This window comes from Oncorhynchus mykiss, chromosome 12 (genome assembly GCF_013265735.2).
Source record: "Oncorhynchus mykiss isolate Arlee chromosome 12, USDA_OmykA_1.1, whole genome shotgun sequence".
Taxonomy (NCBI): Eukaryota; Metazoa; Chordata; class Actinopteri; order Salmoniformes; family Salmonidae; genus Oncorhynchus; species Oncorhynchus mykiss.
In genome coordinates this window covers 73,905,262-73,966,209 of record NC_048576.1, presented here as the reverse complement: position 1 = coordinate 73,966,209, position 60,948 = coordinate 73,905,262, and the positions used below count along the sequence as shown (strand labels likewise).

At 43.1% G+C, this 60,948-nt stretch overlaps 6 protein-coding genes across 7 annotated transcripts in view; all 6 read left to right on the top strand.

Moving 5' to 3' along the window:
• The first annotated feature begins 6,856 nt into the window (after positions 1-6,856).
• On the top strand, positions 6,857-17,372 carry LOC110538971 (hemicentin-1). The gene is made up of 8 exons (XM_021625938.2): positions 6,857-7,427; positions 7,960-8,232; positions 8,322-8,648; positions 9,985-10,248; positions 11,768-12,016; positions 12,369-12,692; positions 12,945-13,187; positions 13,972-17,372. The coding sequence occupies exons 1-8, from the start codon at positions 7,367-7,369 to the stop codon at positions 14,196-14,198; spliced, it is 1,968 nt and encodes a 655-aa protein (XP_021481613.2). The 5' UTR covers positions 6,857-7,366; the 3' UTR covers positions 14,199-17,372.
• Positions 17,373-20,575: 3,203 nt separating this feature from the next.
• Positions 20,576-26,866, top strand: LOC118937739 (intercellular adhesion molecule 1-like). Its single transcript, XM_036938389.1, has 5 exons — positions 20,576-20,764; positions 23,228-23,500; positions 23,597-23,923; positions 24,122-24,359; positions 24,935-26,866. Exons 1-4 carry the CDS (start codon positions 20,725-20,727, stop codon positions 24,145-24,147), a joined length of 666 nt encoding a protein of 221 aa, XP_036794284.1. The 5' UTR covers positions 20,576-20,724; the 3' UTR covers positions 24,148-24,359; positions 24,935-26,866.
• Positions 26,867-27,011: 145 nt separating this feature from the next.
• Positions 27,012-30,399, top strand: LOC118937738 (hemicentin-1-like). Its single transcript, XM_036938388.1, has 5 exons — positions 27,012-28,080; positions 28,631-28,897; positions 29,071-29,403; positions 29,518-29,769; positions 30,053-30,399. The coding sequence occupies exons 1-4, from the start codon at positions 28,029-28,031 to the stop codon at positions 29,766-29,768; spliced, it is 903 nt and encodes a 300-aa protein (XP_036794283.1). The 5' UTR covers positions 27,012-28,028; the 3' UTR covers position 29,769; positions 30,053-30,399.
• A 122-nt stretch (positions 30,400-30,521) lies between these two features.
• Positions 30,522-33,961, top strand: LOC110538424 (hsp90 co-chaperone Cdc37). The gene is made up of 8 exons (XM_021625243.2): positions 30,522-30,894; positions 31,314-31,595; positions 31,743-31,848; positions 31,929-32,044; positions 32,423-32,545; positions 32,632-32,814; positions 32,925-32,996; positions 33,177-33,961. Exons 1-8 carry the CDS (start codon positions 30,784-30,786, stop codon positions 33,315-33,317), a joined length of 1,134 nt encoding a protein of 377 aa, XP_021480918.1. The 5' UTR covers positions 30,522-30,783; the 3' UTR covers positions 33,318-33,961.
• Positions 33,962-39,665: 5,704 nt separating this feature from the next.
• On the top strand, positions 39,666-54,336 carry LOC110538425 (non-receptor tyrosine-protein kinase TYK2). Its single transcript, XM_021625244.2, has 24 exons — positions 39,666-39,823; positions 40,449-40,657; positions 42,480-42,603; positions 43,526-43,658; positions 43,804-43,967; positions 44,236-44,620; positions 44,732-44,917; positions 45,188-45,345; positions 45,414-45,531; positions 45,670-45,853; positions 46,015-46,133; positions 46,373-46,552; positions 46,836-46,923; positions 47,193-47,320; positions 47,549-47,684; positions 49,687-49,838; positions 49,963-50,113; positions 50,244-50,335; positions 50,493-50,685; positions 50,919-51,037; positions 52,885-53,057; positions 53,153-53,270; positions 53,436-53,546; positions 53,637-54,336. Exons 2-24 carry the CDS (start codon positions 40,471-40,473, stop codon positions 53,775-53,777), a joined length of 3,540 nt encoding a protein of 1,179 aa, XP_021480919.2. The 5' UTR covers positions 39,666-39,823; positions 40,449-40,470; the 3' UTR covers positions 53,778-54,336.
• Positions 54,337-54,939: 603 nt separating this feature from the next.
• LOC110538426 (ribonucleoprotein PTB-binding 1) overlaps positions 54,940-60,948 on the top strand; it is a 17,294-nt gene continuing 11,285 nt past the window's right edge. For both annotated transcript variants that reach the window (XM_021625245.2, XM_036938387.1), the window contains exons 1-3: positions 54,940-55,300; positions 56,847-56,913; positions 57,065-57,534. In XM_021625245.2, coding sequence (XP_021480920.2) covers positions 54,986-55,300; positions 56,847-56,913; positions 57,065-57,534 — 852 coding nt within the window. In that variant the 5' untranslated portion in view covers positions 54,940-54,985. The remainder of the gene's footprint in view (positions 55,301-56,846; positions 56,914-57,064; positions 57,535-60,948) is intronic.

The following is a 60,948-nucleotide window of genomic DNA, read 5'->3' as shown; positions in this document are numbered from 1 at the left end:
GGGTAGGTTTATGACAGTCATAAATACCTCTTCCCCCCTTTTTCCTCTCTCTACCTTACTGATGTTACATTTGCAAAACCTTTGGTTAACATAGAGATTCTGGGAACATCAGAAGGTGGAGGGAAATTAACTATATTCTGGTAATCCGACCAACTGAACATATGCGGTGGTCCTTAATGAATATGATGTCAGTTCGATTGTCATCTGAGACATTCTCATCAATGATAAGATGACATAAACTCTACAGTGGAAAGTCTATACATCAGAGTTATCGGATTCACATGGAATTGTTGTTCAATTTAAATGTTTGAATATGAAATTATTTGTGATGGGATGAAATGTGATTTTAGCTTCTAAAATGTGAGATTTGGGTTTTCATAAGATAGGGCTCTGCTCAATCAGTGGCCTGCCCCTGTGAAGGGACATGGGCTATAAAACTTTTCAAACACACCCTCCTCTCCCTTCCTATATAAGCCCTTGATGACAATATAACCTCCTGTTCCGAGGACGTGAGGACGACGGTCCTATGTCAGAATGGTTCAGATAAAACTACAGAACGAAGCCAACATCATCATGAGCTTTGGTTGCGAATGGTATGAACTTTGAACTCTTATTTACTACAGAAGTGATACCTCCTAGCCGTTGAGTTAGCAATAGCTGCTGCAAACAAGGGTTAGGAAGGAACAGACAGTGTATCCCGTCTACCACACAACGACGTTACTACAACGTATTCAATTTACCAGCAGAGACCTTCTTCAAAGGACAAAGGACTCAGTTGGGAAACGTTTTCCTTTATGACGTAATTTGTAATCAAGTTATGATTTAAATATGTGTATGTGTAATTCTGTGTGATTAGTTAGGTATTTAGTAAATAAACAATTAAACCCAATTTTGTATTGCTGATTCAACTTGTTAGCCAGGGTTCGTGCAGATAACCCAGGATTTACAACTTTCAGATGAGACTGAATTAAGATGACGATTAATATTGACTGCTATTGATGTAAAATATTACTAGGTCTTTAAGAGTTTATTCAGAAGATAACAGCTCTATAAATATTATTTTGTGGTGCCCGACTCTCTAGTTAATTACATTTACATGATTAGCTCAATCAGGTAATATTCATATTACGGATAAATTATTTTATAGAATAGCATGTCATATCACTTAATCCGGCATAGCCAAAGACACGACAGAGGGTAGGAAGTTCCCCACCCATCTATTTAATGTACTGTCACGTTCTGACCATAGTTCTTTTGTGTTTTCCTTGTTTAGTGTTGGTCAGGACGTGAGCTGGGTGGGCATTCTATGTTGTATGTCTAGTTTGTCTATTTCTATGTTTGGCCTGATGTGGTTCTCAATCAGAGGCAGGTGTTAGTTATTGTCTCTGATTGGGAACCATATTTAGGTAGCCTGTTTTGTGGGTGGTTGTTTCCTGTCTCTGTGTTCTCTGCACCAGATAGGACTGTTTCGGTTTTGCCACATTTGTTATTTTGTCATTTGAAGTGTTCAGTTTGGATTTATTATTAAATAAGATGAACACTCACCACGCTGCGCTTTGGTCCTCTCCTTCCCAGGAAGAAAGCTGTTCCATGTACAGTGTTTCTTAACGTGTTGAATGGTTTTTCTTTTAAGATTAATGGAAAAGTGGAAGTGACTTTGATAACGACTTCAATGAATCCCGACTGGGAAGTCTATGATTGCGCAATCAACAACCACGGCCACCCACATTTACAGTGGATATGGGGAGTAATGGCTAAACCCTTCTGGTGTGTGACTCTAGTATACTTTATGATTTAAAAAAAAAACACATCTAGTCATCAGCATGTGATACGAGAATTCTTAAAAGTTCAGACAGAACCAAGTTCATGTTCTATGGCTGCATTTATACAGGAAGCCCAATTATCGTCAAAAGGGCTGATCTGATTCCTCAAAAGTTCATTAGTAGCAAAAAATTCTGAATTTGTCTGCCTGTGTTAACGCAGCCAAACAATCTTTCATTTATAATGCTCAAACATTGTGCTGGCTAAAGTGCTCTTTGTGAGTGATTTTTCCCTGAATTATTCCTCATGATGATTGGCAAACAAAGAACGGCAACATCTGGATAGTTAGATCCTTCCCAGAACAGTTTGTAGGGAATTAGAGTATACCTTATCTCAGAGCGCATACGGTACGTAGTCCAGATTGGACCCAATCAGGGAAAACAAGTGACTGGTTTTGGCCAGGATATTTGTTAACTTACATAAGCACTGAGAGGCGTGTGACAGAGAAAGAATGATCAGGGGAAAGCGTTTACATCATTGTAAAATAGGAACCTTGTAGCAGGCATAAGAGCAGAAGAGTTTCAGGAGTCAGATAGAATCCTGTGCAGAAGTTGACTTTTATTTACAGAATAGGATGGTGGTTCAGATGTGTAATTGTATTTTGTAAATATCAACATTTACAAAACAAAAACATTTAAAAAAAATAAACTTCACAAAATGCATTATTGGAGCAGACAAACCTGTCTAGTCCATAAGACTCAGGTTGGGGCTATGTCAGGCTCACGTCAGCCTCCCCTCACTATTACCAAGACAAATCTATCAGAGAACCCCAAAACAGCTGTTTGTGCTCTCCCTAGGACATACCAATGTCAAATGACATTTACAGGTTAACTTTTTTAAAACAAAATAATAAATAAAAAATGTTAATGGCAATCATGTTAACCTTGAATAAGAATATGGCCATGTGAATCATGTAGACCTACTGGACATTCATGTATGTGACTGATTTGAGCTAGGATTAGCTGATATCTATCACACCATTGCAGATGATCGAGACTGCAGTTCTGTTGTCATCATTAACCATTATTGCCTGGCTACCCAAACACCTTGCTCCAGTCAAATAATATGCCCACTGATGTTAGTTTCTTCTCAGTTATGAGTCTGGATCTGAGTACCTCCCCAATGATTTCTAGAATGCACTCACATTCTAACCGTTCTGATTGGTCCCAGAAGGCAATGGGTCGAGCCAGAGTCGTAACACACGTGGGCAAAGCGGCGTTTTGAAAATGCTGTATGTAGTACTGTATGTAGCAAACATAGAGCAGCGGAATAATTCAGTTTGAGTCTTCAGGCAAAAAACATTATGGAAGTAGTTATAGTCCTCTGGGCAGCCATCTTTCTGCAATCTGGTCTCAGAGCATTTCATATCATTCTCTATGTAAATCCGAGACACTCCATTTGGTATGCTATGTTATGTTTCGTATGGTAAGTATTAATTTGTGGATGTCCATCATCCATTTCGTATGATAGTTTACGAATTACAATTTGTTTGATATGTTACGAATTGCAGTTCATAGAATATGTACGAAATGCAATTCGTACAATATGTTACACATTTGCTAAATGCATGATGTGTTATGAATTCCAATTCCAATCCAATGTTAGCTAGATGGCTAGGCAGCTAACACTACTTTAGCTAGCTCTATGGGTTAAGGCTTAAGGTTAGGGTCAAGGTTAGTAGTTAGGTTAAAGGGTTACGGTTAGGGTTAAAGGAAGGGTTAGGTAACATGCTAAAAAGTAGTAAGTTGATGCAAAGTGATGATATTCGAATGCCCAACCTTTGGGTTGCTAGACGTTTGCGTTATACGCCCACCTATCATCCTTTCGTTTTTGTCATAAGTAACCTACAATCTTATGTAACCGTACAAAACGTAACATATCATAGTAATTTGAGTGTCCTAGCTTTGACGTTAACTATGTTACGTCTAGTCTATGAGACCAGTCTGGGGCAGCTGACAGGTCAGGGTTAAATTGGGAGGAGAATTCCCTTGAAATGTTTTTATCTTTAGAGCATGAGTAGACGTGCTTGTGAGTGTGTGTTCTGAGAATAATGTGCGTTTCACGAACCCTGATTCATTGTTGTAGGTGTTTAGTTAGAAACCCCCTATCAATTGTATACTGAGGGAGTGAGTGGCAAATGCTCTATATAAAATCTACTCTAAATACTGTTTAGGAAAATACCCCCTATTCAGAGTGTACCCAACCCACTTACTCACCAGGCCTTATTCTAATTGGCAAGCTATGGGAACGGCTTCTAAATTCCAGTAGCCCCATGAAGAATGTGTAGACACAGAGGGGCATTTGTTGAGCTCATGTATTCTACATGATCATATTTCAGAGGTTTGCGTCAGGGATTAAATGAACAACAACCATATTGTTTTAATGTGCTCCACAAAATGTAACCATTTTTTACTTGCTATCTTTTACACTTTTAAACAGCTTACTGAACTGTGTTAACAACGAGACTGTTGACTGTACTCAGAAGTGTGAGAAAATACAGTCTGGTCACCAAAGCTGACGTGGTCATTAGTTTGTCAACAGGGTACAAGATCACGCCATCAGTGTCCTGTTTCAAAGCATTACAAAGCTATCAGAGGCTGGCCTTGGAGTGGGACACACACTGACTGTGCGCACACACGCACGCGCATGCACGCACACACAGACATGCAGATACTGAGGGGCACAGAGAGCAATGAAACAGTGAGGAGAGAGAAATGGAATGGGATAGGCCTGCAGAAGGGTGAATAGATGAATACACTGTCAGAGGGACACAAGGGACAAGGGGCCACTTTCTACATTTCAGAAACAGTGTAAAGAGGGTGTCAACATTTTCCTTTTCCCCAATTTCTACCTTCTTGAACACACTGTACTGTTTTCCTCTGTGTTAGTGTATTCATTTGTCTGGTGCATTCTCTGTTCTTTTTATGTTGCTAGCAGGGATGTACTGTCCTGCAAATGATGCACTGTTTCCACGTGTTCTGGTATCAAAGTTGCTAAAAGAAAGGAATGAAAGTGTCATCTTAAGAGGAAGTCATGTGTGGGATGAACACTCAAAGAAAAGCTACTGTGTTTCAAATCCTCTAGTGTATTTGTGTTGGTTTGACATGTCGCTCTCTGAAACATCTTAGTACACTGAGGAGCAAACTGAACCTTCGATCCACAGGAAACTGAAATGTTTGAGGTCTGACCCAAAATGCAACGTGTCAACTCCCTCCAGGTCTCTCTGCTTTAACGTACATACGGGGGAGCTACAGGATCTCTGGTGGTAAAGTATCAAAACATACACAGGGCTGACAAAGGGGAGCGGGAGGAAAGCTGAGTTTTGGTTTCCTCAGCTACAGTTCTGAAAATGTCTGTCCCATTTGGTAACTATTTACTTTGCCTTTGACCTTGTTGCTTAGATACGCAGAGCCCCTGTGTGGAGATTCAAGTTTCCTTTTGGCTGGTGGTCAATAACAATATCTTTGATCTATCCATTTACATTGAATACTATTGTTCACATTGAGTGCCTGTGTATGAACTTTCTATAGCGTTTTTGGACATTGACTAGAGACTTTACACGTGGATGTAGGACATATAACACAGACTCAGAGTGTCTTGAGAGCACTGCAGTATGAGAGCACTATTGAATAGGGAGTGTGTCGGAGACATGACTGGAATTCAAACACTTGTTTTTACAACAAGAACACACTGTTTGTTCTTATGGGGAGTCCAGTCCTCCCCTGTATATAACTTTGTCTCTCCTCTCCCTTCACCTCCCCTTTCTCTGACAACTAGCTAGAACAGCCTCTGACCCTAACTCAAGTCTAGAACTCTGCTTAGAAATAGCAGCAGCTGGTATTTTGTAAATAGTCTTGTTCTGATCCCCGGGTATGACTTATCCTCACCGTATCTATTAAACACAGACCAAACCTGGGCTGATGGATGATGTAGGGCTAAGAAATCATCTAAAAGGCTAGAGCTTTAGCTAAATAATTCAATTGTACTAGTCCAGACGGCTACTGTGACTAGACCGAGGGACCCATTCAGACGTGTAGCAGATACACCTTTTGATTGGATGGAGCTCTTGAGTGTCTTCCCACCTGCACTTGCCCACCTGTGGGTTGCTATAAAGCCGGTATAGTGTATAAGATAGTGAGGCATTTCTGTGTTCTCACCATCTCTATTCTAACTAAATATCAGTCTAAGTCAACAGAGATGTTATTTGTGGATGGAGCCATCCCACCGCCCACTACCTCCCCCTCATCTGATGACTTATTATATCATCACCACTTCACCACTCAGTTCTGCATCCACTCTACCAGAGCACACATCACATGACCAAGATATTCAGTACTTTCCACGAGTCTCTTAAATAGACAGGAAAGTGCAGAGAGAAGCTGGAAAGAACAGTTAATTCTAGAATGCACACAGATTCCGCACTACGGTGCTAATTTCAACACTATGAAAAATGATAATAAAAATATGAACATAAATATTCTGAAATTAAATCGATGCAATCAATTGAGTGACTGTTCCCCTGAAATAAATAATATACACAACAAAATTAAAAGATAAATGACTTATTATGTACATTTTATGGAACTGTTAATTTTGTTTGAAATGGAAGAACATAAACACTGCATCACATTGCCTAATGCTAGTGAGTGGGTGTCAAACTGTGAGCTGGTGACCTCAGATGCTTAGACATATAGCCTTTCAGAAAAAAATGAATATTGCTATTTAAATCTCTAACTTGTCATATTTCATAAATCTTTTTAGTTTTGGCTAAATTATATGCCTATTACTGGTGTAGTTCTCTGACTTGTTTCATTTCTTTCTGAACAGACAACAGTACTTCTATAATTTTGGCAAATGTATTTCAATGTATCAGCGGTGAAAGAAATGATGAAGAGCAACACTGGAGAGATGACAGTTGCAGGCTCATGCCTGTCAGAGCAGAGGAAGAGAGATCACATAAAGTGAATGTCATTCTAGTTCTATGAGAGATACAGGCGCAATTATTTTTTTGACCACAACAATGGCCACGCGTTGGTCTATAGGCGATACAATGTTGCGCAAACCATAAACTCTGTCCGGCCCTTTTTTAGATGGCAGGATAAATACACAGCAGGCAACTTGAAGGAACTCTGATTGCTTTTACTATCATTTTTACATCGCAAACAATGGAAATGATGTATGATAAAAGAGAACTACCGCATCCTTGCAAATGGGTTCCAGTATGAAACAGTCCAAAACGAGGTTCCGGGTCCTGTTCCATGGAAATTCCCTAAATTTACATTGATCGGTTTCTTGCGCTTGATGGTTGAAATCGTTCAAAGGGGTCTTCCAGTAAAGAGCACGTGACTTCTCACGATTTTTCGGTCCTGTTCTTGTAATTCAATACAGAGCCAAAATATAATGTGAGACAACTGACCGCTGCGCCTGTTGAAGAGTTGGGCTGTGTGCATGTGGGGACTGGACATTTGGACATCAGACACTGACCACAAGGAATACCGACATTTTTCTACGTCTTTCTAGGAATGAAACATTAGTTTAATATAAAATGTGTGAAATAATATTTAGTCGGATTTTTCTTGGGTTTCCGTTACTTCTCTGGATGGCAGGTAAAGTTAGTTTTGTTATACCGTTATTGAAAAATGTACGAATTTCAAGCAGAATAGGAACACAGATAACGCTAAAATATTTGACATTCCAGTTTTAAGAGGGATAAGAACAATAGCCGCCTTGGTTCGCATTAAAATCCGCAATAACTGGATCGTATTTCATAGTGGCCAAAGAGATAAACTAAGAACCAATAACACTTTTTGGAATAACCAGGAGAGGGCAATGTAGTAGCGGATAAAATCTGTATGCTCGCAGTAAAGATTATGTGACATGACACAAAATGTCAATTTTTTTGTCTTAACGGTTATGTCTTTGTCCAATATACTACGTTGTAAACTTTTTTTCCTATATTTTGATTACTGATTAGAAACTGCCTTCTGAAAAAGGCAACTAATTTTAAACTCTTGTTAGTTTACCATTCTGCATTCTAGGCTTAGACTTGGGATCGTTTATATGTTTAAAGAAACAGTATGTCTGCTTGAGAATGCAAATGAGCTGATTATGGTCTCTGTCATGTGGTCTGACCTGTAGGTGGGCCTACACATGCCGCCTGTCCTATTGAGCTCAGCCCTCTCACATTGGTGGTGAGATATGGAGACTCAGTCTCAGTCAACTGCAGCACATCATCCACAGACTATGAGGGGATGGGCTGGGAGGCCACATCAGGAGGTACAGCTTTAGAAGAGGTCAACTATGTCATCTGGAATGTGGAGAATTTGACAGACTGGACAATACAACCGGCATGCTACCTCACACAAAAAGATGGAGAGCAGTGTATGGAAAAGTTCCCTGTCATTCTATACAGTAAGTTGTTTTTCTTTTGCGTCTTGTACTGAGTTTTGTCAGTGAAAACAATAGTTTTTTCTCACTATATATAACTATTTTGTCTCTAGAGACTCCAGACAGCGTCTCCGTCTCTCCTCAGAGCCACTCTGGTCCCATGGTGGAGGGGACAGAGTACCAGCTGCAGTGTGACATCCAGAACGTCGCTCCTTTACGGAGCCTGGTTGTGAGGTGGTACAAAGGGAATGAACCTGTAAAAACTGAAACATTTCATAACTCCACGAGGATCCCAGTGGATGTGTTCTCCACGCTTAACATCACCCCCAGGAGATTTGAGGATGAAGTAAAGTACAGATGTGAGGCAGAGCTGGACCTGGGACCGAAGGGACCATTAGCTTCTGTCCTCTCATCACAGACTCTTCATTTTGCTGTTTACTGTAAGTCTTTTTGTTTTCTTTTTGGGGTTGGTGGCCCTGCGGGGCTGTTCAATGTTGGTCCTGGAGTGCCGAGGCACTTCTGGTTTTCATCCTCTCCTTCTAACAAGGGACTAATTCAGACCTGGGACAATTTACAGGTGAGTGCAACCAGGTAGAAACAAAAAAATTGAAGTGTTTTGGGCCTAAGGGACTATTTCATTTCACATTCTTCAAACGATCCTAAAGGGATGTCATTGACCCTTTTGTTTGATGTTAACTTCAGTCTGCAGTGCCTGTAGTCTGTATCAATGGCAAAACTGTCATCAGCCAAAACAGCTGTGAAGTCCTTGGTTGCTGCACCCATTGCAACTAGCGGCAGGATGTGGGGAGTGCTGACTGAGGGGAACTGTAGTTCTGCCTGGATGACAGCTTGTGGTGGCTCATCTTAAAGGGGAAGGCAGCCATTATTTTTGTCTGCGACATATTGCCTGACAACTCAAACTGAATTCTTCCACTGCTCTATGTTAGCTACAAAGTTCCATCTAAAACTGCCATTGTTGAAGTCGTTTGTAGTGACGTCAAAATGAGGGGTATTCTACAAACAAAGTAATCAGCGATTGGATCAGCTCTAACCAATCAGAGTGTCAAAGCCAATGAACAATTTTCAAAACACCGCTTTACCCACGTTTACCCATGTTTACCCACGGACCAATCAGAATAGTTAGAATATGTTTGCGTTCCTCAAATCGTCGGGGAGGTAGTCAGATCAAGACTTATTGCGGAGGAGAAACTAACATCTGTGGGAGTGGTGTAGCATTTTGGGTAGTCAGGTACGGACTATTAGTGTGTTCCAACAAATCCAAAATTCCAAACGATCACAACAGCAATTTGCATGTGTTTTTGTCTCTCCTAACTTTCTATTAGCCTTCATTGTACTGTTAATTTAACAGCCTGCTGAAAGGTCTCTGTCATTTTCCCCAGTACTGTTACTATACTTATTGAATGCAAAATATTACAGCATAGCTGAGTACACAACACATAACCTAAGCTGCACTGTTGAGGGTTATCCTGTACCTGAGGTCATTTGGTACAATACAAATAGTATTTAACATCTTTGAATTGATTTAGCTGTGCTTGATTGAGCTTATCTGTGCAATGGAATCAATGTAATAGTCCCAAAAGTTCAAACCCCACCCATGTAGCAATCCAGGACAGGCCCAAGCAAATATGCAAAGTATTTTAATGAAAATGTAAAATACTCTTTGAACCCAGGTCTTCTGTCCATATTTGTATTTTCTATATCATCGTCTGTTGTATTTTTGGTCTTATTATGCTCATGTCACTCTCGTGCCTCCAGTCCCACCACAGAACATTCTGGAGCTGAGGGACACAGAAGTTGATGTTGGTTCCCCTACTGGGCTGAATTGCTCCTCAGATGGGAACCCCCGGCCAGAGTACTCCTGGACTTATCACCGGGCTCCCAACGTGAAATTGAAGAACAATGATGGGGGGTCCCTACTGACCATCGAGCAGACCACAGGGGAGAACATTGGGACTTACACATGCCACGCCAGTAATACCCTGGGAAAGGTCTTTAAAATAGCCAGGGTCTCTGTCAGAGGTAAGACCTTCACCAAATATAATGAATTATTGGATTTTGCCTGTCCGGATGCTTAAAGCGCTTTACATAGTAAGGGGGACACTCTATGTGCTGTATTCACAGTTGCATTTGTCATCTTTGCTTATGCCTACTGGACATTATGTCATTGTTCAGTGACGCATTTGTATATGATAGTCTATTATAATATGATACTATCATAATTTCGTGACAGCAAATATGATGAGGAACATGCATTGAAATCAATATTACTGGACTGTCCCTTTAATACCAGGAATAAAACTGAGCTCAACCAGTATTTTACTGGAGAGGGAAAAAAAATAGTATGCCTACAGCTTTGTTTTCCCAAATTAATCTCTGCTTTCTGAAATGTCGTTATGTATAGCCTATCTAGGCTATTGATGTGGTTTCTCGTTCCATAATTGAATAACACATTTAGAAACGGCCTGGTGCTTGTGGGGGAGGGTTGTTTTCTATTATATTTAAGAGGGAGTGGAGTTGAGGGATAGAGTGAATGTGCTGTGCTGGCTGCACTTTCGTTAAATAAGTCAACAATTCGGCGCCGCTCGGCTGCAACTTCCACTGAACTAGAGAAAAGCACTCGAATATATATATTCAGAGGCTGCTAAATAACGGGCCGATAGACATCCAGGCGGCTTACAAAGCCTCGAGCTCAGGCAATGAAGGATTTGTACCTAAATCGCCTTATTTCATTGGCTTTGACTTTGGAACTGTTGTCGCTGTTGAATGGATCAGAATCAAGTAAGTTTTTGTAGCGCACTGAACGGGAAGTGATCGGTGGTGTCCACTATAGAACATGTTAACGTGCTCATCGTCATACAAATTGCCTGACAACTTTATTTTGTTTATTCTAAAATATGATGAGAAAAAAATACCACACTAGTAGACGCACATTGTTGAGATGAAATAGGCTACAAAGGTAGATATTGGCTTATTTGCCATAACCTGGCTATAACCTGGCTCTGTGCTCTCTGATTCTGAGAGTCAACATCATGTATAGAAATACTATTCCTAGGTATTTTAGTCATATTCCTTAATCCAGCAATAGTGTTAAAGAACCACGGAAATGCCTGCGCAAACACACAGACACACACACACACACTAAATCCCAGTTCATTGAATAAATAATTGCTTAACTTGTTGAAGTTACATTGAAGTTATGTAGAGATGTGCTTCATGTGAAGTATGTTATTTAGTTGTGAAGTGGGTTACATTATTGATGGAGCTTATTAGGGGAAGGGAGAGTGACATAAAAGCCCCGCTAAAGAATGAGATGCAAAAAAAGTCCATTTTTGTGAAGGAAGTGTATCCTTCCTTCCTGGCTCATTTTCCTGTATTTTGGTCTACTGAGTCACTGGCGGCTTTCAGCTGTATGTCACATTGGACCACACTTTACCTTTTTTGCTGCTGCTCATTGAAATATGATGTGATTTATTGTTGGATATTACCAGGTATTTAAATGATGTAATTCATTATCTCTCTTTTCTCCTAACTCTGTAAGGAGCGGAGCCGGTATGTCCTATCAAACTAATCCCTGAGAGTGTGGTGGTGAAATATGGATCTCCAATCTCAGTGTCGTGCAGAAACACAACCAGTGTTGAAGAGATCTACTGGACCACAGGTCCAGAAGTTGTCAATGACACTACCTGGAGTGTTTTGGAACTCCTAGACTGGGACATAAGGCCTGGTTGTAAGGCAACCTTTCAGGGGATTGGAAGATGCAGTAAGCCTCTGCACATCACAGTATACAGTAAGTGAAGATGCTGTCTTCCTCATTCTCTATGTGAGAAGAACAATGTCTCTATCCGTAAGGGGTATCCTCTATATCTGGCTGGTATAATATATTATACTGTATATTGTATTATATGAACATTGTGAATGGCATTTCATGCTCCTGTTGTACCGAAAAAAACCAATCTGTGACCCCAAAACCGCAACACCTACCGAGGGGGTTTGGTGAACCGTTACACCATTATTATTCACCATATGCTCTTACACATATTTACGGTCTCTTTTTTACTGTTTTGTATGAACTTCTAGTTGTTTTTAAAGGTTGGTTTTCATCTTGAAACACTAATAAGTCTGAAAATTGTCTTCCACAGAGACTCCAGACAGCGTCTCCATCTCTGTTCTGAGACACTCTGGTCCCATGGTGGAGGGGACACAGTACCAGCTGCAGTGTGACATCCAGAACATCGCTCCTCTACAGAACCTGGTTGTGAAGTGGTACAAAGGGAATGAACCCTTAGATAATGTAACTTACAGTACTGTCAGTACGACACCAGTGGATGTGTCAGATACTCTGATGATCAGCCCCAGTAGAGATGATGATGGAGCTCAGTATAGATGTAGAGCAGAACTGGACCTGGGACCAGCGGGACCACAGCATAGAGTGACATCAGAACCTCTCAGCATTACTGTACACTGTGAGTTGCTGAGAACTGTTCATATATACAAACCATGCTAACGTTGTATAACGTGTGATAATACATTAGCTCTATGCACATTCCGTAAGTGCGTAATGTTCGACGGTGAAGTCTCACTCCACTGTCTTTTAATGTTAGAAGAAAATAATCAAACTTACAATTGTGTTTGTTTCCTTCACTGCAGTAATTAATTCAAGAAATGCGTTGTCATATTTTCACCACCTGCCTTTTTACTCCCTCTCTCTCTCTAAGATAAGCCATGCATCAATGCATCTCGACTGCCAGTGAGGATACCTGTGTTCAGGGGCTATCCTGAGGAGTTAGTGTGTGAGGCTGAGGGTTACCCACAGCCCAGGATAAAGTGGGTCTATGACCCAGCGAAGCATGTCAGTGAGGCGGGAGGCAACCTGACTGTCTTTGAGGCAGGGCTCTACAACTGCACCGCCACCAACGACGTGGCGACGAGCTTCATTGTGGTAGAGGTGGTTTTAAATGGTAATGGAACCTTTATTAAACTGTATTAAACCCTTTATTGACTGTTTATGAAAGTCTTGTAGACCGTTTTCTTCTTGCTGGTCTGCTTCCTCCTCCCATCTATCTGGTCTCCTTTCTCTCTCTGTGTCTGTTATTCTTTGGTTGACTGATTAATGTTTTCTGAACAAATTGTATTAATAGCTTTTAACTATGCAGTTTTTCTCATATGTCCTTTACCCGTTGACCAATCCAAAACCTCTTAGTTACTGGTTTCTGAACTGCTCTCCTCCTGCCACATTCTGTAGTCAGATACATGTAGTACATCTCTGTTGTGTGAGGGAGTTTGAACCAAAGCTGCAAAACATGAGATGATGAGGGGACAGTATATTTTTGTGCACATATAAAATCAGGCATGAAACAAACTCCTTGGGAAGGGCACCTGGTGAGGGTAGGTAGAACTGAGCATCATCCATCATTCATTGAAAAGTGTTGGGTAAAGTTGTTGAATATTTGGCAGTTTAGCTCAGTACTGACTGTTTCCTTGTAGAAGACTATTTCAAGGTTAAAGTTGAGCAATGTCCCCACTCTTACGGTATGTTGTAGATCTACTCTGACTGGTGGGATCATGTAATATTATGTTAAGTAATACGTGCTTATTCTTTCCTGTTGAAAGAAGTAGGAATAAATCAGTGTATTGACACTTCTCTATTTGATGGTGAAAATGGTTCAGTCTGAGGTGGCGCCAGAACATTAACAGAGTGTGATGGATTAATGGGTGTTTGTTGTTTTGTCTCTCTTGTCACAGAGGACTACCTGCCCCTCATAGCGGGCTTCGTGGCCTTCATGGTCGTGGTCATCTCGGTCATCTTCGTCTTCATCTACTCCATCTACTACAAGAACACCAAGATGGGCCGCTACAGCCTGAAGAAGGCCAAGCTCAGCAGCACGCCCAACGGCAACGTAGCGCAGAACGGCGGCCGGGACACTCCGCTCCCGATGACTAAACTGTCTCAGCCAAACATCAACTTTTAAGAGAACGAGCTTTATTGGGATGAGCCCTTCTTTCCCCGCTGAGAGACTAAGTGACTAAGTGAGAGACCAAGTGGTTGAGGTGGTTGCGGGGCTGGTCACAACTCATTCAGCTGTCAGATGCAGGTCTGGATTGTAATAGTTGGGAGTGTCTCCTGACTCTCCTCCAACCTCCCTATGCTTCATATGCACTCCCTTTCCACTTTAGCACTAAGATTTTAAGTACAGATCAGTCCCTCTATTTCCTCTTCTACTGAAGTACCTGATGAGGTAGAATAACCTCTGTTTTTAGTGTGAGCTTTATGATCTATTCTACACATTCAAAGTGTAGCTGATGTTTTCTCTGAAGGACAAGAAGAAGTAGCAGCGAATGGACAAGTTGAAATCCCTCTTTGGAAATTGGCTTAATTGAAATGTATTTTTTATATGACTGGTTTTGGAAAAACTGGTTTGTATTGCATAAGCACCAACAAGGAAATTGTTATGTCATTTTGAATGTCTTTTTTTAGTTTGGTCTGATGACAATGTAATTGCTGTCATATAATGCAATTGCTTGAAGAGCAGCACACAATTGGAATTGTGAGAATGTTCCCTTTGCCTGGATGTGATGTCTTGCTCATGACAAGAAGCTTCAGAGTGTAACCTGCAGTACAGTGGAGGCTGCTGAGGGGAGGACGGCTCATAATAATGGCTGGAACGCCGTGAATGGAATGGCATCAAACACATGGAAACCATGTTTGGTGTATTTGATACCATTCCACTAATTCCACTCCAGCCATTACCACGAGCCCGTCCTCCCCAATTAAGGTGCTACCAACCTCCTGTGCTACAGTATATGCACACAACTTATTTAGGTTGTGAGCACAATGATCACTGAAACCAATTAATATAGCCTACATGTGAAAAGTATTATTTCCCCAGAGTGTGAATTATTCCGTGACATTCAGGGGTCTTTATTTTTTTCGACTTCCTAAAAAAAGAAAATTGGTGAGGGAGCCCAATAGTAAAGATATATTTTTACAGTAAACATGTGTTACCTTTTAATGTGGCATGAACACTAACAGTCATGATGTTTTCATCTGATTCTCAAACAAATCACTTCAAAAATTATTAAGTTACCTGTGCACTTTTGTCCACAAAATAATTCCAGCTTCCAAACAGTGCACCCTCCATTTCACCAAGGGAAAGAGACATCTGTTACAAAAGACCAAACAGTGTACTGACATTCAGTGATTGTAAGGAAGCCTACACTCTTGTAGCCTGAATTCATTGATGAGTCTTGCTGACAAATGTACATAAAAAAAAATTCTGGACACCTGAAAAGGGGCTGAAATACGGGATACAACTACAGCTGTCTGTCCCAAGCTCATGTGAGGGCCCAGTTGAAACAATGTTGCAAAGCTCAAAACAGACATCAGAGAGGCAGACAGGTGGAGAATGAATGCGATTGAAAGAACCTGAACCAGGTTAAACCAGTGGTGAGCTCATTTAGGGGAGCTCATGTCTCATGTCTCGCTACTCTGTTACTACTCTACACTTCCACTGCATCTGGAGTGTTCAGTGTTTTAACTGCATCACTGTAATGTGAGTTCTGAAGGTGTGGAAGGGGCAGTTGGTGTGTGGTTGCCTCTTCCTGTAAGCAGATTGAATCAAGCCATTCTTATCAAATGCAGGAGTCAAGAGAAAGCCTGGAGCTCAAGAGTAATGTCAATACTTTTTAGGTCCCACTGCACATTGTGGCCTAAAACCTTTGTAGTTACATGGTAGTTACATTGTTACATAGTCCTTACAGCTGTTATACCGGTTTGTTATACAGTTACAGGTATGTAACACTTTGTAATTACATGGTAGTTACATTGTTACATAGTACTTACAGCTGTTATACCGGTTTGTTATACAGTTACAGGCATGTAACATTTTGTAATTACATGGGTTTGTAATACAGTTACAGGTATGTAACACTTTGTAGTTACATGGTAGTTACATTGTTACATAGTCCTTACAGCTGTTATACCGGTTTGTTATACAGTTACAAGTATGTAACACTTTGTAATTACATGGTAGTTACATTGTTACATAGTACTTACAGCTGTTATACCGGTTTGTTATACAGTTACAGGCATGTAACACTTTGTAATTACATGAGTTTGTTATACAGTTACAAGTATGTAACACTTTGTAATTACATGGTAGTTACATTGTTGCATAGTACTTACAGCTGTTTTACCGGTTTGTTATACAGTTACAGGTATGTAACACTTTGTAATTACAAGGTGCCCATATACACTCACCGGACAGTTTATTAGGTACACCACCCAATTCACGAAAATGTATCACTCCTACAGACAGTTAGTCATCTGGCCGTGGCTTGCTATATAAATCAGGCAGACGGGCATCAAAGCATATAATTAATGTTCGATTGAACGTTAAAATGGGAAAAACGAGTGACCTAAACGACTTTGAGCATGGCACACCAAATCCAGTATCTCAGAAACGAGCGCCCACGACCCATCCTGCCTGGTGTCAACAGTACAGGCTGGTGACGGTGGTGTATCACCGTCCAAACTGCAGCAACTGCGTGATGCCACCGTGTCAGCATGGACCAACATCCCTGTGGAACATTTTGACTTGTAGAATCCATGTCCCGAATAATTCAGGCTGTTCTGGAGGCAAAGTGGGTCTGACTCGGAACTAGATGGGTGTACCTAATAGACTGGCCAATGAGTGTATGTAACTGCAATGTAAATGCATACGTTTTATGCTACTTCATGTAAACTCAAAGCCTTTTGTGTATGTAATATAAAATATAGAACTGTATATTTAATAAAGTCTGTAAAAATGAGTGCCTCTACATTTAAGGGCCCATAGAGTATGTGGAGAATAGATTTGCAAAGGGGGGGGGGGGCTTATAGGGAACAAGAGAACAATTAATATTGTACAAAGGGATGGTCAGTGTAGATTTTCTACCAATATTGGTCCTCTGGTTGTTAGGAGAGTGAGTTTCTCCCCTGATCCCCTTTCACCACAGTATGTAGTCTACACAAACTTCTGTGGAGATCTTTTGTTTCACAATCCTCTCATGTAAATACTCCTGAGTTAAGAAATTCATTTGTATTAATCTATTGTATAATATTGCTTTGAGTTATCATTAAAATATTGAGTTTTTTATGATGATAATTATTGTTGTATTGTGAAAATGACTGAACAAATAATTGAGCAAAATGTGTTTAATATTTCTAAAAAATAATTGTTTATTTAACACAAATATCAGAATTTCCTTTTCAGAAAGTAAATTATATATATATTTTTTTTTTAACTGTTACATTTCTAATGTTACAAAATGTAAATTAGGACCTATGGCTTTTTATACCCCCAATAGGCCTAGAGAATACCCCACACTACAGTATTTATTTTGTGAATTGTGTATGCTCCCAGGAGATCAATTTATGATGCTATCTTGTTTCATCGCTACAACTCCCGGACGGGCTCGGGAGAGACGAAGGTTGAAAGTCCTCCGATACACAACCCAACCAAGCCGCACTGTTTCTTAACACAGCGCGCATCCAACCCGGAAGCTAGCCGCACCAATGTGTCGGAGGAAACACCGTGCACCTGGCAACCTTGGTTAGCGCTCACTGCGCCCGGACCGCCACAGGAGTCGCTGGTGCATGATGAAACAAGGATATCCCTACCGGCCAAGCCCTCCCTAACCCGGACGACGCTAGGCCAATTGTGCGTCGCCCCACTTCCGGCGCCACTAGGCAGGAGACGGGGAGTATGAGAGTGGGATCCATGGGCCGCTCCTCTGTGTCATACAGCCGGGACAATGCGTCTGCCGTCACATTCTGGGAGCCTGGTCTGTAGGAAAGGGTAAACACAAAAAGGTTTCAATCTCCTTGCTGCCCGGATGTACTCCAGATTGCGGTGGTAAATCCAGATGAGGAAAGGGTGTTTAGCCCCCTCAAGCCAATGTCTCCACGCCTTCAGAGCCTTGACGACAGCCAATTACTCTGCGGTCACTCTCCGGACTGCTGGAAGAACATGCACTTCTCAGCCTTGACGTACAGGTCATGCTCCAACAGGAGACCAAGCACCCTGCACAGCAAGGACACATGCTCGGTGCGTGTAGCATATCAGAATGTCATCAATATACACCACAACATCCTGCCCGTGCAGGTCCCTGAAAATCTCGTCTACAATGGCCTGGAAGATTGATGGCGCATTCATCAACCCGTACGGCATGACGAGGTACTCATAGTGCCCTGAGGTGGTACTGAAAGCCAACTTCCACTCGTCTCCCTCCCGGATACGCACCAGGTTGTAAGCGCTCCTGAGATCTAGTTTGGTGAAGAAGCGCGCACTGTGCATTGACTCAATCGCTGTGGCTATGAGCGGTAGGGGGTAACTATACCTCACAGTGATCTGGTTCAGACCCTGATAGTCAATACACGCAGACCTCCCCCTTCTTCTTCCCAAAAAAGAAACTTGAGGAGCCGGGTGAAGTGGAGGACCGAATGTACCCCTGATGCAGGGATTCGGAGACATATGTTTCCATAGCCTCCGTCTCCGCCTGTGAGAGGGGATACACGTGACTCCTGGGAAGTGGAGAGTCTACCAGGAGATTCATCACGCAATCGCCCCGTCGATGGGGTGGTAATTGAGTCGCCTTCTTTTTGGAGAAAGCGATAGCCAAATCAGGCATATTCAGGGGGAATGCACGCAGTGGAGACCTGGTCTGGACTCTCCACCAGAGTAGCACCAACGGAAACCCATTAACACCTCCCCGAGCACTCTCGCGTCTACCCCGTGAGAGCCCTCTGTGGCCAAGAAACAGTGGGGTCATGACAAACTAACCAGTGTAGGCCTAGCACCACTGGAAACGCAGGAGAGTCAATAAGGAAGAGACTAATTGTCTCCCTGCGTCACCATGCCCTGAGGAGAGGTGGCCTCCCTGATCAACCCTGACCCTAATGGTCGACTATCTAAGGCATGAACGGGGAAAGGCACAGACACCGGAACAAAGAGGATACCTAAACTATTGGCGAACGATCTATCTATAAAATTCCCAGCCGCGCCTGAATCGACGAGCGCCTTATGCTGGGAATGCGGGGAAAACTCAGAGAAAGTGACATACATAAACATATGTGCGACAGAGGGCTCTGGGTGAGAATGGTGCCGGCTCACCTGGGGTGACGCCAGAGCGCCCTGTCTGCTGCCTTGATACCCAGAGGAACCAACCCGGTTCTGTGGCCACAGATGGTGCACGAGCTGGCACCCCCCCCCCCCGGTCTCCCTGCGCACCGCCCCTCCCAGCTTCATTGGTATCGGAGAGGGGGGATGGAACCAACAGACCCCGATCTGAATGTCCGCGGCCAGCCAGCAGGTTATCCAGACGGATGGACAGGTCCACCAGCTGGTCGAATGTGAGGGTGGTGTCTCTGCAGGCCAACTCCCGACGGACGTCCTCGCGCAAACTGCAGCGATAATGGTCAATCAGGGCCCTGTCGTTCCATCCCGCGCCGGCAGCCAGGGTCCGAAACTCCAGGGCAAACTCCTGGGCGCTCCTCGTCCCCTGTCTCAGATGGAATAGGCGTTCACCCGCCGCTCTACCCTTGGGCGGGTGGTCGAAGACTGCCCGGAAACGGCGGGTGAACTCCTCAAACCGGTCCAACGCCACAGCTCCCTCTCTCCATACGGCTTTGGCCCACTCCAGGGCTTTCCCGGTGAGGCACGAGACGAGGGCGGACACCCTCTCATGGCCCGAAGGAGCCAGGTGGATGGTTGCCAGGTACAAGTCCAGCTGCAAGAGGAACCCCTGGCAGTTTGCAGCCGTCCCATTGTATTCCTGGGGAAGGGAGAGACGAATCCCACTGGGACCAGGAGAAAGAGGGGCGTGTATTGGAGATCCCGGCTGTGCTGGTGGAGGCGCTGGGAGAACTCCCTGTCTCTCCCAGCGGTCCATTGTCTGGGCAACGTGGTCCATCGCGGTGCCAAGATGGTGGAGCATTGCTGCGTGCTCCTGGATGCGCTCCTCCACCCCTATACCCAGGGTACCTGCTCCTGCCTACTCCATAAGTTTGGTCCGGTATTCTGTAAGGGGTGCGTACTGGCGGCAGAGAAGTCAGACGCAGGAGAGCAAAAAACTGTGTTTCCAACGGCGCAGTTTAATAATAAAAACCCACCGGAAAACCCACCAGAACAATCAATAACCAGACATAACGTGCACAAGCACTTACAATTAACAATACCGGACATGGACATGGGGGGAACAGAGGGTTAAATACACAACATGTAATTGATGGAACTGAAACCAGGTGTGTGGGAAGACAAGACAAAACAAATGGAAAATTAAAGGTGGATCGGTGATGGCTAGAAGACCGGTGACGTTCGGAGGAAGTTGTGACAGGTTTCATCAAGTTGTGAGATAGTACTTTTGCACATATAACACACTGTGACTGAGTAAAGGCACTACTCCCACTATAAGTGAACCCCAAATCAATGTAGTTCTCATCATATTTGCGCCTCTTCGATGGTCCAACGTCCCTGTCTGCTGTTTGTTGCTTTCCCAGGTAAGCATGCAGTAGCTCTTCGGCTGCATCAGATTCACATCTATCAGTGTCCATGCTAGCTGGGCTAACAACAACTGTAGAATTTATGATGCTTGCATTGGATGTGCTCGTGGAAGCAGAACAACTTGTGTCGTTGACAGGTGCAGGTGAAGTACTGCTGATAGTAGCAGTACTACCAGTAGAGCTGGTATGTGTCTCTATTGACGTGGGCCCTACTTTTTTTTTTTTTTTTTTTACCATTTATCCATTTTTGAGCAAACGGAATGAGCAGCAGCAACTCTTGGCTACATACAGACCGCTAGTGGAATTCCCGCAAGAGAGTAAAAGTTAATGTGGTTGAATGTTAATTATTTGACTAGGCTACCTGTATTTGACATTGTATTGTTATTTCGCTGAACACTGGATGGTTTAATTTTATTTTTGGCATTGAAACGAGGCTACTAAGGAGAAAAAAACTCACCCAAATGTATAGCTGGAAAATTTAAATGGTTTGTTTGAAAATGTGAAGAATTTTTTGCGGGACAAAAAAAATAAATATATATTTTTTAATGTGAATCACATTTTTGTTTGGCGTACCCCCGACGGCATTGCTCGCACCACTGGGGGTTACGACATCCCGTTGCTATTGTCCCCAATTTGGGAATACCTGCTCTGAGTATTTAAAATGTTACTCGTGAAAAATATATGAAATATTTCAATAGGCTTTTTGTTTTGAAAAAGTCATCCTTAAACCTAATGAATTATAGAAGAGACCCGAACACGCACTACATTGTTCATTTCAAATAATCCCTCATAAAATTTGTTGTGTGATTTGCAGAACTTGATTTTTCTTGTACGTTGGCCATATGAGGAATCTACAGGATTTCAAAACAGCTGGTCATTATTCTGATTTTGCACAACAGTTATTTCGCGACGCGTTTTGGGATCTCCGTCATCCCGGATTAAACGAAAACCCATTCATTTTCAAAGGACGCGAAGTGGGCGGAGCGACCATTGTGCGACGCAAGCATGGGTGAGGTATCGTGATCAGGGCGGGACAAAAATGCAGTTAAATCTGTATAACCATTAGCTTTGAGAAAGGTTAAAGTTCGTCGTTTACACGACACCCCGTTGCTATTGACTAATCGAAGCTCACTATGGTTTTTGCCCCAGTTGATACGTAGCACTATCTAGCTTGCTTGCACAGACATGAGAGCGATGATTCAGGGTTGCCATGTAGGTGCTTTTCGTATTATTTGGCTACTTTGTAAACGATGTAGTGGGTGAAAATGTAACCTATTGGTTTCGGGTTTTAGGGCTACTTCTTGTTTGCACCGCGGCCGCCATGACATTTCTTAAAAATATCTAAATTATGAGGATCTGCTGCTGACTATCAGGCAGTGAGGCAGCCTGTTGCTGAGTGATTCATAAAAAATCCTACAATGTGATTTTCTGGATTTTTTTTCTCATTTTGTCTGTCATAGTTGAAGTGTACCTATGATGAAAATTTACAGGCCTCTCTCATCTTTTTAAGTGGGAGAACTTGCACAATTGGTGGCTGACTAAATACTTTTTTGCCCCACAGTAGCTGGTTAGCCTAACATACCTACCCAGCTAACATGGGCTAGTTGATCAACTATACATTACTGACATGTTAGAAATAGCTCTCTAATGTCTGTCAGTGAATGACACAACAAGAGGACAACTTCCCATACACTACCACATGTAAAAAATGCACCTTGTGCATTCTACTGTTACAACTCTCAACCACATTAATAAATTGAAAACCTGAGTTTTTTATATTATTTATTTATAAAGTCGGGACACATCAGCTAACGCTTTTTTTTTGCCCCATAGATTTTGTTTTAACGTTTGAGCCACTTAAATATCACATAAATACACATTAGACATTGCAAAATGTATAGAATAAAAATGCTACATTTTCTCTGCACCTCATGAAAAAATTTGTAGAATTGCAGAAAATAAACTTTAAACCTGCAAGATTTTCTCTTCACCAACAAGAGGGGTGTGAACAGTTTTTGTCATGAAAAGTGCTTTTGCCCATAGAAATAGACATGGCTCGTGCGCAGGGTGGCGCGGGATGTTCCCCAATGCTGGAAGGGGGGTCTGAGTGCAAAAGTTTGGGAACCCCTGCCTTAGAGCACTATTAATATTAAAACAAGTTTCATTCATTTACTCCCTTGTTCCTGACTTTACTGAGTGAACTTTGTTTTTTAACAACTAGCAGAAGCAATAGGCAACTTCCTCTGACCCTCTGATAGTGAAATATATGGCCACTTCAAAAATTCAGTTTGCTTAGTCAAACCAGTTGTCTTGGCCAGCAGAGAGATTGTAATACAAACCAGCAAAAATACAAGCAAATATATATTTTTTGACAGACATTGTATTGTTATGTCAGTGTTATTTTATGGTTTTATGTAATCATTGCCATGTTGTTCACATGTCATGTGCTCTGACCGGTAGGTAGGCCAACACATGCCTCCTCTCTTGTGCTCAACCCTCCCAGAGTGGTGGTGAGATATGGAGCTTCAGTCTCAGTCAACTGCAGCACATCATCCACAGACCATGAGGGGATGGGCTGGGAGGACACATTCCCACATAGAAGTTTTGAACAAGATGTCAACATTGTCACCTGGACTGTGGATAACCTTACTGATTGGACAATAGAACCTACATGCTACATCACTCTCATTGACAGCAAACAACCCTCAAAAGTACTTCCAGTCATTCTCTACAGTGAGTATTTTCCTCCTTGTGAATGTGAAAGGTATTTTTCTATTTAACTGTATATCAGCATTGAGGGTTTTTTTACATTGTTGCCTTCCTCTACAGAGACTCCAGACAGCGTCTCCATCTCTGTTCTGAGACACTCTGGTCCCATGGTGGAGGGGACACAGTACCAGCTGCAGTGTGACATCCAGAACATCGCTCCTCTACAGAACCTGATTGTGAAGTGGTACAAAGGGAATGAACCCTTAGATAATGTAACTTACAGTACTGTCAGTAAGACACCAGTGGATGTGTCAGATACTCTGATGATTAGCCCCAGTAGAAATGATGATGGAGCTCAGTATAGATGTAGAGCAGAACTGGACCTGGGACCAGAGGGACCACAACCCCATCCTACAGTGACATCATTAATCAGCATTACTGTGCACTGTAAGTTCCCTCTTATTTTCAATCATTCCATTCATGTTTACAGCGGATCATTTAGTTTGATCTGATACCCTACTATGATATTTAACAGATTCTTCCAGTAATCTGTTCTCATCCATCTCCTAATTTCACCCTCCCCAGATACTGAATCTTGTGGGAACAGTCCATGTTGATTGATTCTTATTTCTCCTCATTCTTCAGACCTCCCCAACCTTTTCCAGACCTGAAGCTGAGATCCTGGACATCAGAGTGGGGGAGGAAATCACCTTAAACTGCACAGCTACTGGAAAGCCCACTCCTCTGTACAGCTGGCATTCTTCACATGTCCAAGAAGCTCTTTTCACACCCCTCTCCAAGCTCCCAGGAACCTACACCTGCACTGCCTCCAGTCAGATAGGCAAGATCAGCAAGACTTTCACTGTGAATCCCAAACCTATAGGTAGGATCATGTTTCTAATTAGTACCTAGTCTTATCTTTCTCACAAATGCTTCTATTCTCTCCTACTACCGCTCCCTCTTCTTCTCTCGCTCCCCCTTCACTCACTAGTGGCATTCATGTTGCCTTTTACCTGAATGAGACTGTCCATTGGTACGGGTGCCTCATCAGGTGACCACAAGTACTTTGTTACTTTGCAATTATTACATTGTTACTACACTGTACATATGAAACTAACTACCATGGAAAAATGTTTTTCAGGACACTTCATGTGAAATGGGACCCATTCTTTCCGTACCATGTACACGTGTTACTTTCTTAATATTTCCCATATAGACTGTTCTGTGAAATATCTCCGTTGACAGTATATTTAAATGTTTAATATTGCCAAATTGCTGCTGTTTCTCCAGGCAGTCGTGGAACCACTGCAGGGATAGTAGTGGTCGTGCATGCTTTCTTTGCTCTAGTGTCTGTCTGTGTGGTGCATCACAAAAAAATAAACTCTGCTGTTGCTGGGGCTGAGGAGCTTGGGACGGTCAGCTGATCAAACCCTCATTAGCCACACCCTCTTCCCACAGGGGGCAGAACAACGTTCTGGGTCATCATAGGATCTTGCCTGGGCCTGACCTTTGTGGTCGTGATTGTCTATGTCGTTGTCAAACAGAGAGCAGGTCCCAACTCCATCATCTGACCAGGCCAGAGGAAGAGAATTTCTATCGTCAATGTGACCAGCAGGACTTCCTCAACAGACACTGTATGAATAAGAATGGTTGTTTGCTCAATTATTATGATGGAACACTCCAATCCTGCATGGCTTATAAATCCAAAGAGTGCTTTCTATTAGCCTACTCCAACCAATAGCTTTGTGCCATTTGTATGTGGTGTTGTTTTGAATGAGTCTTGGGCTGTGTCGGTGTGAACATGTGGCGCGACACTACAAAGCATTCATTCACAGGCATGTGTGTCCTGTTTTATTATTTGTTTTATTATCAAGCATGTCTGAATGTAGTCTCTCTTCTCACGGCCATTGTGTCTCTGTCACGGATGTAAAGCGGCTGGGAAAACAGGCTAGCCTGATCGCTGTAGTCAGCAACAAGTGACCTTATATACAATGAGAAATGAGCCATGCAATGCATCACTTCCTATCTAATGCTTTTTTTCTTTCTTGTTGCTCTCAATTGGTGCTACCAGAGCCTTTTAACCGATTTAAGTGTACTATTCCAAGAGCCACAGGAAGCTTCTCTTCACTATTGCTAATTTTGTTCTCTGCCCACACTCTTCCATTTTATCTCTCTCTTTTACCTTCACAGCACCCTTGATTCTCAGTATTGTCAGTATGTTTGATGATAGCTTTAATCGTTTGTCTTTCACTTTCTCAACCTATATCCGTGGACCATAGGGAAGTGGACATGCATACCGACATGAACCCCATGGACGCAGTCTCAGGGCTGTGAAGAGAGAAAGGCCACTAATGTGTTTTATCTATCTCAGGTATTTTAATAGGCTACACAGTCATATCTCACCATAGGTGGCTCACATGGCCCTTTAAGAAGTTGCTAAACTGTGTTAAGTAGAAACAATTCCCTGATGATGATTTTGTTACTTGCCAATTCTTTCTGTTTTGACAAGAGTGCAGTGGCACAGTTCTTCAATAGTTGTCTTTTTTTGTTGAATCACAATCAGAGATTTGGGTTTATTTTTTATAACAATTTTTTAAACCAATTCATGCTAGATTTCAAGGTATGTTTACAGTTTTAAGTGCAAAGTATGTTCAGTTCAGTTCACATTGCACAGGGCTGGAATAGCATTGGTACAGTTGAAAATGGTGCTTGTAAGTTGCACAGAACACTATTTTTAGTTGCCCGATGTAAACTAGCTTTTTACATGTGATGTTTGTGTATTGTGTCGCTAACTAACTATGTGTATATTGTCCATTTGATTTCAGCACTGAATGTTGTTATATGCCGTCTTTAACAGTCACTAACACTCATTCTCTACTTTATTTAGACATTTTTGTCAGCTTGCTTATGTTTATATGACCTGTGATGTGTGTGTTTCCATCTGACTGCTCTTCCGTTCAGACATTTAGTTCTCTCTTTGGAATGTCAATACTGTCAGGCTCAGCATTGTGTCAGAGATTCTGTTTCAGGAAGTGTTCTACTGCAACCTATTTAGGTGAGACTGATGCTGTCTTTCATTTCAATAGTGCTGCAACATTGGTTGAAAGTTTTGCATCTACAATGCAGGTGATGCATGCATACACAGCATTCACTGTCAAACATCAACCAGTTATGCTCATTGAGTTAAAGCTTTGGAAGAATCAGTCTTTCACTGTGACATGTTCCTCTACTGTCTTTTGTATGCCATTGGGAACCTTTCTCTCATACATCACTGTAACACTGACACCCCCATACTAATCAGTGCAAACTAAGGTCAATTTAAAGAGAAGCATGAAAGTCCCTCTGTTATCCTGCCTACAGTGGCTCATATAAATACTTCCTTTTTCAGAATTGAGTGTGTCCTTTTTGTGTCACTCGGGTTTATCCTGGTGAAGGGGACTTCTGTCTTGCCAAGAAACACAGCCTGACTGTTGCTATAACAACCTGGCTGCAGTGTAGACTTATAAGGGCAATTTGCCAGCACATTTAGCCCTTGAGGAAAAACATTTTATATTATACACACATGATCATTGTCAGAAACAAGTGTACAGTAGTGTACTTCCACAACAAACAAAGGCACAGGGTAGAAACACAAAACAGAGTCGACATACTGTAGACACTGAGGATTGGCATTTGAGCCTTCTATAAATACACCCAATAAGCATCCAATTACTGAGCAATGTTTCTGGCAGCCTGGTCACGGCTGGTGCTGTTGTGCAGTGGTGGTACATTCTGATCACAGTGTGAGGCCTACACACTACATGCCGGACAACTCGAGTCCAACAATCCAACCTGCTGAGTCTTGACAAAGCATGGGGTCTCCAAGCAGTGTGCGTATGGGATTCAAACATGCCTGCAGAAAAGAGAGTAGAACTGCATTGTGAGTTCTCTCAAACCACCTATGTATATGAATCCACAGTCACACAGGAACTGTTTAGTTTGAGGCAAGTTAACACAGGTCATTGGGGTTTAATTTCAGATTAAAGAACTGAAAATTGTAACCATAGTACCCTTCTGAAGTCATAGAACTCTATATGGGTATTTTCTAAAAACAGAACAGAGATGTCATCTGAATAGCTTGGGGTTGTGCTGCTGTAACAATACATGACAGCAAACAGAACTACAAAAGACCTAGCCTGTGATTCTAGGAGTAGGAATACATTTTGGGCTGAAATATATAATGGGTCTGATATATTAACTCTCATTGAACATGAAAATACAGATTCTAACTAAACCACAAATAATGATTAAAGGAAGAATTTGGGATGTAGGCCTAATGAGTTACCATTGAGGAGGTCTGGCCTTGATGCCTGTCAAACTTCCTTAGCCCCCTCTTCTCTCCCTCGGGGCCCTGCAGTCAGACACAGACTACGGTATGAGAGCCCTCGTTTGGTGAGGGAGGGCTTTTGTTAGTAATCACAGTTCACTTTGGAGTTGCCAAGCAGGACCAAGTCGGAATTCCACTCGTCTTTCAACTCCGACCATAGTGGACTTCAGCAAAGTCTGCAAAAAGATGGAAAACTACTTTCTAAAATGGATCCTAAACTTTTGCATGTTCTGCACCGGTAAGATGTTGCAAGAGACATTTTATTATTCATAAGATTTGCTTATTCTCTGTGGAGTCAAGGGTTATGGGACATCTGCAGTAGAGGCCCCCATTGTACCAACGAGTTTGTAGTTTGAAGACGTGTTTGGCAATAGAATCGGTCATAAATGGTTTTAAAGCTCTTTGGCGAAATACTCTTATATAATATTGCATGTATGAGTGTCTGAATTATTTACCTGTGCTTTGTCCACTGAAATTAAACTTGCAACCCAGAGAGGATGGCAAAGTGGAACCTGCATCCCACCCAATCTTATATCCACAGTGATACAAACAGATCATAAACACCTGCTAAAGTCACACAATCAAATCACTGCAAGCAACATTTTCTTTGTATCTGTAAATGTGATTTTATTTAACAAATATGAATGTTGCGGATATGCCAGCAATAATAGAACTCTCTAATTTGATTACGTGATGATCATGATGATAATGAAAAAGATTGTGAAAATGATGCGGATGAAGACAATGTAACGATGATGATAGTGATGATGATATTGTCCATGTCTCAGTGTCAGGTGAAGGATGCTCTCTGGAGCTGAAACCCTCCAGGGTGGTGGTGGGGTTTGGGGAACCTGTTTCCGTCAGCTGTGAGGCCTCTCGCCCGGTGCGTGTCTTAGGCTGGGAGTCAGCCATCGGGGCAGCACACACCCAACAGGACCGTGCTGTCCAATGGAAGGTGGACAGTCTGATCGACTGGATCGAGGAGCCTATCTGCTATGGAGTCTTCTTCACTGCACCCAGACAGTGTGAGGAGAAACTCAACCTCATTCTTTACAGTGAGTCAACCTGGCCTAAATAAAGCTGGCTTTTTATCTTAGCACAATTTAAGGCAGAGCATGGCTGTTGTACATGCATCAGGCCATACTTCATAATAATGAATTCTATTTGTGACGACTACTACTAAATGTACGTGTTTTGCTTGACACACTAACCAGCTGATCTTTCACAGAGACTCCAGACAGTGTCACTATCAGCTCAGCGAACCACACTGGTCCCATGTTGGAGGGGAAAGAGTACCAGCTGCTCTGTGATGTCCAGAACATTGCCCCCGTTCAATACCTCACCCTGAGGTGGTACAGAGGGCAGACTGAAGTTTACAACCACTCTTTCTCTGATCTGACCCCAGCCTCCCCTGTCCAAGTATCCTCCATCCTCCTGATCACCCCAACCAAAGCTGATAATGGAGCCCAGTACAAGTGCGTGGCTCAGCTGGACTTGGGACCAGAGGGACCACAACCGCCTCCTTCAGTGACATCAGAGCCTCTCAACGTCTCTGTGCACTGTGAGCCTATCCACTCAACCCAACCATTTATAGTTTCATGAGAAACAATGAAATACAATTGTGTTTGTGTATTCGTTTTTATGCAATATCCATCCCTTTCCCTTATTTTCTCAGACCCCCCATCCTTCCTCAGTCCTGAGGCTGAGACCCTGGACATCGGTATGGGGGATGAAATCACATTAAACTGCACGGCTACAGGAAGCCCCAGTCCTGTGTACAGCTGGCAGTCTTCAGATCCCAAAGAGAAGATGGAGGACCTACCTCTTTTTACCTCTTCCTCCTTGCTTCCAGGGACCTACACCTGCATTTCTTCTAATACGATTGGCAAGAAGAGTAAGCAGTTCATCATCAAGACTAAGTCTTAAGGTAGGAAGACACAGTGAAGGGGGCATTGTTAAATGCACACATTTAGAGGATAGAACTAGCACTCTCTACCATCACACTTGTTATAGAAGCCATTGTTCTTATTTGATTTTTCTATGGTATGTAATGTGAGGAGTCTCTTTAAGGTACAAAGGGCCACATCGGAGGTATGTGACTTTTCCCCACAGTGGAGTGTTGGCTTTACAAAACAAAAGTCCAAGTTTGGGGGATTAGCAGAGGGAAGATATTGTCTGTCTCTAATATCAATTGCATGGTTTTGTTACAGGTGTGAGAATGTCATCATTGTCAGCCAGACCATCGCACAGAAAAAAAAAGGAATCGCCTTACATTTTTAAAGACTTTGGTCATGTAATAGTTTATAGTAGCATATTGTGTTATGATTGATTCTTGTTGTTGTTATTGCAACATAACGTATACTTTGATGTGTTTAAATATATATGTAGGGTATACAGTTCACTTTCAGTGTGGAGAACCCTAGAACGAGAGGTAGTGTGAATAATTATATCCATTAATAAGCTATGCATTAACTTTATTTTGGAAATCTACGTTGTTGTTTTTTGTTCTCTTTTTTACATGCATAAAAACACTAATAAAATGACAAATGTATATTTATATGGCCAGTTGGTTTTATTATTATCAATGATGGTAGGCTATTATTATTTAAACTACTAAATAATCTTTATATTTCTTTTTTTATTACAAAAATCTCATGCCCCACCCACATGCCTTTGCCTTGACGTTCTTCAATAACGAGTTTACGTAGAGACGTGGAAAGCGTCTAAACGGAAATGTCTAGGGTTTCCTCCATAGCAAGCTAAAGCTACATTGTGCACTATTATTGTTTAGCAATAGTAAATATATTAGCTACCAATATAATTTCTAACAAGGTTTGAAGTTAGATAGTTACGTTGTATCATTAGACTCACATCTGTTATTTTCACTTTTAACGTGCTCTTGCTGCAAGCAACGTTTTAGCCTGCTAGCTTGGTAGCTAGAATGACAAGTAGGATCGACTACAGCGTGTGGGACCACATTGAGGTTTCAGATGATGAAGATGACACTCATCCAAACATCGATACACCCAGCCTTTTCAAATGGAGGCATGAGGTAACGTTATGTCGAACGTTTGGAGCGGCAGGTAGCCTAGTGGTTAGAGTGTTGGGCCAGTAACTGAAAGGTTGCTAGATCGAATCCGAGCTGACAAGGTAAAACAATGTGTCGTTCTGCCTCTGAACAAGGCAGTTAACCAACTGTTCCTAGGCCGTCACTGTAAATAAGACCCTGTTCTTAACTGACTTGCCTAGTTAAGGGTAAAAAAAAAAAAAAAATTAGATAGCTACTTGGTCTCTGTAAGTTAGCTAAGAATCACATTATTAGCTAGCTTTCTAGATTTGCAGATGCGTTAAGTAAACAGCCTCCTATCGCAGATAAATGCAATGGAAAGATAAACATAACATTTGACGTTGTGTTGTAGTTATCCGCGATGAGATATCTTTGTCCTGACCCATCTCCCCACCATCACCTAGGCGCGTGTGGAACGAATGGACCAGTTCATAAAGGCTGGTGAGGACCTGGAGAAGGGGCTAGCTGAATCTAAGCGCAAGTTGACTGAAGCACAGAAGAAGACTAAGAATCTGTCCAGTTCAGTCACGGACGATGCCAAAGCTGAGCTGAGCAAGGCACAGGCCGAGGAGAAGAGGCTGAAGAAGGAGGAGCGGGACTGGGAGAAGAAACTGGAGGACCACCGGCGGGAAGAGAAGAAGATGCCATGGAATGTAGACACACTCTGCAAGGAGGGCTTCAGCAAGGTGGGTTAAGTGTGTGGAACCACTGGTGCACCCTGGCTGCAGGTGATGGTTATTTGCTGATGCCACTTGACTTGCCCCCACTCCGATCTCTCTCTCACTCCTTCTGTCCCACTCCGATCTCTCTCTCACTCCTTCTGTCTCTCCTAGAGTGTTATGAATGTTAAGCCAGATGTGAAGGAGGAGACCGAGGAGCAGAAAGAGCAGAAACACAAGACCTTTGTGGAGAAGTATGAGAAAGAGATCAAACACTTTGGTGAGTCATTTTCCCATTCTTTGTTGTCCTCATTCTTTGTGGGTAGTTGTCATGGCCATGGTCTCTGTCTCTGTTGTCAGGTATGATGAAACGCTGGGACGACAGCCAGAAGTACCTATCAGACAACCCTCACCTGGTGTGTGAGGAGACGGCCAACTACCTAGTCATCATGTGCATTGACCTGGAGGTGGAGGAGGTGAGTGCAGAACCGTAATACGACAAACCTCACCACTAATAACCCATCCGCTATACATTACCCCCGAGACCACTAATCAGGGTGTTCAGTAGGGCACAGGGTAGCAAAATGTTTTGAAACAGAAAATGATAGTGTTTCTTGTTGAACAAGTCCAGGTAGTCCTTCCCTGTTTCTGTCCATTTTCTTACATTTGGTACATAATTAACACAATCCTGGTGTAGAGAAGGTTATGAAGTAGGTTAGTAAGTGATCGTCTGATCCTCTTTATTTGCCCAAACATGCCTCAGTACGAAGTACACATGCAGTTTCCTTTTCTTGATACAGATGAGCATACACAAGGGTTAATGTCAGTGTCCTGTTGATGTTTTCCTCCTGTAGAAGAAAGCGCTGATGGAGCAGGTGGCCCACCAGACCATAGTGATGCAGTTCATCCTGGAGCTGGCTAAGAGCCTGAAGGTGGATCCCCGCGGTTGCTTCCGTCAGTTCTTCGACAAGATAAAGGTTTGTTTGCGTGTAAAGGTGATACATTTCCCACTTGCACTCAATAGCAAAGTATATAGACTAACAGTTACATTTCCCTCTCTCAGACTGCAGATCAGCAGTATCAGGATGCCTTTAATGATGAGCTGGAGTCCTTTAAGGAGAGGGTGCGCGGCAGGGCCAAGATCCGCATCGAGAGGGCCATGAAGGAGTACGAAGAGGAGGAGAGACAGAAACGCCTGGGGCCCGGAGGACTGGATCCTGCTGAGGTGTATGAGTCCTTACCTGAGGTACAGGACATCTACTGCTGCACCTCCTCCATTTAGCACCGTCCTTCCATCATCATCCCTATCTCTGTTTTTGCAAGTTAACGAAGCCGTTTATTTTGTCCTTTTTGTAGGAGATGCAGAAATGTTTTGACGAGAAGGACATTGCCATGTTGCAGACTGTCATCACGAAGCTGGACCCAACGGTAGGTTACAAAACAATCCATTCCTGTGTTTCTTTTGTTATATTGTCTTCCACGTGCTCAGGGCAAGCATACGACAACATACATTGTTCTACAAATGTAAAGGCACACTGAATAGTGACATAAAACCTCCTGAAGTTGTTATAAACTGGTGCTCTGAATGTCATTGTTCCCACCTGTCAGGAGGCTAAGGTCCACATGAAGAGATGCATTGACTCTGGGCTCTGGGTCCCTAACTCACGGGCAGACGAGGGAGATGACAAGGAGGAGGACGCTACTTATGAAGAGCTGAATAAGGAGATGGGCGAACAGAAGATAGAATGATTGACATGAATTGACTTTACGATGATGATATTTTCATCTATGTAGTCGTCACTTCTATTGCTACTCCCAATGTTTTTTCATGAATTTCTCCTTAACGCTTTGGAACAATGTAACCTCTCTGTGACGATGTCCACTCTTTGTGGACAACAGTATCACACCAATATCACTTGCTGAATGCGCTTCTTTTTTTTAAACAATTCTTGCTTGGGCCTTATTAGTAAAGCTGTATTCTTAAACGTGTGTGTGCCTGTACATAGTCTCTTTGTGTATGTACACTGTGTGTCAGCCAGCCAATCTGTACCTTGTATTTGTGTGCTTTCAGTTGCTGGGGAACAAGTTTCTCTTTTTCATTCAATACTCTCACTACTGGTTCTACATGTATAGGGAAGGCAAGGCAGGATTTCAGTTATTGATGTGATAGAATTATACATAGTGATGTAATGTGGGATAGCCTAGTAACTGAGGTTGAAATTGGATCATATCAACATGTGACATTTTGAATCCAGTCTACTGGCCCCTTACGACCTTTTTGCTCATTGTTTTCTCTCCTTAATTTGACCAGCAGGTGTCACTCCACATCAAATTTTAAGTTGATGAAGAATCACTTTTGAGTATTATTTGCTATTAAAAATAACACTGGTTTACATGTGTCAGGATAGGGTGTTCTTAAATGTAGATTTTAGAAATATTATTAGATCGTTTCACCTGTCTTCCATTGCATAATAATGCTAAGTGCAGCAAACTATTATGGTCCAAACACACCAAGACAGTCGTGAAGAGGGCACAACAACACCTTTTTCCTGTCAGGAGACTGAAATGGTTTGGCATGGGTTCCCAGATCCTCAAAAAGTTATACAGCTGCACTGGTTGCCTCACGGCCTCGTATGGCAACTGCTCGGTATCTGACCATAAGGCGCTACAGAGGGTAGTGCGTACGGCCCAGTACATCACTGGGGCCAAGCTTCCTGCCATCCAGGATCTATATACCAGTCGGTGTCAGCGGAAGGCCCAAAAAATTGTCAAAGACTCCTGTCACCCAAGTCATACTGGCGCACCAAGTCTAGGTCCAAAAGGCTCCTGAACATCTATCCCCAAGCTATAAGACTAATGAACAATTAATTAAATGACCACCTGGACTATTTACATTGATCCCCCACTGCTGCTACTCACTGTATCATCTATGCATAGTTCCTTTCCCCTACCTACATGTACAAATTACCTTTACTAACCTGTACCCCCCCACACATTTACTTAGTACCGGTGCCTCCTGTATATAGCCTTGTTATTGTTATGTAATTCTGTGTTACTTTATTTTTACCATTTTATTTAGTAAATATTTTCTTAACTCTATTTCTTGAACTGCACTGTTGGTTAAGGGCTTGTAAGTAAGCACCTACACTACCTTTCAAAAGTTTGGGGTCACTTAGAAATGGCCTTGTTTTTGAAGGAAAATCAAATTTTATGTCCATTAAAATAACATAAAGTTGATCAGAAATACAGTGAAGACATTGTTAATGTTGTAAATGGCTATTGTAGCTGGAAAGCTTGGTAGCTGGTGTACCAAGGCCCATTATCAGCAACCACCACTCCAGTGTTCCAATGGCACGTTGTGTTAGCTAATCCAAGTTTATCATTTTAAAAGGGCTAATTGATCATTAGAAAACCATTTTGCAATTATGTTAGCACAGCTGAAAACTGTTGTGCTGATTTAAAGAAGCAATTATATTGGCCGCCTTTAGACTAGTTGAGTATCTGGAGCATCAGCATTTGTGGGTTCAATTACAGGCTCAAAATGGCCAGAAACTAAGAACTTTCTTCTGGAACTTGTCAGTCTACTGAAGATCTCGTACTACGCTGTGTACTACTCCCTTCAAAGAAAAGCGCAAACTGGCTCTAACCAGAATAGAAAGAGGAGTGGGAGGCCCTGGTGCACAACTGTGCTGGCCACTCCTTATAGACAGAATATCAGCTGACTGCTTCTTCCCTAAATAGTTATTGCATAGTTATCGAGTTTCTAGTTTGAGAAACAGATGCTTCACAAATCCTCAACTTGCAGCTTCATTAAATAGAACCCGCAAAACACCAGTCTCAACGTCAACAGTGAAGAGGCGACTCCGGGATGTTGGCCTTCTAGGCAGAGTTGCAAAGAAAAAGCCATATCTGAGACTGGCCAAAAAGATTAAGATGGGCAAAAGAACAGACACTGGACAGAGGAAGATTGGAAAAAAGTGTTATGGACAGACAAATCTAAGTTTGAGGTGTTCGGATCACAAAGAAGAACATTCGTAAGATGCAGAAAAAAAATGAAATATGCTGGAGGAGTGCTTGACGCCATCTGTCAAGCATGGTGGAGGCAATGTGATGGTCTGGGGGTGCTTTGGTGGTGGTAAAGTGGGAGATTTGTACTGGGTAAAAGGAATCTTGAAGAAGGAAGGCTATCACTCCATTTTTCAACGCCATGCCGTACCCTGTGGACAGTGCTTAATTGGAGCCAATTTCTTCCTACAACAGGACAATGACCCAAAGCACAGCTCCAAACTATGCAATAACTATTTAGGGAAGAAGCAGTCAGCTGATATTCTGTCTATAAGGAGTGGCCAGCACAGTCACCGGATCTCAACCCTATTGAGCTGTTATGGGTGCCACTTGACCATAAGGTACTGTAAGAAATTCCCATCAAGTAGTGATGGGTCGTTCGCCAACGAGTCGGCTCTTAAGAGCCGGCTCTTGTAGGTGAATGTTGGGAGCCGGCTCGCATATCAGAAGGGCCAAATCTATTTATAAAAATATACAAAAATTAAGATATGAATAATAAAAATATTTAAATAATGAAAATTAACTAATTCAAAAAAACAAAATAAAAAATAATATTGGCCTAAATGCTCAAGCGCACACACATTTGTTTTGACTGTCTGCTCAGACTAACAGCCTCACCTGTTGTTCCTGACAATCAGACACACAGTGTCAACCAATGAACCAAAGATGCGTGAGGGAGGCTCGAGCCAACTAACACAGTCACACACTTAGCTGCCGAGAAGGAGAGAGAGGAAGGATAACTGAAAACAACAGCTGGAAAATGAGTCGAAGCACAGTAGCATGTGGATGCATTTTAATAATGTAGACAATGTTAGAGCATGGAGTAGAATTTGCCAAACCAAATCTCATATAAAGCTGGTTCAATGCACAACCTACACCGGCATATGCGACTTTACACCCAACTGTGAAGCTAGCTGTAGAGGAGCTTCGAGAAACTAGCAGACCTGCTAGTGATAGTGGTGGAGCCAGCACCTCCACAAGTGGAGATGTTTCCACTCAGTCAAGTAGGCCTACTCCGCGACCCACAGCAACGCTGTTTTCTATGGACCAGTTTATGCCAAAGTCTATGTCTGTAGCAAAACAAGGCCAAATAGATATTGCATTGGCTAAAATGATTGTCCTCCAGTCATTTTCAATCGTGGAAGACAGAGGTTTTAAAAATTATAGCAATAGTCTAAATCCAATGTACACAATTCCAAGCAGGAAAACCCTTTCAAAATCACTTATTCCAAAACTGTACAAGAGCACAGACTTCAGTGCGGGAAAGAGTCCAAAAAGCTACTGCAGTTTGCCTTACCACTGACTGCTGGACATCAAGGGCAACCACTTCTTAAATGTCGGTTACATGTCACTTCATTGAAGATTCTTCAATGTCTAGCTGTCTTCTGGACTGCTTTGAGTTCAGCGACAGGCACACCTCAGCGAATTTGTCAGAGTTGTTGTTGAGAGTGGCAAGCAGATGGAAAAGTGGTCTGTTGTGTTAGCGACAATGCAGCGAACATAACCAAAGTCGTGAAAATGTTTAAATGGACCGACCCATCATCCATGTCTTTCCCACACAATCAACCTGATTGTAAGAGATGCTCTGAAGATGATGAAGCCCACTGTGGACAAAGTGAAAGCAGCTGTGGAATACTTCCACAGGAGGACAGTAGGTACTGAAAAATGAAATTCTACACAACGCCAGATGGGGATGCCTGAGCTGAGGCCTGAACAAGACTACACTACAAGGTGGAATTCAACATTTTAGATGTTGAAGCAATTTCCTGAGTCCAAGGATGCCATCATCTCTACCCTGGTCATTGTCAATGCACCTGTTGATGCTCTGATCAAAGAGGAATGGGAGGTGGTGGACAGAGTCCTGGAACCCTTTGAGCAGGTCACTGTGGAGAGAGGTACAGTAAGCAGTTATTACTACATCATTATTTAATCCAGTATTATATATGTAGATGAGAATGTAGTATCAGTAGACAAAATGTTAAACTGAACTAATACATTACTGTTCTCTCTTTTCAGCTATGTGACAGCCTCAAAAATGATACTCCTGTGTAAGGGTCTGCAGTGAATCACAGCCAGCCGACAGAGAGAAGCAAATGTAACCAAATCAAATGTATTTATATAGCCCTTCGTACATCAGCTGATATCTCAAAGTGCTGTACAGAAACCCAGCCTAAAACCCCAAACAGCAAGCAATGCAGGTGTAGAAGCACGGTGGCTAGGAAAAACTCCCTAGAAAGGCCAAAACCTAGGAAGAAACCTAGAGAGGAACCAGGCTATAAGGGGTGGCCAGTCCTCTTCTGGATGTGCCGGGTGGAGATTATAACAACATGGCCAAGATGTTCAAATGTTCATAAATGACCAGCATGATCAAATAATAATAATCACAGTAGTTGTCGAGGGTGTAGCAAGTCAGCACCTCAGGAGTAAATGTCAGTTGGCTTTTCATAGCCAATCATTAAGAGTATCTCTACCACTCTTGCTGTCTCTAGAGAGTTGAAAACAGCAGGTCTGGGACAGGTAGCACGTCCACAGGACATGTGACATGTGACAGAGTTGATGGACACCCTATGTTCATCAATGGACAGAAAGTTCCACAGAAAGTTCCTGCTATCAGAAACCGCTGCACTTGACCCAGGTATAAGAAGTTAGCCTTCAGTGATGCCAGAGCGATTGATGAGGCTCTTCAAATAATAACCTCAGCAACAGGGAGGGACAGCCCCAGCAGTCAGCTGGCTCAGGCACCAGGAAGAAGAGGGATCAGAAGCACCAGCAGCAGTAGTGCCACAAACGTCTGCTGGATGCTGTTTGACGAGAGAGCAACTGGGGATGCAGCACGAAGGAATCCCTCAGCAGATGCCATAAATGGAGGTCCGATCCTATTTGGAGGAGCCCCTGAGCTGGTGGAAGAACAAGGCCTCTGTCTACCCACAGCTTACTAAAGTCATGACAGGGAGACTCTGCATAGTGGCCACATCCGTTCCCTCTGAGAGGGTCTTCTCGAAAACGGGACAAATAATTACAGAGAGAAGAAACCGCATCAGCCCCTCAAAAGTGGGGCAGCTTGCATTTCTGAATGAAAATGTCTCATAAAAGCCAAATATGGTCAGCATTGCTGTGTGCTGCTGGTTATAACATGGCAATAAAGAGAGAGGAAAGAGGGAACAGATTCATGTTTTACGTGGGATGCTGCAGTTTTGCACATTGTTATTTATTCTTCTTTGATATGGTGTAATATGTTATTCTGTTCAGATTGTATTCGTTTTGAATGGTTCGATTTGTATGCACTTTGTTATTATACATTAAAAATGTATACTTTAAATGCAAATGTTTACTTGCATTCTTTTACATAACAAAACATGCATTTTTAAATACATTGTGGTTAAGGTAGAGTATGATTTCATTTTAGAATTTAATTCGAATTGTTTTAACAACAATCATAGTCAAACTATCGCAAACTGTTTGACTTGGAAAAAATACAAAACATGTTTTTAAAAGAGCCGTTTGGGAGCCAAAAGAGCCGGCTCTTTTTGGTGAGCTGATCCGAACGAGCTGGCTCACTGAAAAGAGCCGGAAATGCCCATCGCTACCACCAAGCCAATTTGTGAGAGGTGCTTCAGGAAGCATGGGGTGAAATCTCTTCAGATTACCTCAACAAATTGACAACTAGAATGCCAAGGGTCTGCAAGGCTGTAATTGCTGCAAATGGAGGATTCTTTGATGAAAGCAACATTTGAAGGGACACAATTATTATTTCGATTAACAATCATTATTTATAACTTTGTCAACGTCTTGACTATATTTCCTATTCATTTTGCAACTAATTTCATGTATGTTTTCATGGAAAACAAGGACATTTCTAAGTGACCTCAAACTTTTGAATGGTAGTGTATTTCTTGAACTGCAATGTTGGTTAAGGGCTTGTAAGTAAGCATTTCACGATAAGGTCTACAACTGCTGTATTCGGCGCATGTGATAAATACAATTGGATTTGATCTATCCCACAAGCCTACTGTAGTACAGCTGGTTCTAGGGGAGTGGCCAAAAGTGGTTTCGGTGTTTCTCCATCTATGCGCTTCACGGGCATGCGTAGGAGTAGGGGAAACACGCATTAGGAAATCATACGAAGAGTGGACTTCGTTTCAACCTGCATTGGGTTTTCTAACTATACGTTTTAGGGACGCAACTAAATGGTAAGAAATCTGTAGTTTGACAAATGTGCAGTACAATTTACAAATACCCGGGTTTATTCCTGCATTCGCGGGTAAAGCATACTATTTAGTATTATAGGAAGTGGGCTTTATGCCACTGGTTTACAATTGTTTACAGTACACAGTAGGCTATATGCCACCATATCCGTGATCAATCAGTTCGATGACGAAGTGATTAATGTATTGGTGAGAATAGGTTTTTAAAATGTGGAAACATTGGATAAATTATATCCGGATTTTCATGTCATGTTATCGTTAAATTTGCGTCTTTACTGATGTTCATGTGCAATACCCGGAAGGCCTTACTAGAAAACATTGAATCATATCGCGAGTTCTCAGAACATGGTAATAATGCCGATCAATTACATGGTAACAAATCTATTTGATCCAGATGTGCTTACTTGCTACAATAAGGCTTACTTTGTAATTTAGTATAATTTTTGTTGTTGATATTAACAAAACCCATGTATAAAACGTATGTCCTTAATTGTTATCTAATTGCCTTTTCAATGAGTGATTCTGCACCGCAAGACACTATTGAATTACTGCTTGTGGTAAATGCTGGATTACAGTGAAATACTTTTCTCTTACTTCCTACCTGGGACAGGTGTTGTGACCCAGCCTGGTCCATGATGTCTCGACGTGGCCGCTCCAAGAGTACCAGGACAGGGTCATCCACAGGCCAGTGTGAGCCTCCTCAGGGACCAGGCGTCCATGTCTATCTGTTTTGGACCAAGGCAGGGGAGCGTTATCTGACCCACACAGAGGGTAAAGTGACAGCCGAGGAGCTTTCCATCTCTGCAGCACAGACTGTGGGTAAGAACCAGTGCCATTTATTATTTTCATGAAACAAACAATATTTTGTGTGAGTATTGAGAAAGAATTTAGGACTCTCCGGTTAGCTGTGTGGTGTTCTGTTTCCTCATGTATGAGGACATTGACAGCCTGCCACATAAGGGTGTGTTTGGGTTGATGACCACAGGAATCTGGGTTTCACAGGGTATTCAGAAAGTATTCAGACCCCTTCACAATTTCCACATTTTTTTACGTTACAGCCTTATTCTAAAATGGATTAAATCGTTTATTTTCCTCATCAATCTACATACATTACCCCATAATGATTAAGCAAAAACAGGTTTTTAGAAATGCTTGCAAGTGTATTAAAACTTGAAATATTTACGCAAGTATTCAGACCCTTTACTCAGTACTTTGTTGAAGTACCTTTGGCAGTGATTACAGCCTCGAGTCTTCTTGGGTATGACGCTACAAGCGTGACACACCAGTATCTGGGGAGTTTCTCCCATTCTTTTCTGCAGATCCTCTCAAGCTCAGTCAGGTTGGTTGGGGAGTGTCGCTGAACAGCTATTTTTAGGTCTCTCCAGAAATGGTAGACCGGGACATACAGAGACTTGTCCTGAAGCCACTCCTGCGTTGTCTTGGCTGTGTGCTTCAAGTTGTTGTCCTGTTGGAAGGTGAACCTTCGCTTCAGAGGTCCTGAGTGCTCTGGAGCAGGTTTTCATCAACGATGTACTTTGCGCTGTTCATCTTTCCCTCGATCCTGACTAGTCTCCCAGTCCCTGCCGCTGAAAAACATCCCCACCGCATGATGCTTCCACCTCCATGATTAACTGTAGGGATGTTATTTGCCAGGTAAAGGTGCCTGGTTTCCTGGTTTCCTCCAAACGTGACGCTTGGCATTCAGGCCATAGAGTTCAATTTTGGTTTCATCTGACCAGAGAATCTTGTTTCTCATGGTCAGTCATTTAGATGCCTTTTGGCAAACTCCAAGTGGGTTGTCATGTGCCTTTTTATTTAGTGGCTTCCATCTGGCCACTCTACCAGCAAGGCTTAATTGGTGGAGTGCTGCAGAGATGGTTGTCTTTCTGGAAGGTTCTCCCATCTCCACAGAGGAACTCTGGAGCTCTGTCAAAGTGAACATAGGGTTCTTGGTCACCTCCCTGACCAAGGCCCTACTTCCCCGATTGCTCAGTTTGGCTGGGCGGCCAGCTCTAGGAAGAGTCTTGGTTTTTCCAAGCTTCTTCAGTTTAAGAATGATGGAGGCCACTGTGTTCTTTGGGACCTTCAATGCTGCAGAAATGTTTTGGTACCCTTCCCCAGGTCTGTGCCTTGACACAACCCTGTCTATGTACAATTCCTATGTACAATTCCTTCGACCTCATGGCTTGGATTTTGCTTTGACATTCACTGTCAACTGTGGGACCTTATATAGACAGGTGTGTGCCTTTCCAAATCATGTCCAATCAATTTAATTTACCACAGGTGGACTCCAATCAAGTTGTATAAAACTTCTCAAAGATGATCAATGGAAACAGGATGCACCTGAGCTCAATTTCGAGTCTCATCGCAAAGGATCTAAATACTTATGTAAATAAGGTATTAGAGTTTTTTTTTTTTTTACATTTGCAAAAATGTCTAAAAACCTATTTTCACTTTGTCATTATGGGGTTTTGTGTGTAGATTGATGAGGACATTTTAAAAATGTAATCCACTTTAGAATAAGGCTGTACCGTAACAAAATGTGGAAAAAGTGAAGGGGTCTGAATACTTTATGAATGCACTGTATGTCATTGAAAGGGTGAATCCAAGGTGTGTGTAACCTATATATCTGTCCCCCTAGGTATCACTCCACTGTGCCATGTCCTGTTTTCCCTGTATGACCCTGAATCCCACTGTTGGTACAGTCCCAACCATTTCTTCAACTCAGAAGAGCAGACAAGACTGACACTCCATTATCGCATGAGGTTAGTTTGTGTGTGTGTGTTTAAAAAAAAGGGCCGTCCGTCCCCTTCTCCCTAACTTCATTTCCCTCACACTCCCTTCAGTTTCCCTTGAGTCCCGTTAGTTTGGCTGTTCAGTCTACCGTAGTTATCCCGAACATCCTGTGTAGGGTCAGAACCCAGAGAAGCATCAGCATTGTTCTGAACGGACATCCTGTGTAGGATCAGAACCCAGAGAAGCATCAGCATTGTTCTGAACGGACATCCTGTGTAGGATCAGAACCCAGAGAAGCATCAGCATTGTTCTGAACGGACATCCTGTGTAGCATCAGAACCCAGAGAAGCATCAGCATTGTTCTGAACGGACATCCTGTGTAGGATCAGAACCCAGAGAAGCATCAGCATTGTTCTGAACGGACATCCTGTGTAGGGTCAGAACCCAGAGAAGCATCAGCATTGTTCTGAACGGACATCCTGTGTAGGGTCAGAACCCAGAGAAGCATCAGCATTGTTCTGGACGGACATCCTGTGGAGGATCAGAACCCAGAGAAGCATCAGCATTGTTCTGAACGGACATCCTGTGTAGGGTCAGAACCCAGAGAAGCATCAGCATTGTTCTGAACGGACATCCTGTGTAGGGTCAGAACCCAGAGAAGCATCAGCATTGTTCTGAACGGACATCCTGTGTAGGGTCAGAACCCAGAGAAGCATCAGCATTGTTCTGAACGGACATCCTGTGGAGGATCAGAACCCAAGTCCCAGTCAGCATAACTGTGCTAGCGGGAGCCGACCGCTCAGACTGGCTAGGGCATACCAGCCAACTGTTTTTATAGTGTGGGTGTGTGTGAGAGAGAGAGTTAGTATTGGTCTGTATGGGGAGACGATGCACTGAATGCTTTTGTGTACAGGCATATTTATATAGGGAATTTTCTCTTTCTGTTCCCAGGTTTTACTTTCGGAATTGGCATGGGTTGAGTGAGAAGGAGCCGTCAGTGTCGCGATATGCCCCACGGTCAGGGACAGCGCACGGGGGCTCACCTCTGCTAGAAATGACCTCCCTGGAATACCTCTTCTGCCAGGTGAGTTTCAGAATGAGGCGTGTTTTATCCAAAATGTGTTTGTATTCATATATTCCTGTGGAAGTGTGCATTAACATAATATTCCTGTGTCACACGAATGTTTTCATATGGTGAAAAAACTCATTTCCCTTTTTGTTTCTCTTAGGCAAAGTTTGATTTTGTGAATGATGTCACGCCAATGGAGGATGCTCAAGGAAAGGAAGAGTTGAGTCGCTTTAAGAATGAGAGTCTGGGGATGGCTGTGCTGCACCTCTCTCACCAGGCCCTGCGCTCAGGCTGCACGCTACAGGAAGTGGCCAAGTCTGTCAGGTAAGCCATGAGTCAGAGGGGATGGGATGCATTGCTTCAGGAAGGGCTTTGACAAGGTTTCAGACATTACTATAGTCTGAGGCGGTGTTGAAAATGACACCTTATTCACTATCAAAACTAGTGCACTATATAGGGAAACTAGTGCACTATAGAGGGAAACTAGTGCACTATATAGGGGAACTAGTGCACTATATAGGGAAACTAGTGCCTTTACAAACACAGCCGTAATGTTTTGATTGACTTCCGTATTCCCCTTGCCATACTGTAGCTTCCTGCGCTGCATTCCGAGATCCTTCTCCAAACACATAGCGAGGGACAACTTCCTGACCAAGATCCGTATCCGGCGTGTTTTTGCTGACTTCGTGAAGACCTTCCAGGAGCACACTGTGGACGTAGGACGCCTGGGCTCCCAGGAGATCATGTATAAATACCTGTCTACTCTGGAGCACCTAGCCCCGCGCTTCGGTACCGAGACCTTCCTCGCGGCCCAACTGGAGCTGAGGAAGGACGGGGGCGACGGGAGCGGCTCCTACCTCAACACCAGCCACGCCCACGGGGCCTCTGACCCTGGGAACGTTGGCCCTCAGGTCATGCATGAGGTCATGGTGTCTGGTACCAAGGGGATTCAGTGGAGGAAGATGACAGTGCAGAACGTATGTCTGTCCCATTGGATGTTTATCAGGCTCTTTGACTGCTAGTTAGAACTGTGCCTTTGTGTGTTTCTCGTAGTATTGCCTTCTGTAAGTTGTGTCTATCTGTTCTAGCCTCAGGCCAACAGTTACTTTGGGAACGATTACTTAGGGAATCGGAAAAGTGTGAAGCAATCGCCCCTCCAGCAAGAACCCAACTCCTCTGACACATGGACATCTTTCTGCGACTTCCCTGAAATCTCCCACATCACCATCACTGGAGCCAACGTCAGCATCTTTAAACAGGACAACTTCTCTATGGTTCGAGCACCTGCCTCTCAACTGCTTTCTGTTGGGCCCCAAACTTATCTTGAGATACACACACGTAGCTCCATGTTTTGTGCAAATCCCCCATTGACAACATTGCATGATTTATGCGAAAACCTAAGTCAAGTGTGCGGATCTCAAGTTAGGTTTGTGTGTGAAGTTGCATCTTACTATATGATGTATGTCTGTGTGGAAGCGGAGTATCTGACTGCGAAATGCGTGTAGGTGGTGTTTTCCGAGGATGATATGTGTATATGTGTGTAGGAGGTTCAAATGAATTCCAGCCTTGAGGCTCTGTCTTTCGTCTCCCTGCTGGACGGGTACTTCCGGCTTACTGCAGACGCACACCACTACCTGTGTCACGAGGTGGCTCCGCCCAGAGTAGTGCTCAGTGCCACCAATGGCCTCCATGGACCAATGAAGTGAGTAACACACACACACACACACACACTTCCCTGGCTCCCACTGCAATTCTGACTGTCTTTTTCAGTGATGACTTTGTGCTGCAGAGACTGAGGAAGGAAGCAGTTGAAGAGGGAGCCTTTCTTGTGCGCTGGAGCGTCCTCGACTACCACCGCATCATATTAGCTGTTCTAAACAAGAGTCAGGTAAACGTGCCTCCGCACCAAAGCCCTGAAGGACGAGGAACATGGAAAATGTCAAGTCCAAAAATATAAAAAGCAATACAATGTCATTAGAAGTTATATATTTGGATGCATGTGTGTGTCTTTGCTGGCTTCCTATAGAATGGACAAGCTGCAATCCACAAGCAGTTCAGGATCCTGCATAGTGGTTCAGTGTTTTCTCTGGAAGGCTGGGACCGGGAGTTCTCCAGTGTCAAGGAGCTCACCGACAGCCTCAAGACCTTTGTGCTCAAGTCTGGCACGGACAATTTCACTGTGAAGAAATGCTGCCTACCCCGACCTGCAGGTTAGTTTGGGTGTGATGTGTTTTCTATAGATGTGCATTGGTGTTGTTCTGCCCCTAACATACCACAGCTCAACATATGTACAGAGATGTTATTCTGTAAGGATGTGTTGTGTGTCCATGTTTTCCTGTGCTGTATTTAAATGAGTGTTTGTGTGCTGCAGAACTGTCCAACCTCTTGGTGATGAGGCAGGGTGCGGACCAGTGTGTTCAGCCTGACTCTGTGGCCCTCTGTCTGACTCAGCTGAGGTTCCATCAGATCAAAGACAAGGAGATCACCCAGGTGAGAGAGAGGGCATTCTTCTCTTCTATACTTCTCTCTGTCTGTCAGCACCCTCCTTTGTGTATGTTTCACCTGGGTTATATTCAGTAGGGCACACCGTAGAGAAACATTTTGCAACAGTACCTCCCAGTTTCACTAAATTCCAATACATTTTTCCCTACTGAACACTGATGCTCTTCTCTATCTTTGTCCGGTTTGTACCCAGTACTTCTAAAATGGCTGTTTGTCCCTGTGCTCAGGAGCAGCATCTGGGCCGTGGGACCAGGACCAACATCTACTCGGGCAGTCTGTTGGTGCGGGGCGGAGCAGAGGAGGAGGAGGAGGATGAGGAGGACAAGTGGAACAACAATCTTACTGATTGCAAAGAGATCCGAGTGGTTCTTAAGATCTTGGACCAGAGCCACAAGGACGTAGCATTAGTGAGTTACCATTACTGTATCATTATCCTCTTACAGGAATTGATTGCGTGATGAGTAACCTTACCTGAGACCTGAAGAGTTTAGCTCTGTGTGATAATGCCTGGACTTTAGCTCTGTGCGATAACACCATCCTAGGTACCAACCCAGTTTGCCACAATCACACAACGGTTTCTTAAGTACCTTGTTGGTTCTAAACTACCGTTTTCACCAATTCAACTCTGTTGAATGTGAACCTTTGTTTACAATGTGATGATAATCCTTCCTCTTTCCTGTCCTCTCATAGGCATTCTTTGAAACAGCCAGTCTGATGAGCCAAGTATCTCACAGTCACCTGGTCTTTGTTCACGGCGTGTCTGTCAAAGGATCTGAGAGTAAGTCACCATGGCACTACTCAACCTCACACTTCCTCATTCAGCTGTGCAACTTCCTTCTTCAGCACTGACACTTCCCTCTCAGAAGGTTAATTGTATTGGTTGTTTGAATTACAAGGCAACGGGACTGGTGTACAGTGCAATAACAAGCCTGACTCTCAGCCAAACCATAGCCCTTCAATGTATTGATTCTAATTAAAGTGTCGCTCATCTCTAACAGTAAGTGGTGTGATCCTTGATAATAATCCTTGTCTTTGACCTGTCTGCAGACATCATGGTGGAGGAGTTTGTGGAGTTTGGGCCTCTGGATGTGTTCCTGCGAAGGGAAAGGGCGCTGGTCACCCCTCAGTGGAAATTTACTGTAGCCAAACAGCTGGCCAGTGCCCTGGGCTACCTTGTAAGTCAGCCTGATACCCTCACATCACAACAAACTAAGATTACTCCTCACTCATTGTATGAAACAATGATCTTTTAGGATGTTGATCTCCTGTCTTCTGTGATAGTCCCTCCGTTTCAAACTCTAAACCCTTGTGTCCATAGTTAATGTATTGCCAACCCTAATCTCCCACTATTGAGTGACCTGAATGTACTTTATGTTGTTACCTCTATGACCTGGTTACTACAGGAGACTAAACAACTGGTACATGGTAACGTCTGTGCCAAAAACATTCTGGTGGCTCGTCGTGGTCTGGAGGAGGGCACCTTTCCCTTCGTCAAGCTGAGCGATCCAGGCATTGCCCTCAACGTGCTGTCCAGAGAAGGTTAGTTCCTACTTGACCAATGAAACAGTTGGTTCCTACCAGACCACTTCCATGTTGGGCAACACTCACTACATGAGAAATAGAATCTCTCCACAGCGAGTTATTTTGTCAACCCTCAATTTCCGTCTCTGGTGATTTTGTTTGATCTTCATTCGTTTAGATCAGATTGAGTCACAGGAAGCCCTGTGTAAACCACTTCCTGGTTGCTGTGAGGCCTACTTCCTGGTTGTCTTGTACTTATTATCATATTGACACTTAGCCGGAAGGCTTTAGAGGTTATTTAGTTTGTGCTGTGAGACCATGTGATTCATGAACCTACTGAATGTAGTGGTATTATACAGTGCCGTGAGAAAGTATTCGGCCCCCTTGAACTTTGCAACCTTTTGCCACATTTCAGGCTTCAAACATAAAGATATAAAACTGTATTTTTTTTGTGAAGAATCAACAACAAGTGGGACACAATCATGAAGTGGAACGACATTTATTGGATATTTCAAACTTTTTTAACAAATCAAAAACTGAAAAATTGGGCGTGCAAAATTATTCAGCCCCCTTAAGTTAATACTTTGTAGCGCCACCTTTTGCTGCGATTACAGCTGTAATTCGCTTGGGGTATGTCTCTATCAGTTTTGCACATCGAGAGAGTGAATTTTTTTTTCCCATTCCTCCTTGCAAAACAGTTCGAGCTCAGTGAGGTTGGATGGAGAGCATTTGTGAACAGCAGTTTTCAGTTCTTTCCACAGATTCTCGATTCGATTCAGGTCTGGACTTTGACTTGGCCATTCTAACACCTGGATATGTTCATTTTTGAACCATTCCATTGTAGATTTTGCTTTATGTTTTGGATCATTGTCTTGTTGGAAGACAAATCTCCGTCCCAGTCTCAGGTCTTTTGCAGACTCCATCAGGTTTTCTTCCAGAATGGTCCTGTATTTGGCTCCATCCATCTTCCCATCAATTTTAACCATCTTCCCTGTCCCTGCTGAAGAAAAGCAGGCCCAAACCATGATGCTGCCACCACCATGTTTGACAGTGGGGATGGTGTGTTCAGCTGTGTTGCTTTTACGCCAAACATAACGTTTTGCATTGTTGCCAAAAAGTTCAATTTTGGTTTCATCTGACCAGAGCACCTTCTTCCACATGTTTGGTGTGTCTCCCAGGTGGCTTGTGGCAAACTTTAAACGACACTTTTTATGGATATCTTTAAGAAATGGCTTTCTTCTTGCCACTCTTCCATAAAGGCCAGATTTGTGCAATATACGACTGATTGTTGTCCTATGGACAGAGTCTCCCACCTCAGCTGTAGATCTCTGCAGTTCATCCAGAGTGATCATGGGCCTCTTGGCTGCATCTCTGATCAGTCTTCTCCTTGTATGAGCTGAAAGTTTAGAGGGATGGCCAGGTCTTGGTAGATTTGCAGTGGTCTGATACTCCTTCCATTTCAATATTATCGCTTGCACAGTGCTCCTTGGCATGTTTAAAGCTTGGGAAATCTTTTTGTATCCAAATCAGGCTTTAAACTTCTTCACAACAGTATCTCGGACCTGCCTGGTGTGTTCCTTGTTCTTCATGATGCTCTCTGCGCTTTTAATGGACCTCTGAGACTATCACAGTGCAGGTGCATTTATACGGAGACTTGATTACACACAGGTGGATTGTATTTATCATCATTAGTCATTTAGGTCAACATTGGATCATTCAGAGATCCTCACTGAACTTCTGGAGAGAGTTCGCTGCACTGAAATTAAAGGGGCTGAATAATATTGCACGCCCAATTTTTCAGTTTTTGATTTGTTAAAAAAGTTTGAAATATCCAATAAATGTCGTTCCACTTCATGATTGTGTCCCACTTGTTGTTGATTCTTCACAAAAAAATACAGTTTTATATCTTTATGTTTGAAGCCTGAAATGTGGCAAAAGGTCGCAAAGTTCAAGGGGGCCGAATACTTTCGCAAGGCACTGTATAGCCTGGTCTGACTTAGACTGTCTGTATGCCCTACAGAGCGTGTCGAGCGAATTCCATGGATCGCCCCGGAGTGTGTGCCAAGCAGTGCCCCATTCGGCAGAGCTGCTGACCAGTGGAGCTTTGGAGCCACACTGCTGGAGATCTGCAACAATGGAGATTTGCCCATGAGTGGCAGCACGCTCACTGAGGTACCTACAGTCCTATCGTCACTGCCCTTCAATTCTCCTCCCTCTAATCATAACTCATTTTTTCTGCCATCCTCTTACCATGCCTGTGATTCATACTGAACCCTGACGTCTACCCTGCCAACAGAAAGAGCGTTTCTATGAGACGCGGAGTCGCCTCACCGAACCCTCGTCGCAGGAACTGGCCAGCTTCATTAGCATGTGTTTGACCTACGAACCCCGGGAGAGGCCGTCCTTCCGTACTGTGCTTCGAGAGCTCACTGAACTACAGATCAAGAGTATGTCCTCTCCTTTTATTCTTTGGATCACAGTCTGTTTCTCTCTGTTTCCTCTTCTAGCATTTAGATTGACCACATTTTCGAGATTGATTAGTGTTGCTTTAATGTTGCTCTCCTGGTTTCTGATCAGATCCTGACATATCCCCCCTGGAGTCTCTCCCGGATGCTGACCCCAACGTTTTCCTCAAACGCTACTTGAAAAAGATCCGGGACTTAGGGGAGGTGAGTTAATTTCCCCGCAGGACAACATGACTCTTATAAACCCTTCTGTGCTCTTCATCTTCTGTTGTGCTTTGTGATCTACTGGTGTTATGTAAAACATTATTCCCTGGCCTCCCTCTAACTGAGAGAATGCTTTGTGCTCTCTCTCTGTCTCCAGGGTCACTTTGGGAAGGTGATGCTCTATGTGTATGACCCAGCCAACGACGGGACGGGGGACTATGTGGCAGTGAAGGCCCTGAAGCATGAGGGAGGCAGTCATCTCCATGAAGGCTGGATGAAGGAGATTGAGATCCTCAAGTCTCTTTACCACAGCAACATAGTCAAGTACAAGGGCTGCTGCTCTGAGCTGGGTGAGTGGCATGTGATCCAGTCAAGCTCACCTGTCTGTCATCCACCTGCTGTATATGACTAGCTGTCTCATTTTCATACAGTGCTTGTTTATTACGTTTCTTGCTTGGCTCCTTCCTACATATGACATGTTCATGTGTGGGGGGTTTCCAGCATCTGTTCACATATACATGTGTAGGGTAGCGTCTGTATGTATGAGTGACTGCTGTAAATGCCTGTTTCGTTGTCTCCACAGGAGGGCAGACGGTGCAGCTGATTATGGAGTTCCTACCGCTGGGCAGCCTTAGAGAGTACCTAGCCAAACACCGCCTGGGCGTGGCTCACAGCCTCCTCTTTGCACAGCAGATCTGCCAGGTGAGACAGGAGCACTGCACGGTAATATAAAGATACAGTTGAAGTCGGAAGTTTACATACATCTTAGCCAAATACCTTTAAACTCAGTTTTTCACAATTCCTTACATTTAATCCTAGTAAAAATTCCCTGTCTTAGGTCAGTTAGGATCACCAATTTATTTTAAGTATGTGAAATGTCAGAATAATAGTAGAGAATTATTTATTTCAGCTTTTATTTCTTTTGTCACATTCCCAGTGGGTCAGAAGTTTACATACACTCAATTAGTATTTGGTAGCATTGCCTTTAAATTGTTTAACTTAGGTCAAATGTTTCGGGTAGCCTTCCACAAGCTTCCCACAATAAGTTGGGTGAATTTTGGCCCATTCCTCCTGACAGAGCTGGTGTAACTGAGTCAGGTTTGTAGGCCTCCTTGCTCACACATGCTTTTTCGGTTCTGCCCACACATTTTCTATAGGATTGAGGTCAGGGCTTTGTGATGGCCACTCCAATACCTTGTCTTTGTTGTCCTTAAGCCATTTTGCCACAAATTTGGAAGTATGCTTGGGGTCATTGTCCATTTGGAAGACCCATTTGCTACCAAGCTTTAACTTCCTGACTGATGTCTTGAGATGTTGCTTCAATATATCCACATAATTTTCCTGCCTCATGATGTCATCTATTTTGTGAAGTTGCACTAGTCCCTCCTGCAGCAAAGCACCCCCACAACATGATGCTGCCACCCCCGTGCTTCACGGTTGGGATGGTTTTCTTGGGCATGCAAGCCTCCCTCTTTTTCCTCCAAACATAACAATTATGGCCAAACAGTTCTATTTTTGTTTAATCAGACCAGAGGACATTTCTCCAAAAAGTATGATATTTGTCCCCATGTGCAGTTGCAAACCGCAGTCCGGCTTTTTTATGGCGGTTTTGGAGCAGTGGCTTCTTCCTTGCTTAGGGCCCTTTCAGATTATGTCGATATGGGACTCGTTTTACAGTGGATATAGATACTTTTGTACCAGTTTCCTCCAGCATCTTCACAAGGTCCTTTGCTGTTGTTCTGGGATAGATTGTAACTTTTCGCACCAAAGTACTTTCATCTCTAGGAGATAGAACGCATCTCCTTCCCACGGCTTCGTGGTCCCATGGTGTTCATACTTGTGCGCTATTGTTTGTATGGATGAACATGGTACCTTCAGGCGTTTGGAAATTGCTCCCAAGGATGATCCAGACTTGTGGAGGTCTACAATTTTTTCTGAGGTCTTGGCTAATTTCTTTTGATTGTCTCATGATGTCAAGCAAAGAGGCACTGAGTTTGAAGGTATGCCTTGAAATACATCCGCGGGTACACCTCCAATTGACTCAAATTATGTAAATTATGTAAATTAGCCTATCAGAAGCTTCTAAAGCCATGACATAATTTTCAGTAATTTTCCATGTTGTTTGAAGGCACAGTTAACTTAGTGTATGTAAACTTCTGACCCACTGGAATTGTGATACAGTGAAATAATCTGTCTGTAAACAATTGTTGGAAAAATTACTTGTCCTAACCGACTTTCCAAAACTATAGTTTTGTTAACAAGAAATTTGTGTAGTGGTTGAAAAAACTAGTTTTAATGACTCCAACCTAAGTGTATGTTAACTTCCAACTTCAACTGTATATGTAATCTAGATTATTTCTAGGGTTATGTTTAGTTCTGTAGCTGGTACACTGTTTGGGTTCAAGTTGAAGATTTGCTATCCAATATTGGAATATTGTTTTATACAACAATAGATTAAAGTACTCTATTTTCTTCTCTAACCACTACTCTCTTTCACCTTGGTCTCCCTCATCTCTCCTCCTGCTCCTTCTGCTTTTTTTCCTTTTAAGGGGATGGATTACCTGCACTCGAAGCGATACATCCACCGGGACTTGGCTGCCCGGAACGTACTGGTGGAGAATGAGCATCTGGTGAAGATCGGGGACTTTGGCCTTACCAAATACATCCCAGAGGGAGATGTTTACTACCGTGTGCGTGAGGATGGAGACAGTCCTGTGTACTGGTGAGTCCTGGAGCCATTACTTCCCTGCTGGGCTCTGGGCTGCTAATTTAGAGTCCAGATGTGTGCATGAAAAAGGTGTTTGACTTATTTTACAGGTATGCGATTGAGTGTCTGAAGGAGAGCAAGTTTTCCTTCTCTTCAGACATTTGGTCCTTTGGCGTGACGCTCTATGAGGTCCTGACCCACGGTGACCATCGTCAGAGCCCTCCAGTGGTACGAAACGACACCCTCCATCTCTCTCAAACTAGCTCAGTCTAAATCTGCATGATCCATTTAATCAAGGACAACAACTTTTTGCATAATACTGATACAGTCCGTGTGTGGTTTGCTGAGTGCATTAATTGTGACGTGTGTGTTTTGTATGTGTTTTTTTTATAGAAGTTTGTTCAGATGATGGGTAACGTGCAGGGTCAGATGACGGTGATGGTGCTGATCAAGCTGCTGGAGAAACACAATAGGTTGCCCTGCCCCCGAGACTGTCCTAGCGAGGTCAAGCATACAGCTAAACACTCTCACAGTCTTCATTATTTCTGTAAGCCAAATGCACCTAGGGATACGAATCTGTCTTGTTTTCAACAGGTCTACATGTTGATGCAGCATTGTTGGGACTTTGACCCCGCGAGACGGCCATCTTTCAAATCCCTCATGGAGTCCATCGAAGCGATTCGCAAGACATACGAACGGCAACCCAATATGTGGCTGGCCCAAATTAGCCAATGAGAACCGTACTTTTTCACAGGCCAGCTGGCCTTACTCCTGTATGCCTCAGCACTTTGCTACAAGTCTACTCTAGAGTCTACACCACACCCTGCACCATAGTGCCCTCTGTCTGTTCTGAAGGAGTAGACTGCTCTTTGTATTAATAAATTGGAACTCAGGTTTTTAGTTACTCCCATCTATTCATTCATATAGATGAGCCCTTAGTGATGGCACTTGTTTTATTTTGATGCGACAGATATTATTTTTTTAGGTGTGAAATTCCCTGAATGGCAGCTATAGTGCTGTCTCCGGAGGAGAACCGGGTTCATGTTCCATGACTGATCCAATTAGGTGCTACATTTTAGCCCGAGTTGGAGGATCCCTATCATATGAAATATGATTTGTCACTCATAATGTTCACATGATTAATATAACACTTCAATTGAGGCATGTATATTACCAACAGTTTCTCTTTATTTCTGTATTGATGTAAATATTAAACATTTGTTGTTTTTATTGTATCATATGTTTTTCCTTATGTCTGTATGTATTAAATGTTTGAGTGGGCGAATGTTGAAAATTAAGCATTTGTATCCCTGTGTATCACTGTGTTTAATCAATTTGACCAAAGTCCAAAAAATGCAGGTTGTAAATTGTTAGCTCATCATTTATAACACTTTCACTGAATGTAAATGACCAATTGTGTATTTATTTTAAAGGGTGTTGAGTGCAAAGCAAAGGGAAGTTTTCTTGTGTTTGTCAATTTGAGCAAACTGCCTACTCAGATTGGATAAGATAAAAAGGTCCAGTGTGCCTAGAGGCGAAAGCTAATTTGATTTTATGCCTAAATATTTTCCCAATTGGTTGAGCTTTTCTAAAATAAAGTACATTTTCCTCTGTCAATCATGGACATACACAGCTGAATATAATGAAAATACCTAAACTTCTATTGAATCAGAAATGATATAGTGATTTTCTCCATATTTTCATACCGGTAATTCAATTCAATGTACTGGATCATGTGGGTTTGTGGAACTTGCAGTGGGCATCACTGGTTTTGATATATGACAGGCAAGCAACAGTACAACTACCCGCCCCGCTCATGACGTGTTATAAAAAAATGCATTCTCTCGTCCAATTAGAAACCGAGTTGCGCCCATGTGTGTATTGTTTAAACTGCTCAAATCTGACGATGTTGTCAGTTTCAGAAAACTTCCCAAGCAACAGTGATGGAGGCCGCGGCGTCCGTTAGCGCAGTTGCCAGAGAAGAAAATCCAAATGCAGGGCCCAATTTCGCTAGCCGTCCATTTCACGAAAACTATGACCCCGCTGTCGAACACGAGAATTGGGTGTCCAGGGATCCCGAACTCGAGCCCAGTGATGGGGATGCATCATCGGACAACAAGTGTCAGCGAAGGGTCGATGAAGAGTTGACGACGCTTAGCCCTGAAGAGATTGAGAGTCGCTTGGACAGAACTCGTCGAGAGTTTTACAATCGCCGGAAAATCATAATTAAAAACCTGCCACCCGATGTTAGCAATCAGGTAAGTTTCCTAAACTTTCTTTTAGTTTTCACAAGCGTTAGAAATCTAACGCGGGTCAGTAATTGCATCAGATCATGTCAAGCCCAGGCTGCAGCTGTTGAATCTAATAAATATAAAACATGACTGACCATACCCTTGCGATGAAATTGACATCTAGCTTTTTTACCAGTAATTTAACTGGGTTCGCTGGCTTTTGGTGATTTCTATATTCTAGCTAGCTTCTCTTACCGTTAGCTAGCATCGTTTCCTAGTAACTAACAATGCTTTGCTGACGACTAATTGTCTTTCCTAATTATGTCGCGAATAAACTTTGAGACCTCAACGTTTATCTAGGACGTGGTAGGTGATGTTTGGTGGTTATTCACGGCCTGGCTGCAATTGCCCACTCCAGCATCACGCGTGGCTGATGGACAAGTTGAAAGTGCAGAATTAAAATCCTCGTGCGGAAAGGCAATGCTAGTTGCTAACGTTAGCAAAACTGTTTGTTTTGTTTTGCCCAGTAATTGTCAGGCTATGGATTGACATGCATTGTGACTGGTTCAAAAGTGTCGTTTTTAAAGTATTTTCAGTTAATTTCCCTCATTGAAACAAACTTCATGTCCCTGGAACATTTTGTAAAAAAAAAAAAGTTGGAACATGCTTGACTCGTGGGGAACTGTGGCCTGTGCGCGTTTCATTGTTTGCCTGGTGCATATTGGGAGTTCGAGATGGGAACGTGAGTAGCAGTGACAAAGGGTTGAAGGTGTAGAGGCAACGTAGCCGCTTTCAGAAAATGCTAGACAGCATTGCGATTCGTTTGTGGAACAGGCAAAGCGTTGTGGAATCATTCTATTTTTTTTAATCAATACTGATGAGCATTTTGGCACTACAGATGGTGTATACTCATATATTGTTGTGGAAAGCACTTGCCAATATCACACTATCCCTAATTGGACATTTCGAAAAACTGATGGCAACATGTTTTGACCCCCCCCCCCCTCACAAAAATGATGGCAAGCTGGTCAGTGAATAATAGTAGACGGAGCTACACAACAGATGCTTTAGATTAGGGATGTTAACACATCACATTCGTTTGTCATGCTCTCAAGTGATTGTAGTGTTTAACACTTAATTTTAAGCTTAATTTATGCCTACAATACTACACCATTGTATGGTTAAAAGTAGACCTGTACTAATCTGGGAATATCACATTTTAAGTGTTGTGGTAGTTGGAGAAGAATGACACCTTAATGTATTAAGGTAATGGTATTCATTTAGGTTAAGTTATTAGTTTAGCAGCGGTGGGCTATCACTGCTAAATCGTTGCTTCCATGCCCAAAAATGTGATAGAACCAACAATCACAAAAGTAAAAACTAGATAGGGAGAATCTAAAATGGCATTATGTTTGAGTCACTCAAATGGCATAACACTGCATAAGCCCAGGCAAGATGTGTTCAATTGCAGGGGGAGGAGGGGGAAAAAGCAAAATTATCTCTGGCCAAGGAGGGCTTTTAAAAATGTTAGGGGAAATGCTGACTGTAGCTAACCACACTTTCTCCCTTTCAGGAGGTTCATGAGCTGTTGCGCAACTATGACTTGAAGTACTGCTTTGTGGACAAATACAAGGGAACAGGTAAGTAAAACAAAGACTAAAATGTAAGACTAATTGGATGCAGCAGGCTCTCTGACCGAGCTAGACAGATTCCTCAACTCTCTTCCTATTTTGAGCAATGTAACCTTCCACATATTTCTTCAAGGTCTTAGCTCATGTTCTCTTCCCTCAGCTTTCATCACACTGCTCCATGGGGCGCAGGCACAATGTGCCATCAAAGAGTTCCACCAGCACATGCTCCGGGAGAGGGAGATCTCTGTGCAGCTGCAGCCCACCGACGCGCTGCTGTGCATCGCCAACTTGCCCCACGCTTTCTCCCAGCAGCAGTTTGAGGAGCTGGTAAGACCCTTCGGCAACCTAGAGCGCTGCTTCCTGGTCCACAGCGCCTCCACTGGCCACTCCAAGGGCTACGGCTTCGTGGAGTACATGAAGAAGGACTCTGCGGCTAGGGCTAAGTCTGAGCTGCTGGGGAAGCAGCTGGGCTCAAGGATGCTGTACGTCCACTGGACTGAGGTGGGCTCCCTCACCTACCCCCTGCTGCACTCAAGGTGTCTCTGTGTGGACCGTCTGCCCCCCAGCCTGCTGACCGCCCAGGACCTCAGCAATGCCCTGGCCGACACGCACGCACCCATCTTCTGCCAGGTCAGTCACATGCGGACAGGTACTCCAACGCCCTCTCACACAAACTTACTCTGATATTTTCAGAGGATTTAACATGTGTATCTGGCTCTCATGAATAGTATCTAGTAGGTTTTCTCAGTTAAATTTGAATCTGTGGCTCCAGTATACTCTAGTAGTAAGCAGAACATGCCTGCTTGTACTTTTGACACTACTTTTAACTTTTGTCATGAAAGCTGTTCCAACTGTTTCCCTCTAGGTTTTTTTTAAGCAGTGGTGGCAGAGTTAGCGTGGGCATGGCTAATGGCACGGTATTAGAGGCCCTCTTGGCCTCAAACACCATTTGGTTTTAAGCTAATGTCCTGCAGTTCTACACATTTTGCCATTGGGCAGAGAAAATGAGCAGTTTTAGAGCTATTATACACTTTGCCATTGCTTATACAATTTTCTTACGCTATCTGGATGACGCAAACGTATAACAAAATCAATGGATGGCCAACGCCATGACATTTTTTTGAATTTTAGATTGTCCTGGACTGTTTTTACTTTGCTTGTTAGTTCTTAAAGATCTTGGTTTTATATACAGTGGGGCAAAAGTATTTAGTCAGCCACCAATTGCAAGTTCTCACTTAAAAAGATGAGGCCTGTAATTTATCATAGGTACAATTCAACTATGACAGACAAAATGAGGGGAAAAATCCAGAAAATCACATTGTAGGATTTTTAATGAATTTATTTGCAAATTATGGTGGAAAATAAGTATTTGGTCACCTGCAAAAGTTTCTCAATACTTTGTTATATACCCTTTGTTGGCAATGACAGAGGTCAAACGTCTTCACAAGGTTTTCACACACTGCTGGTATTTTGGCCCATTCCTCCATGCAGATCTCCTATAGAGCAGTGATGTTTTGGGGCTGTTGCTGGGCAGCACGGACTTTCAACCCCCTCCAAAGATTCTCTATGGGGTTGAGATCTGGAGACTGGCTAGGCTACTCCAGGACCTTGAAATGCTTCTTACGAAGCCACTCCTTCGTTGCCCGGGCGGTGTGTTTGGGATCATTGTCATGCTGATAGACCCAGCCACATTTAATCTTCAATGACCTTGCTGATGGAAGGAGGGATTCACTCAAAATCTCACGATTCATGGCCCCATTCTTTCCTTTACACCACATATGTCAGAGTCAAGGCCCGCGGGCCACATCCGGCCCGCAAGAAGGTTTTTTACGGCCCCTGGGATGATCTTGATTTATTATTAGAACCGGCCCGCAGCAAGCCGGCAGCCCGCAGATCTTTTACACGCACCAATACTACATTTCCCACAATGCAAAGGTGACGCACCGAGCAGTAGGCTGCTTCATTTCAATATTTATTGGCACAGCAGTCGTCAGCATCACAGTAAAATTAACTTTCAGATACCCATCAAAAATGGCAAAACGGAAGGTGGATACTGAGAACCGGGGGTTTCAAACAAGGTGGGAGTCGGAGTATATGTTCACGAAGGTAGCTGGAAAACCTGTGTGTCTTCTGTGTGGAGAAAGTGTGGCGGTACTGAAAGAGTATAATCTGAGACGACATTATGAAACGAAACACGCGGACAAAAACAAGAATATGGACATGGAACAAAGGCTACAAAAGGCAGAGGAATTAAAACGAGGCCTCAAATCTCGACAGGCTCTGTTCAAAAAAGCCAAATCACAAGGCCAGGCTGCTGTCAAGGCCAGTTTTATTTTGGCAGAAGAGATCGCTAAATCAGCCCGGCCATTTACGGAGGGGGATTTCATCAAAAACTGCATGATTAAAGTTTGTGACGAAGTTTGCCCAGAAAAAAGGCAACTCTTTTTAAATGTGAGTCTGAGCAGAAACACCATTGCCGAGAGAGTAGACCAGTTGTCCATCAATCTAAAAGAGCAGCTTGTGAAAAAGGGAAAAGATTTTATTGCATATTCCTTGGCTGTGGATGAGAGCACCGACATTTCTGACATTGCCCAGTTGTCAATTTTCATCCGCGGAGTGGACTCCAACCTAAGCGTGACAGAGGAGTTTTTGGCTTTACGTCCTATGCATGGCACAACTACGGGGCATGATTTGTATGAAGAGGTGTCAAGATGTGTAAATGAGATGGAGCTGCCTTGGGAAAAACTCGTGGGTTTGACAACCGACGGAGCACCTGCGATGTGTGGACACAGGAGCGGACTGGTGGCGAAGATACGGGAAAAGATGCAAGAGGAAAACGCGACAGGTGAGCTGACAGCTTATCATTGTATCATACACCAGGAAGCGTTGTGCGGTAAAGCCTTGAAAATGGAGCATGTAATGAGCATCATCACGCGCACAGTTAACTTTATCAGAGCCAAAGGTTTGAATCACCGCCAGTTCAAGGCATTTCTGACGGAGTTAGAAACGGAGCATGGTGATTTGCCTTATCACACAGAGGTGCGATGGCTAAGCCAGGGAAAGGTGCTTCAAAGATGTTTCGAGCTTCGTGAGGAGATTTGTCTGTTCTTGGACAGCAAAGGGAAAGACACAACACAACTCCGAGACGAAATGTTTCTGTGTGAAATGGCTTTTCTGTGTGACATTACGAGTCATCTGAATGCAATAAACTTGCAGCTGCAGGGTCGGGATCGTGTCATCTCTGATATGTACAGTACAGTGAAGGCATTTAAAACCAAACTGACTCTGTGGGAGACGCAGATGCGGAAAGAAAATTTGAGCCACTTTCCCAGCTGCCAGACCATGAAAGAGAAGCTCTCTACCAGTGCGTTCCCGAGCACACAGTTGGCTGATAAAATAGGTATGCTTGCCGCTGACTTTCGACGCCGATTTGCTGACTTTGAAGCACAAAAAAGCAGGTTGGAACTGCTCGGTAACCCATTTGCTGTTGACGTGGAAAGCTCACCACCAAACCTCCAAATGGAGTTGATTGACCTCCAATGCAATGATGCACTGAGGGCAAAATATGCGGCAGTGGGTGCTGCGGAGTTCGCCCGTTTCCTCCCCGGCACAATGCCCCAGCTGCGCATCCAGGCTGCTCAAACGTTGTCTATGTTTGGCAGCACATACCTGTGTGAACAACTGTTTTCTTTGATGAACCTGAACAAAACATCACACAGAAGTCGACTTACTGCTGAACACCTCCACTCAATTCTGAGGATTTCTTCAGCTCAGAGCCTTACCCCGAACATTGATGAACTTGTGGAAAAGATGGGACACCACCAAGTATCACCCTCAACCTCAAACAAGTGAACATTACTGTGCAATCACATATTTAGAGTTTTTACTCAGTTCAAGTTTAAAAGTTAAAATTTAATATTTGTTTTCACTGCATGTTACTTCTCCTTAAACAAAGTGTTGTTTTTGATTAATAGATTTTTGCACTTTATTTTTTTGTATTTCAATCCAATTATATTTTAAAAATATTTCAGTTGAGTGGATGAT

Excerpts from the sequence above, each read along its gene's own strand:
- LOC110538971 (XM_021625938.2), top strand. The coding sequence starts at position 7,367 with ATGTGTGAAATAATATTTAGTCGGATTTTTCTTGGGTTTCCGTTACTT. Across the intron at positions 12,693-12,944 it reads TCTCAGCATTACTGTACACT|ATAAGCCATGCATCAATGCA; the intron begins GTGAGTTGCTGA and ends TCTCTCTCTAAG. Across the intron at positions 13,188-13,971 it reads GGTAGAGGTGGTTTTAAATG|AGGACTACCTGCCCCTCATA; the intron begins GTAATGGAACCT and ends CTCTTGTCACAG.
- LOC118937739 (XM_036938389.1), top strand. The coding sequence starts at position 20,725 with ATGGTCCAACGTCCCTGTCTGCTGTTTGTTGCTTTCCCAG. Across the intron at positions 23,501-23,596 it reads ACTTCCAGTCATTCTCTACA|AGACTCCAGACAGCGTCTCC; the intron begins GTGAGTATTTTC and ends CTTCCTCTACAG. Across the intron at positions 23,924-24,121 it reads AATCAGCATTACTGTGCACT|ACCTCCCCAACCTTTTCCAG; the intron begins GTAAGTTCCCTC and ends CTCATTCTTCAG.
- LOC118937738 (XM_036938388.1), top strand. The coding sequence starts at position 28,029 with ATGGAAAACTACTTTCTAAAATGGATCCTAAACTTTTGCATGTTCTGC. Across the intron at positions 28,081-28,630 it reads CTTTTGCATGTTCTGCACCG|TGTCAGGTGAAGGATGCTCT; the intron begins GTAAGATGTTGC and ends TCCATGTCTCAG. Across the intron at positions 29,404-29,517 it reads TCTCAACGTCTCTGTGCACT|ACCCCCCATCCTTCCTCAGT; the intron begins GTGAGCCTATCC and ends TTATTTTCTCAG.
- LOC110538424 (XM_021625243.2), top strand. The coding sequence starts at position 30,784 with ATGACAAGTAGGATCGACTACAGCGTGTGGGACCACATTGAGGTTTCA. Across the intron at positions 32,045-32,422 it reads TTGACCTGGAGGTGGAGGAG|AAGAAAGCGCTGATGGAGCA; the intron begins GTGAGTGCAGAA and ends TTCCTCCTGTAG. Across the intron at positions 32,997-33,176 it reads TCACGAAGCTGGACCCAACG|GAGGCTAAGGTCCACATGAA; the intron begins GTAGGTTACAAA and ends CCCACCTGTCAG.
- LOC110538425 (XM_021625244.2), top strand. The coding sequence starts at position 40,471 with ATGATGTCTCGACGTGGCCGCTCCAAGAGTACCAGGACAGGGTCATCC. Across the intron at positions 46,924-47,192 it reads GTCTGTCAAAGGATCTGAGA|ACATCATGGTGGAGGAGTTT; the intron begins GTAAGTCACCAT and ends ACCTGTCTGCAG. Across the intron at positions 50,114-50,243 it reads CACTGAACTACAGATCAAGA|ATCCTGACATATCCCCCCTG; the intron begins GTATGTCCTCTC and ends GTTTCTGATCAG.